Source organism: Psittacula echo (assembly GCF_963264785.1).
Source record: "Psittacula echo genome assembly, chromosome: 5".
In the NCBI taxonomy this organism is placed as follows: domain Eukaryota; kingdom Metazoa; phylum Chordata; class Aves; order Psittaciformes; family Psittacidae; genus Psittacula; species Psittacula echo.
The window spans coordinates 53,633,718-53,704,410 of NC_137739.1; the positions used below are offsets into that span (position 1 = coordinate 53,633,718).

General features: G+C 45.3%; 3 protein-coding genes across 11 annotated transcripts; 2 read left to right on the forward strand and 1 right to left on the reverse strand.

Moving 5' to 3' along the window:
* Positions 1 to 1,761: 1,761 nt before the first annotated feature.
* Positions 1,762 to 12,607, forward strand: VASH1 (vasohibin 1). Its single transcript, XM_080619722.1, has 7 exons — positions 1,762 to 2,395; positions 7,375 to 7,463; positions 8,515 to 8,571; positions 9,698 to 9,772; positions 10,826 to 11,207; positions 11,589 to 11,701; positions 12,300 to 12,607. Exons 1-7 carry the CDS (start codon positions 2,135 to 2,137, stop codon positions 12,370 to 12,372), a joined length of 1,050 nt encoding a protein of 349 aa, XP_080475848.1. The 5' UTR covers positions 1,762 to 2,134; the 3' UTR covers positions 12,373 to 12,607.
* A 6,490-nt stretch (positions 12,608 to 19,097) lies between these two features.
* ANGEL1 (angel homolog 1) lies at positions 19,098 to 33,242 on the reverse strand. Of its 9 annotated transcripts, none has more exons than XM_080619718.1 (13): positions 32,894 to 33,234; positions 32,262 to 32,427; positions 31,395 to 31,499; positions 30,209 to 30,808; positions 29,457 to 29,683; positions 28,772 to 28,841; positions 27,934 to 28,367; positions 27,302 to 27,428; positions 26,340 to 26,450; positions 25,656 to 25,725; positions 25,041 to 25,204; positions 24,043 to 24,207; positions 19,098 to 23,757 (listed from the first exon to the last, which is right to left on the reverse strand). In XM_080619718.1, exons 4-13 carry the CDS (start codon positions 30,573 to 30,575, stop codon positions 23,729 to 23,731), a joined length of 1,764 nt encoding a protein of 587 aa, XP_080475844.1. In that variant the 5' UTR covers positions 30,576 to 30,808; positions 31,395 to 31,499; positions 32,262 to 32,427; positions 32,894 to 33,234; the 3' UTR covers positions 19,098 to 23,728. The 9 variants fall into 9 exon arrangements, 8 of the variants coding, with proteins under 8 accessions (XP_080475844.1, XP_080475846.1, XP_080475847.1 ...); XM_080619720.1 differs by having other exon boundaries at positions 33,111 to 33,208; XM_080619721.1 differs by lacking the exon at positions 32,262 to 32,427 and having other exon boundaries at positions 33,111 to 33,164.
* An 871-nt stretch (positions 33,243 to 34,113) lies between these two features.
* Positions 34,114 to 59,386, forward strand: LRRC74A (leucine rich repeat containing 74A; the record flags this gene model as incomplete). The annotated part of the gene is made up of 15 exons (XM_080618215.1): positions 34,114 to 34,174; positions 36,563 to 36,643; positions 38,285 to 38,398; positions 39,632 to 39,807; positions 40,440 to 40,547; positions 41,273 to 41,369; positions 42,397 to 42,446; positions 43,214 to 43,295; positions 45,253 to 45,338; positions 45,682 to 45,876; positions 47,469 to 47,564; positions 51,090 to 51,233; positions 52,378 to 52,485; positions 53,090 to 53,175; positions 59,062 to 59,386. The coding sequence occupies 15 exons, from the start codon at positions 34,114 to 34,116 to the stop codon at positions 59,384 to 59,386; spliced, it is 1,809 nt and encodes a 602-aa protein (XP_080474341.1).
* Between the last annotated feature and the right edge of the window lie 11,307 nt (positions 59,387 to 70,693).

Sequence of the window (70,693 nt, forward strand, 5' to 3'; positions counted from 1 at the left end):
TATGCCTGTGCACTGCCAGTGCATGACTGGCACACCTCCAGTCCTGTTTCTCTAGAGGAACTGGGGACCACTGGGGAAGAAGGGATCAAGGACATGGGATGTTATGAACTATTCTTACAAAATGTGTCTACTCAGGGGCTGCAGAGTGATTCCTGACACAACCTTTGCTGCCTCTTTAGAGATAGAGTCAACTTCTAGCCATTTCCACTTGCTCACAGGTAAAGGCAAAGACAACCACAAAAGCACTAAAACCCATTACTGAAGTGATATATCAGCACTGGCCAAGGTCTCAATCCAAGAGAAAAAAACTTATTCAGTGAAGTATATGTTTAAGTATTACAAAACTCAGTGTTGGCTGCATGAAGTGACACCGGTGTTCTGTTCGGAAGGCAGAAGAAGGATACTAATTTAGCTTAATTTTCCTGAAATGAAATCAACTTTTCAGCAATTTGGGCAATGTTGAGTTCAACAGGAATGCTGTCTTCAACTATTTTGCCCTCAGAAACGACTTCATGTGAAAATCTGCCCACAGAGCATTACAGAAGAGACATATCTCTGTGAAATCTTCTGCCAGACTCTGTAAAGGTTATCCGCAGTTATCAGGATGCATCAAATCCCATGGCAACCAGACACAGGATGTATTTCCCTCATTCCCTACAGTGATACTGAACAACAGCCCTTTGGAGTGCTAAATGAAAGCATTTCGAGATGCTCTCCAGAAGGTTCCTCAACAGCTGACCTGTTACTGCTTTGTATGCATTACTTTTACTTGGTGCTTAAGTTATGGAACACTTTTATACCAGAACTTTCAAAATGGATTCTTATTACAAGGTGGTGAGAAAACACAGCCAGCAGACCTATCCACAGTAAGACATAGCCTGATTCTTACAGATGAGGACACAACTGCTGTGCCAGGAGTACAGTGAACAGGCTTCCACATCTCTTGCATTGTGCAGAGAACCTCCCATCACAGCTGCACACTTCACAGTGCCACAGGAGGGCTACAATAGACAAGCAGACCACAGTCCTTCACTTGTGGTGCACCTCCAGACTTGATATAAAGATGCATTTTGCTTCTTCCCAGGCAAAAGAGTCTTGCTGGGCCCTCTCATGACAGAAACACATCCCAAGATCAGCAATGTGGCTCCCGCCTAGGGAAAGACCATCCTTTGTGATTACCTTGTGGCACTTAGTAAGTAAAAACAGGAACATCCCAAACACCATCTCTGCCACTCACTGCTTTCTACTTGGCAACTTTATCGCAGTTCTTCTGCTCCTCAAAGACAGCTCTACACAGAAACCTGTCTCCGCTCCCAGCGGTGCTTTTACCTCCCGGGCCGCTCCAGCCCGGCCCTGCCCTCCCTCGTCCCTCACCCACCTAAAGCCGCAGCGCAGACCGCTGCCAGCAAACACCGCGACCGTACACGCACTAACGGCTCCACGTCCAGCCCCGCGCTGACCCTCACGTCGACCGTTAAACGGCTGCGCCGTGGCCCCACCCCCATGCTCCCCCCAACGGCTCGCTCCCGCCCTCCCGCCCCGCCCCCCCCCCCCCCCGTATCGCTCGCGGGCAGCAGCACCCCTACCCGCTCGCCCCGGCTCCCTGCCAGCAGCAAGCGGGATCTGGGCACCGCGGTGCGCGCTCCCCGCGACCCGGGGCCTGCGAAGACCCCACGTTGCCCGGCCCAGGGCGGAGCAGAGAGGAGGGGAGCGGTGCCTAGCCCGGCCCTGCCCAGTCCGGCCCATCGCGGCACCGCCCCGAGCGGGGGCTTTGTTACCCCGCATGCAGCATCCGCCGCGGCGGTTGCTGTCCCCGCCCGGCCCCCCGCCCCGCGGAGCGCTCGGGAGCCGGCGCGGTGGGGACACCCCGGCGGCAGGCCCGCCCCGCGCGGTGCCCGCCGTCACTGCCGCGGGCGGTTGGGCCGCCGGCGCCTCCCCCGCCGCGGCGGCCTGATGCGGCACCCAGCGCCGCCCCGCCTGGCTTGCGCTCCCCTTTTCCCCGAAAGCCCTCCGCCTTGATATCCCCGGGGGCGCGGCAGGGGCGGTGACGCCCCGTGCCCGGTTGCCGGTCATGCGGGGCGCGGCCCCCGGCTGCCCGGCAGCGGGCGGCGGGCGTTGAGACCGGGCGGCGGCGATGCCGGGGGGTGGCGGGGCCGCGGCCGCCGCTAGGCACCCCCAGTCCGGAGAGGCGGCGGCAGCGCCGCGGGACGAGGAGCAGCAGGAGGAGGAGGGCGAGGAGGATCTCCGCGACGGCGGCGTCCCCTTCTTCGTCAACCGCGGCGGGCTGCCCGTGGACGAGCCCACCTGGGAGCGGATGTGGCGGCATGTGGGCAGGATCCACCCCGAGGGGGAGCGAGTGGCGCAGAGGATCCGGGGTGCCGCCGACCTGCCCAAGGTGAGACACCCCATCCCCACGGGGCTACGGCGGCATCCAGCTGAGAGGAGCCGCTCGCCTCCCTCTCTCTGAGGCCAGGTCCCCGAGCTCGGGAGTGATCCCTCGGGAAAAGGGCCCCGGGGTGTGCTTGCTGGAAGCAAAGCCTCGCTGTAACTGGGAGTGCTGGAGGGTGCTGCGGCGCTCTGCCCTTCCGTGGCGGCCAGCAGCACCCTCTTCTAAGGCCTCGCTGGAAAACAGATTTCGGGTGGCTCATGTGTGAGCAGCCTGGGAGGGAGATGGATTGTGCTGAAGAGGAAGCCTGGATAAATGATGGAGGGATGAAGAGAGTTAAATTTAGAAAAGTCCGAATACTTGTGGTGGGAGGGTGAGGGAGACAAGCAGAGGTGAGTCTTTAAACATGAAGAAATTAGATTTGGGTACGGACTCCCACACTGAAAGCCATTCTTGCACAGAATGGTGTGTCAAAAAAGAGACTCTTGACGCCTGAGAGTTTAAAGGGGAGTTAGTGAATGCTTGCAGAGCTTGTTGCTGGTGTGTAGGGTCAGATGTGATTTTGAGTGTGTTATTGGCGTTGCAGGAGAACTCTACGAAAAGAGGAACTGGTGATCATTTCACTTAACCTACTGAAATATTAGCATGTGAATTCTTGTGATTGTTGCTATCTCTGTTGCACCTCAGCTGGAGAAAAATCTCCCCCTTTCATTGGCATCCTGTGAACAAAACACACTGCAAAAATCCGGTGTGTCACTCCAGTGGTGGCTTAGGAGAGTATTCCCATCACACGATCAGAGGAAACTCAGATACAAAACCATAATTTTTTTATGCTGAGACTGTTTTAGTAAGGACTTTACCTCCCTGGGAAGGTAACTGAAAGTATACAAGAACATGCTATTATATAGTGCACAGGCAGTCTGCACTGCTTTCCATCAGTAACTCTGGAGAAACATGTGATACAGCATCTTTTGTGCAGTGAAGAGTTATAAGCACCTGTGGCAGCAAGCAGAACAAATCTTGAGTCCTGATTACAGTCCCTATTCTAACCCTACTGGTCTTTTCCTTCCTTTTTAGATTTCCTTCCTCTCCTCTTGACTTTGTCCTGAGCCTGTGTGAAGGCTGAAAACATGTTTCAAATCAGTCAGAACGCACACTACTCAGAAATGGGCTGATTTGATGAGGAGAGGCAAAGGAAATGGAAGAAAAAGGATCACAAACAAAAGGCCAGTACATGAGGGGAGGGAAATACAGTGCTCAGTCTCTGGTTTTGGTCTTAATGTGAAGTTCTTCCACTGTTCTCACTTTATAGTCTTGATGCCAAAGGGTTACAGTCAAGGGACATAAGTGGTATAAGCTCTTGCAATAACAGGTAAAACTGGGCTATCCATTTATTTGGCATCTGCTAGCACCCTGGAAAACAGATATATAAACTACTCACTGCTCTGCAATTTGAGGTCCCATTCCCAAGCTTGTTGGGCATACAGCTGAGAGGATGCTGGGATGCAGGAAGCAGCAAGGATGGATGGGCTTTGTTTCCCTAGCTCCTTTTCCCCTCTAGGGATGTGTTTTTATCTTTGAGGACTGCTTATATCACCACCTGCCTCCATCAAGTTTCTTTGAATGGCTGATGCAACAGATGAGAATTAGGGCAATGGGTGTACTCTGCAGGATTAGCTCCGTTGAAAAGGGAGGTATTCTCTGTGTGCTGCAGGGCAAACAGGCCTTTTTAGGTGTTGGAAACTGGACAGGGGTTCACCACCTGTGATATTTTTGGCTTTGAACGGTAGCCAGCATTGGGTTTTGGGGGAAATAACTCTCAAAAAGAGTTGGCCATAAATAAATACCATAAAATGACAACTGCAGGAGGCTGTGATCAGACTTTAGATGTTCACAGAGCAGCTGCAGGGGCCATGTCTTTGACTGGGGGGTGAGAGCTCAGAGATCTCTTCCAGTCTCCGTTTCCTTCCAGTAGATTTGGGGTGAGTGGGCATCGAGTGAGCCATGCCACGGTGGCAGGACGTAGTTGATTGGCCATGCACACTGGGCTGAAGAGCCACCCTCCTGCAGGCTGTTTCTTTCCTAGCAACAGGATGGAGTATTGCTTTGCTTGGAGCTGCTGGGACCATCAAATGGGTCCACACTGAAAATACAAAGTGATGTGTGCTTGCCTCATTAAGAAATTATGGATTTTAAATGAGGTGGTTATGAGGACAAAGACAGGAAGAGTTGCATCTAATGGATTCATGCTTGAAGAGGTGAGTAAAATCCAGTTTTTTTAGTCAGGCTAACAACTGGGATTTGTATTGCTCTTATGTTGCTTGCAAAAGGATGATTAGAGAGGTGCTTGGATACATGTAAGCACCATAAACTGTTGCTACACTAGACTAGTCAAAAAAATCACCTTTGTCATACAGATAAGGGTGGAGCTTTTTCTGTGCCTTGCTCCCATCTGCCTTGCCACATATAGAGCATGGCCCATTTAGTATCTGAAAATCTCTGTTGTTCTCAGGATCCCCTTTCTTAAAACAGAGTCCCAATCCCACGCATATAGCCAGCCTCCTCGGGTGTGTAAATCCAGGAGCGGCATGATGCAAGCCCTCCATACAAGTGATGAGGGACCACAGGCATGTTCAGTCAGTCTGCTAAGTCTGGCAGAGGTATGTGCTCTGGGAAATCTGGGCTCTCTTCCTAGCTGTCCCTCCAGCTTCCTGAATAACTAAAAGGAAAGCAAAATAGATCTGATTTCTTATCTTTTCTTCTACAAATAAATTCCTCTCTGCTTTCTGGAGGATTGTGAAGACTGCCTAATATTTACAGCCCTTCTGAAATGTGGACACTGCATAAGGACAAAATGTTAGGATCTTCCATCCTGTCAGTGTGGGGATGGAGACCTTATTCCTCTCCTCCTGTTTCTATTGCCCCATTAAAATGCTATAGACCTGATGCAAAAGAAACTGTAGCCCAGTCTGGGCTGCAGGCCCAGATCCGAGAGAGAGAGAGCACACTGTACTTTCATCAATTTAATTACTTGAGGTGCAGGAGGCTCTTCCGCATTAACTAGTCCCCTGCTGAACTGATTGCCATTCCACTGTCCAGCATGGCACAGTCCTTTGAGGAAAAGGGGATCTGGGGGTCTTCACAACTAGTAAAGGGAGAAGTATCCATCCAGTCATTAATCTGTGCCATCAATGTGCACTTAATCTGTCAGTCTCCACTCAGAAAGCATGGAAGTGCCCATACTGAAGAAATGGAACAAAGTTAAATAGTGAGCCTGTCCTGCTTGTTACCTCTTTCATTGTTTCTGCCTGGAAATTATTTCCTGTGACTCTGTGTCAGCTCACACCATCCAAACTGACTCAGCTCGTGTGGTTCCAGAGTTGCCTCCATCCCTGATCTGCTCTCTGGAGCCTTCCCTGCTCCTGCTGTGGCTGAAGAAACCCAGTTTCACATCTGCTTCTGCCGTTCATGTGTTGTCTCCTGCAAGTGAGCCAGGCAGTGCCTCTGCTTGCTCCAAGCAGGGTATATCAATGAGGCATTGGAGATGGTAACTGGCACACCTCCAAGAGGTACTATGACAATGGGTACCAGTGGCCAAATGGTGCTACTTAGTTTTTTAAAAATAAAAAAAAAGAGAGATTGATGAAAAAACATGGAGAGAAAATGGGTAGAGATTGAGTTTAGCTCAGTGTTTTACTTGCTGATGGTGTTTGGAGCTAGGCTTAAAAACACTTACAGATCATGGTTTTCAGAGGCAGCGACAGCCCATCTCTCAAGGTCAAGAAGTCTCTGGCCCCTGTACCGTGCAGGCAAAAGCAGAGTGCAACCATGTGGCAAACCAGGACAGGGAACTGATCTGACTGAAAACTACCCATGCTTGCTGGCTCAGCTTTCAGCTGATTGAGGTCTGGACCTGGTTCACCAATCACTTATGCCAACCCAGGGCAGAAGGAGGTATGGAAATGAGTGGCCACAGAAATACAGGTGGAGAGTGAGAAGTGGCTACAAAGCCATGGCCAGCAGAGGCAGTTACACACAGCGAAGCAGAAAGCCCAAGGGAAGATCTGGTTCTGACTAGCTCTTTCTTAGCTGGGGATAGCCCATCTTTAGGGGGAAGTCTGAAGAGGAACTGAAATGCTGAAAACCAAACTGCTGTGAAAAGCTGCAGTCTGGTATCAGAGAGGTGTGTGGAAGGCATAAGCTGTCCTTCAGAGAGAAAATACTAGGCTGTTTCTCCAAGTCTGTCAATCAACACCAAATCTGCGTCTTCTCCACTGTATTTGTCCTGTGGACACGACACTTCTCTTCCCTTAGACACATTTTCTCAGCTGCTGACAAGGCTGCAGTTATCCCCTGCAGAACAAATGGTAAGGAAAATCTGACTGGACCCATAAGGCTGAGGCCTCAGAATGGCACAGCAGTCCAAATGGTGAGCTTTCAGAAGTCATTCTGTAACCACGTAATTCAAAACAACAGACACTGCAGGGGGGAATCATGATGCTGTCAATCCTGTGTCCTAGTCAGTGCCAACTCACTGGCAGTGAGGGACCTTTATATCCTTGCTTACAAGACTGCTCTATGATCCAGTGGCTTTGAGAAAACTCATTCTCCATTTTCACCTCCCTCTCTCATTTTTGTTTTGTGCCTTCCAGTTTGCATATTTGAATGAGGTCAAGCTCCTTCGGTGATAACTTTCCTGTCTCACGTCTTGCCTTGTCAGTTAATTTTATCTCATTCTTCCAATGTAATGTTGCCTAAATGCAGGACTCTTTCACACAGTTTCTCTTGCAGCTCTGTGGTGGTGCTTCATTCTGAATCCCTTTCCAGTTGTCAGTGTGGAAACAGTGGAATGTTCTGGTGTGATCACTTCAGACAGCAAAAAGGGGCTGGTTTCAGAGAACACACTCCCTGTAGTTATCTGCCACCGAGTTCAGCAAGAAGCTGGAGAGGTTTGGAAGCAGTGATTTACATTCTGCTCCCCATTTCAGATTCCCATACCAAGTGTGCCTACGTTCCAGCCGTCCACCCCCATCCCTGAGCGCCTGGAAGCTGTACAGCGCTACATCAGGGAGCTTCAGTATCCTTTACTGTTATGTTAGTCACTGGTGTGATAACCCAGAAAGAGGGAGCAGAAGAGCTTGTTCTGATGTAGTTGGAGGAGAACTGAAACTTGCTCCCTAAAAAGAGGAAGCTGGACTTGGGATGATGGTTTGTTTAACTGCTTTGTGTCTGCCCAAGTTACTTTCTGATCCTGTTCACTCCATGTAACAAACAGGCACGTTGGTCAAGGGCCTTTTCCCACTACCCACGCTTCTAGGTCAGTGGCCATTTTGTTAAAAACACTCACATCTGCAACCCTGACAGCCAAGTCTGAGCTAGACTACAAACTGTGTCACCTCACTGGTAAGGTATGGGTGAGCTGTGGTGTTAAGAATAACTGCTTCTCAGGTCATCCCACTTGAACACTCTTCTCTGTAGCTGTCTAAAAGTTAGACAGCTGTCTAAAAGTTAGACAGCTGCCCTGCTTTTGTGCATCTGTGGTATTCTGCCCTTTTATATGCAAAGCTGCCAGTGTCAGTGTGTCCTGGGAATGAGATTTCTCCATCCCAGTTGTGCTGGACAGCAGATATGTGTGATGCATGCACAGTCTAATCTAACTGATGAGATACAGAGCTAGCTCTGGCTTCAGCCCTGAAAAAAAAAGTAAGGAGGCAGACCTTTTGACACCTCTCACCCATCTAAGGTTGTTGTACTCTGGATTGGGTCCTAGTCAGTCTTAGAATAAGGTAGACCAGAGCAGGCAGAGATCTATCTAACTATGTTCTGTCTGGCAACTGGAAGGCTGAGCACAGCATTTGCTGTCAGCACTGACCTTTGGGAAATGGAGTGGAAATGTGTGTGTGGGGAGGAGAAAGAGAAGAATTTACAAGAAGGAAATACAGTGGAAGTTAGGAGGGACAATAAATGGGAGAAATGCATGAGGGAGATGGGGTCTTTCTTGTGTTGCTCTTATATTTGTGGGATCATGACTTTGCTGTGAGAATAGTAAGTAACATGAAAGTTCTTCAGACAGGTTTTCTTCAAACTCTGTTTTCCAAGCTGTCAAGCCTTTAACTTCTTGCCTCCAGGTACAATCACACTGGGACACAATTCTTTGAGATTAAGAAGAGCAGACCTCTGACTGGGTAAGTGCTGGCTGTCCCTACAGCATTTAATCCTTGCTTTACAATATTGGGGCCTACTGCTTTTCCTTCCGTTCCCTGACCAAGGTCAGGGTGGCACTTAGGGCTTTCAGTACTGCAGCTCCACCCTGCTTTAGGTGACTGTATTGTCTGTTGCCTGGGGCATGGCTGGGCAGAGCTGTGTCTGGCCTTTCTCAAGGACAAGAGTAGATTTTATTGTTGTGAGTCAGTAAATCAGTAGTAAAAGTCAGTAAAAAGTAGTAAAGTCAGTAAAAAAAAAAAAATGTAAATGTATTTCCAGGTGTGCAGATTCTGCTTCCTTCTAACTATATGAACTATATATAGAACATATAACTATATAAACGTCTGATGGATTCTGAAATTAGGTCCTGCCCTAAACAAGCTTCATAAAAGCCAAGTATCTTTACAGGTCTAACTTCATACCTCCTGTGAGTGCCTTTGCAGAATCTACTCTTACTAAGCTTTGATGTCTCATATTTTGAAGGAGAAGGGGGATTCTCCTGACTGCAAATTTTGGGAAGAGCTGTGCTCTGTAAGTTAAGGAGATAAGCACCTGATGTTAATTGACTCTCCTGGCCAGCATACTGAAAGCCTCCCAAGACTGGCTTCTTACCATTGGTCTTATCCACAGACTTATATGACCCTAGATGTCCTGTGTTTTAACCAGTGCAATGGCTCCTCCACAGTATTTGTTGAATGGAGAGTAGAGTTGATGCCAGAGAATAGGGCTTTACTGTCCTTGAACCTTGTGAGGCAAACACTGCTGGCCTTCGGTCCTTTGAGGCTTCTGCTTGTGGCCACACGGGTGTCCATCCAGAACTCACTGAGCCAAGTGCTGTGGTCTCACTAAAACAGAGGTTGGCCAAGTAGGCAGCTTTGCTGTAACTCACTGAAGTTCCTCGTAAGCAGCAACAGCATGTGGTAGAGACCTGGTTTGGATTTAGTATCTTCTTAAAGAAGATACTTTCTTCTGTTCCCTGTCGTCAGTGGGCCACCTTCTCTGCTGGAAACCTACTTCACATATATTGTGCAAAAGGCCTAAACTAGCCACATTTGCATAGCACAAGCCCTCTAACTGTCCTCATCTTTCCCCTGTCCTACTCTGCAGGCTGATGGACCTGGCCAAAGAAATGACCAAAGAGGCCCTGCCAATAAAATGCCTGGAAGCTGTGATCCTGGGAATGTATCCTTTCCTCATGGAATTGTGCATGTCTGTCCATCTTTGTGTTTTCTCCTCTGTTCCGTTATGATGCTTTCAGGCTGCTGACAATATTGCTGCCAAGCCGCACATCCCTGTTTTCCCTACCCAGTTCTCCCAGAAAACCACCAAAAAAATCCAAATCCAAGCAATTCTCTGAAATATCAGAACTAGTTCTTTGAAGTTGCTCCTCCTTCACCAAGAAGGCTGATGCTGCTCTGGACAACTCTGTATGTGAGAAAAAGATAAAAGAAGAATCTAAGGAACATCTAAAGAGGGGCAAAAATACTAGCTAGAGTTAGGTCAGGAAGTCCTTTGTGGACTAACATTGTTCCCTTACTGCAATGTTGCCTGCATGTGTTCTACATTTAAAAAGTTAGGGATCCTCCACAACTTCTAATTATGATGTATGTCACTTTACTATTGTGTCGAACACTGCCTGCCAGCTTAGGCAATACCTTTATTAATTCTAGACATGTGTCATCTCTAAGTACACATCTTTCCTCGCTATCTTCCAGGCTTAGTCTATGTCACTGAGGCTGTAAGTTCTCGATGCACATTGACAAAGCCACCTGGAAAGGCACAGATGGCAAGCAAATGGTTCAGAAGGGTAGTCTGATGAGTATTTTGTCCCTAAGGTCCTTGGTTTGTGTGTGAAATAGTAGCTAGTAAAACAGATTAAAACAGAGGAATAATGCTACAGTATTATTATTACAGCATTATTATTACAGTTTGGGAGGTATTGAATACATACACTTGAGGTGTTAACACTTCTGCTTCACAAAAGTGCCTTGAAATTAACTTCCCTTTGTTGAAGGTTTTGTTGAGGAGGCCAAGTCTGGTTTCCCCGTGACCCAGATGAAAGTAGGGCAGCTTGCAATAGGTTGGACCTTTGACCTGGAGAACAAATCCTGCCTATCTGATGCCTGAATCAGTGGCAAGTCTGCTGAGCAGGCTGGGAGGATCTGGAGGAGGAAGGAAGTATCTTGTCAAGAAAATGGTATCACTAGTTGTTTCCTCAATAGTGGCTGCTGTCAGTTACCTCACCAACAACATGACCACGCTGGACCGTTTCCCCATTAGCTTCAAAACCCACTTCTCAGGGAACTACTTCCGACACATTGTGCTGGGGGTGAACTTCGGAGGCCGCTATGGGGCACTGGGCATCAGCCGACGTGAGGAGCTCATGTACAAAGCACCTGTCTTCCGCACACTAAGTGAACTCATCTTTGACTTTGAGGAGGCATATCGCCGCTGCTGGCACACTCTCAAAAAGGTGAAACTGGGCCACTGTGTGTCCCATGACCCACACAGCGTGGAGCAGATTGAGTGGAAGCATTCCATCTTGGATCTAGACAAGCTAACACGGGAAGACTTCCGCAAAGAGCTTGAGAGACATGCCCGTGATATGAGGCTGAAGGTAAGCAGCAAGGGTGGAGAAGCAGTTTGCTGCTGCATCTGCTGTCTTGCCTAGCTGATGGTGTACTGGGGTAATGAAGTAGTAACCATGACACTCTCCTAGATGGTGCTACAGTAGAGGGTGAATTGGAGGCTGAGGATACAGGCTGGTTCCCTAATGGATGCTCATGCAGTACTGTAGTTGTAATTAGCTTGGACTGTATACAGTACTTGAAGACATAGCTGTCACTATTACTATTTTCTGGCTTTTGTATTTTTTTTATGTGGTTGTCTTGTCTTTTTATCTTTAATTCCCATATAATTAATCACTGCTTTGTGTTTTCTGGTTACTCCTCATATTGGTTGTCTGCTCATGTTGCTCTTACTTTAATTTTTCTGGCAGATTGGGAAAGGAACTGGGCCACCATCTCCCACCAAGGACAGAAAGAAAGATGTCTCCTCCCCACAAAGAGGTCAGGCTAGCCCCCATAGGCGCAACAGCCGTGGGGACCGTCGGTGAGTGCAGCTGCTGGGCAGGAAACCCATACAGAGCATCTCCATTTTAGTCACAGACTACACATTGCTGTCAGGTTTTGCATCCTTCTAATGTCTTACTGGGGTTCTTCATAACAGGGGCTACTTATCTGACCTGCAATATCATACTTCCCTAGTCTGTGCCTTTATGAGTTTATCATTGCTTGGGGAGTGGGGAAACAGCTGGGGTTTTTTTGTTTGTTTTGGCAGGGAGGAGGAAGGCAGCTGAAATAGACAGTGATCTTGATAGCAGTTATTTAACCTTATGCAGGGGTCTGAGCTCTGGCATTTCATAGACCTGTGCCCCAAAGAGATTCCAATAATTACACTGCTGTCAGTGAGACTGCTTTCCTGAAACTGGTATGGGGCACCAGACTGGGCTTCCTACTCTTCCTAACCTGAATTCTCTTCTGTGAAGATCACTGGGAGAGTTACTGGAGGTTGTAGAATAATCCTGCCCTCAGTAGTGTAGGATAAGTCTGAAGCTTTCCTGTTCCTTTTCATGTGCTGCCATCTCTATGTGCAGCACCTCCTGAATGAAAAAAAGTTTCAGAATAGTACTTACCCTCTTTGCTTACAGGCCATCTGGTGAGAAGAAGCCTGCTGATTCCAAAGCCATGCCAGACCTCAATGGGTACCAGATCCGGGTGTGAAAAGAGCTGTGCCTAGCTCCAGAGATTTCTTGCTGGCCACAACTGGGACCTGGATACACCTGCAGTGATTCTGAGGAAGGAGACAGGGGAGTGGGAGCAGAACAGAGTGCTGATCTTCCCACGTACTTCCTAGCGGGCCAGTCCCAGAGCTGGATCCCATGGGTCCCAGAGGATTCACCTGCCTGTTTCTGGGAGAGGTGTCCATCTTAATTCACTGAAACAAGTATTTTTACAAAAAAAGGGGGGGGGGGGAAGATGTGAATGTTGGTGGGAGTTTGCTGCAGGAAGAATATGAAGTGAGTGGGGTCAGCAGACTCGCTATCAATTTATTTGTGTTGACAGCAAGTAAATGAAGCATCTTGTTGACAGCACTTCTTCCCTGTCTGCACAGAAGCCTTCAACCCATGCAAGACCTGCACGGCTGAGGCTGGATGTGATGCTGGAATGGGATGGCCCCCATCACGTTTTGCATCTTGTGCAGAAACTCCCAGTTTTGCCATTATGAACACTTTGTTTAACATTGCTCTTGTAAGAGAGGGCTGAATTTGCTCAGTCTGATTTATTGATCATACAAAGACCTTTCATCTGCAGAAACCACATCTTGTGTGTTTAGTCCTGCCTATTTCAAAGCATTTCATTGTCTCTGAGGGAGTAAACAGTGGGATGATGGTTTTCTTTACCCACTGTGATGCCGGTGAACTGTTGCTCTAAGTCCTTTTGTTGTTGAGTGGGTCATCAGCAATGATGATATGACTATGCCATTGCCATATGAAAACAGGCATAGAGACCTCATTTGACCAGGCAGGGGCTAGTGGGAAGCCTGAACTTTGAGCCCACCCTTCATGAGCCTTCTCTCTCTAGTGACTGCTACCGTGAAAGCTTGCAGAAGGCACTTCAGTCACTGAGGTACAAGTTTTAAGAATAAATAGTTAAAGAAGGGTTTAATGATGTGAACAGGTTTTACACGTATTTTTCCTTTCCACAAGATCCTTGCTCCTTCCTCACTGTAGTGTTAGTGCTAGAGTTACAGGCACATGCTTGCTGATGGGAAGCCCTGCTAGAGGAGATTGCAGCAGCTCAGCCCAGAGCCTCCTGAAAGTAGTTCCCCACCCTATGCCCAGAGCTTTGCTTGTGTTCTGGTTCTTTGGATAGCTGCAGTATTTAACAGCACCACCTAGGCTAGCCTTCCCCAGAGGGCTTGGGCCTTTCTGCCTGCTTTCAGCTTTGACTTGTCCTACGCTTCTTTCCAGTGGAGTGTTGTAGTACTGATTAAGCAGTGTATTGCTTGTCAGAAATCTGGAGTGTTGTCAGAGGTCGCTTTGAGGCTGAGGGCCTGGAAATAGTGGAGTTGCCACAAGTCAGAACAGCATGGCCTTGAAGTGATCTGGATGTGTGGATCTAGGGGATGTAAAAACTGAGCTTGGAAGTGCGAGTATCCTCGAGAGAAACTGAGTTTTGTTTTACCACAGCACTGACAAGGAGATAAACTTTCAGAAATACTACATGTTTAATTTTGTTAGAACTGGGTTTATTCTTTCATGTGAACTTGTTAGAAACATGATGGAGCTTAGCTCTACCAGGTTTTTTTTCTGCAGTATTGCTGTGCTACACACTCGTATAAGCAGTGCTATTTTGGTGGCAGAGAATGGGTTCTTATCCCCAAACGAATCAGCTCTTCTGTCACATTAAAGCAGTGTTAATCCCTGAAGCACCACCCACAAGCGATTTAACTCAGGCCTCACAAGTTCCTAATTGTACATCCTTAACTGTGACATAATGTGCAAGGTGCTATATCCATACCAGGGCAGTCTGTCCTTCCAAGCTCTCTCTGTCGCCTGTACTATTCTGCTATGCTGTACAACCAGGAGGACTATCCACAGGGAGGTAGCAGAACTTGCTGATGACCCAAGACAAGATTAGTCCAGAAGCAGATGCCAGTTTCCACAGTGCAGTGCAACACCTGTCCTCTCCCTTGCACTCCAGCTACATGCAACAATCTGAAATTACACACAGCAGTAGCAAGCCAAGCACCCATCTGAACGTGTCCTCTGGTCAATTTTGTATGGCTGTAGATTAACATATTTAGTGTCTGGATGCTAATGATGATGTTAGCTGTAAAGGTACCACTGTTACCTGTAAAAAATATACGTTACTTGAAAGCCACAAACTGCCTTTGCATAGTTTGCTATGCAGTGGACTGAAAGTTCAGGTGCCACTGTAAATCATATGATAAATACTTGCAGCAGTCATCAAGGGAGACTGACTGTCAGGTTTTATTAAAGTGGATTAAATCCAAGAAAAAAACATTATAAACACTGTTTAGATAAAACTAGGATGCATCCTCACCATGATTTTGGTTGATTGGTTAGTTAATTCAGGGTAACTGTGAGCTCTTGAAAGTAATCAGTGGCTTCATACAGAGCACATTCAATAGCTGGACAGACTGGAGCCTTTTTAGATGGAAAGGAGGGGAAATGTGTTGGGGGGAGGAAGACCTCAGAATAGATAGGGCAAGTGAGAGGTCAGCTGCAAGCTAATGATGCTTTCTCGAGAGCAGGGCAAAAGGGATGCTCAGCAGTGTTATATCACCAGGACAGAATGGCTTAAAACAAAATGCTTTGTTTGACCTGGTAATTAAGTGCTTTCCTGCAGGATGTAACTGAGGCCAGTAGCTTAGAAAACCAAAGGAAGTGGATGTTTAAGGAATGAATGACAGGTGGAGTTCAAGGTCTCCTAATCCTCAGCTGTAGCCAGAGGAGAGTATACTCTTTCAAGATTTAGTTGCACAATTATGTACGTTAGGAGGTATTTAATTCTTCATTTGTAGCTAATGTTGATGACTTCTCAAGATGGATGCCGGAGCAGACATACACCCTCTACTAGGATTGTTATTTCAAGCCTTCTACTATGTTTCTCTGTGTGGTAGAATTCCTGCCCCTTACTGTTTCTGTGTCTCCAGCTTAGCAGATGATGCTTAAAAAAGTGGAAAATGACCAAACCATTCTCCCTTTCTTGCTCTTGCTACCCCCATCTTTGTAACAAGATGCATCACTTCAATACAAAGCTTAGCTTCCTTGCTAACAACACGAGAGCATCTCCCTGTGACAGAAAGGATTAGTGCAATACAGTTTTATGCAGTAAGAAACCTAAGGGTATAATGAAAAATGAACTTCTGCACTTCCACTTTTTTCCTCCCTTATCCACCTGCTCTGGCTTCTGGTCTGTCTGCCTTTAACCATAAGGAAAAAGAGGCTGGAGATGAGTCTTTTTCACTTTTGCAGTCTTTAGAGCTACAGAGAAGGAATGAAAATAAGGAATGAGACTGTAATTCAGGGCCTGCAGAACAAAAAAAGGATCTTGAGGAGTTCTACTATTTAATGTTAAATATTAGTATCGCACGTGTAGCTCTGGGGTGTAGATTTCACTGAGCAGTAGGTAGGTCTCATTTGATGTCTGTTCTGCAGTACAGGTCCTTCTGAACTCTCTGGAAAGCAACTGCGTCCATAACACTAGGAATGGATGGACACTGCCTATGTCATATGCCAAGTCGGGCTGAGCTTTGACAGACTTGGAACAAATGCTGACCTACTACTAGCAAAACTATTTTTAATATAATGCAAACCTTGAAATAAGAGTTTTTCTTTGTACTTTTATGTAGACAAGTCCCTTGACTCTTGTCCTTGTTGGTCCCTTGACTCTTGACCAAGTTGGTCCTTGGCCAACTGCAGTTTTTTTAATGGACGAATGGGTTAGTGAGCAAAACTTTCTGCTACAGTGTCACTCTGATATAAACTTCATATACTAAAGAGTAGGGTTGAGTGTCCATCAGATTGTGACACTAGCCTTTTTTGTTTTTAACTGTGATACGATAAACTAAATGAGTCTTTAGGAACTTAAGGTATGTTAGCAATTGTTTAGTGGAAGTGGAGTGCTTTTTTTTCCAGGTGACTATTTTGTATGGCACTGTATAGGTCAGTATAGTATGCTTGGGTCTACCAGAATAAATGACTCCAAAACTGTGGTTGAAACATAGTTTCTATTCATGCAGTAGCTGTACCACTGTTACCAGATCTGTTTAACATGAAGAATTTTTGTTTTAGTATTTCAGGTGAAAGCCTTAATCAGATGCCTGCCCTTTAAGGTAGGCTCACATGTGGTGTTGTATAGATTGAAACATGACTGTCCTTAAAATTGCGGAGTTTAAGAAACCACAATGAACAGAAGAATGCTCCTATTGCCAAAAGGTAAAAGTCTGGATTAGATGGGCTTGACCTTGCACCAGAGGCTTGGGTGGTTGCTTTAGCCACTTCTTCTAAGTTCTTGACGTGGTCCTGACGATCAGGCACTAGATAGAAGCAGAAGGTGCCCTGTGTCCTATGTGTACTGTGTGTGCAAGTCTAGCTGAAATAACTCAATATATTCCGGTGGTCTTGCACTGTCATCATGTCAACATTAAGACCCGCATTATGTATTTATAACTTAAATGTATCACAGCCGCTCTCCTTCAGTGGTGCCCTGGCCCTATCTGCTCAGGAGCAACTCAACTTTGGCCCAGAAGGCTTTGAATCCCCAATAATCTCTGCCAAGCAGAGTTTCCCTCCAGGTCAGGGTTGAGATGGTGCTAGTGGGACCAGAGTGGTCCACTTCCATGCACATCAGTATTCTACTCTAGCACTGATAGGGTGCTCCAAAAACATTTACATTTGTATCACTGGTACAGCTCAGAACTAAGAAATGGCAGGTTTCTTTCTTTAAGAACAATATCCTGTGTGTCTTTTTGTAATTAATCAGTGAGGTTCTGTGTTCTTATGTAGCCAACACAGAACTTGTATTTAGATTTAGTTCTTACTGCACTTCCCATAGCCCTCATGTTGATACTTCTTCCTGCTTCCTTTGACACTTAGAAAATAAAATTCCCTCTGTACTGCTCTCAGCTTGTGCAGGGAAAACAATATGTCTGTACTGTCTTTATTTCCAATTTAAACTTTTCTGATGTAAGTCAGCTGAGAAGTCAAAGGCACAGCCTTGAGTGATGGTATCAGACAGATTATGTATAGATGCCCTGTACTTGCAACACTATGGACATGGAAGAACCCTCATTCTCCTTCTGTCATTTGAACAGGTGCATATGTCTGTACACACAGAGGCAGCTGCCAGAGTGTAAGAAGTGTGTATGTGGCTGTGTACCAAAGGCTAAAACTCATCTTTTCCTCTTCAACTACCATCAGTCAGGTTGGACAGAAAATAAAAGTCAGTGGATGCAGCAACAGAACTTCAGTGTTGAAATAATGCTGTAAGGGTTAACACAAGCCTCTGCTTGCACTGCTCTACTCTTCAATATATGATTAGTCTCCCTCCCTGGCCTGAAAAGCAATTCTGCTTCAGGTCTCTAGTTTAGTGACCTTCCAGACTAGTGACCTCACCAGGACTTCTCAAGACAAATGCTGCGTTAATAAAGGACAGTCAGCTGCAAGATTCAGTGCATTCCCGGCAAGGGGGATCCAACTTTATTCAGGCTATCATCTTTCAGGCATAACACAGCCCTTCTCCCCAGGGAAATGAGTAACAGCTGGGACCAGGGCCAGGATGTAGGCAAGGAATGTATAGAGGAAATGGAATGTAGAGGAAAGGAATAAACATCCCCTGATCTGTTACTCCAAAAATAATGGCACATGCAACAGTCCCTCTTAGCGAAGTTAATTATATGAACAAATTCTGCCTTGAGGGGAATTAATTGCACAGCACCTCTTGGGTGGTGTGAAGACACAAAAGAAGAGAGGTGCCCTTTCATAAGCCCGATGGCCTGTGCTCAAACCCAGGAGTTGACAACAGACTTCAGCAGCACTCAAAGACTTCTTGCTTCCCTATTAAATACTTAATAGTATTAGCAAAAATTGACTTCTGTAAACCTCTACTTCGGATGCTTGCTTGAAAATACCCTCTACCCCATGTCTTACAGATTTTGCTAAAAATCAGATAACTCCTAAATCCCCTCTAGATGTACACATCACAGTGATTGCTAGACCGTGGCATGAGAACAGCAAAACAATGACTTGGCCACAGCTCAGATTAAAAATAACACTTTCTGCTCCCTCTTAGATCAGGCTTTTCCCCTGCTACTGAGAGCCTGCAGTTCTAGGTTTTTAAGTCAGTCAGATTGCGCTACGTGGACCTTAGTGAGAAACTTTTATTGTGGAAAGGATACACAACTCAGTGAAGCAGTAAGAAAACAACTCAGCCAGCTACTACACTGAGAAGCCCACAACTGCAAAACTTCAGTCTCTCACATGCCTAGAAGCATATAAAAATCGATGTATAAGAAAGCGAGACTGAGCCTTAAGAGCAGCATTCATGCAGAGACTGCAGGACTACAGAAGGCAAAGGCATATGATGTGCTGTGAAATGCAGGCCATTACAGAATTCAGTTAATTCAGTTGAGCTGGCTTTCCTGGATTACATTGTATCCTGGGCTGCATCAAGAGGAGCATGACCAGCAGGTCGATGAAGATGATCCTGCCCCTCTACTCTGCTCTCGTGAGACCTCACTTGGAGTATTGTGTGCAGTTCTGGTGTCCTCAACATAAAAAGGACATGGAACTGTTGGAACAAGTCCAGAGGAGGGCCACGAGGATGATCAGGGGACTGGAGCACCTCCCCTATGAAGATAGGCTGAGAAAGTTGGGGCTGTTCAGCCTGGAGAAGAGAAGGCTGCGTGGAGACCTCATAGCAGCCTTCCAGTATCTGAAGGGGGCCTACAAGGATGCTGGGGAGGGACTCTTCATCAGGGACTGTAGTGACAGGACAAGGGGTAACGGGTTCAAACTTAAACAGGGGAAATTTAGATTGGATCTAAGGAAGAAGTTCTTTACTGTGAGGGTGGTGAGGCACTGGAATGGGTTGCCCAGGGAGGTTGTGAGTGCTCCATCCTTGGCGGTGTTCAAGGCTAGGTTGGATGAGGCCTTGGGTGGCATGGTTTAGTGTGAGGTGTCCCTGCCCATGGCAGGGGGGTTGGAACTAGATGATCTTGAGGTCCTTTCTAACCCTAACTATCCTATGATTCTATTATGGCAAAGAGTGACTGCCATCCTATCTCCAACCTCACTCTGTGGGAGGGAGGGGAAGGATAGCTTTAGAATAACTACTGTACCCATCTACCTCCAGTTCAGGAGCACTCCTGAAAGTGGCCAATAACTGAATAAACTTAAGACTGCTATAGAAAGCTTTCCATCCATCCTGAAAAGACTAACAAACTAAATAACATTGCTAAAGCTTGAAGCCTTTTTTTGTATACAGAAGGAAAGACTGGATGGAATAAATACATATTTTGTTGTAGCACATACCAGCGTCTAGTCCTTCTCCCATTTGCCACCTCAGCACCTTGAAAGCTGCTGTTTGTCTAACCAAAGTTAGGAAAAAATTTCCAGCTCTACTATACAGCATTCCTATCCCCTTAAGAGCACAAGAATGTGCAGTCTGGATCTCAAATAAATAAAAGGAAAAAGAGCTTCAAGACTAGAATGATATTTTCAGTGGAAGTTGGAGGAAGTTTAGCCTTGACAGAAGCTAAAGTTGTACAGCTGACGAAAGGAAGGAGCTTGAGGCATGCCAAATGTTAAATCAGACATCCTGATTATCATTATAGCAGGTGAGTTCTTTACAGAAACTCAGATTTTTAAATACTTCATACTTTGAAACACAGTGCAGTATATTCAGTTGCAGTGACACGCAGTTTGTGCACTTCAGTGTGATGGTGCTATGGAAAGCACTACAGGCTGGGCAGCTACAGTCTGGTAAGGCCCAGGTCTTAGCCAGCAATTCGATTAACTTGCACAACAGGAAGCCTACTTGTAAGGCAATGGTATCCCACTAAGGCTTGCACTCTCTTCTTTCAGGTAAGCCACAAAAGGCTTCATCTACATTTGGATGAACTATGGCTACGCCTGCACATCCCCAACAGTACTTTCAATAAATGTTCATTAGTGAGTTGGCAATAGGAGGAGAAATTGCACTGCAGCAACAGCCTGCTTTGCAGACTGTTTGCCAACACCACTTAAATATTATTAGGAGCAGGACACGTGCTTTGATCTGCTCTTAAAAGAGATTCTTTCTGAGATGCTGAACTGTTCTTAGAGCCGCCAGGAGACTTCTCAGTGAAAAGGAACTAAGGTCAAGTATATTTCAGAGTTCTGTGCTTCACAAAGCAGGTGGTATACATGGCACTAACAAAACTGAAACTTTTTTTCATGTAACAAGTTATTCTCATAGTTAAGTGTTGGTTCAGAGCTCCCACCCCTCCCACTTAACACTTCAGGGGTGAGGGAAACCACTATCTTATGGTTTAACAGTGTTTAAATGTTAAATTTATAATAAGACTGATCTGTAAATAATCCCACTCATAGCTTTTAATTGAAGAAATATGGCTGCAGAAAAAAATAAACATCAGTAACTCAGCAAGATAACGGGGTACCACAGTCGTGGGAGAACAGCTGCTGGAGAGATACCTCATAAGGAAAAGGATGGATAAGGAAGACTTCGAGGAGCAGCCAAGTTTAATTTAAGAAAAGGGCAGAAACTAGAGCAATTATATTGTTTACCACTCCTCCCACTCCATGCAATTGGGAAAACTGATTATAAAGTGTAACATCCTGAAGTGATGAACTTAAAACTCTGAGAAAATGAAGGAAGTCCAACTTCCATCTAAGTAGCATAACTAAATACAGCCTAGCAGTGTGGTGCAACCTAAGCTAATGTCTAGCAAAGATACTTTGTCAAATACGTGTTTGCCTCTACAGCTGCATGCTCCTGCAGCTTAGGAAACTGGTAACAGGGCATGTATACACACTGCTAGTGGTCTCTGCCATCCCTTCCCCTAAGTGCCAGTCTCCCCAAGCTCTACATCACTACTACCTCTATGATACTTTCTGAGTATAGCAGGTATTCCTATCACAATTCCTATCATTTACAGATCCCTCTGTAATTCATCAGAAAGCTGTGCTAATGCCAACTAGTCACATATTTAAGTCAGGAAACAGTATTAAGAGCTACATCTGGAATCTTAGTTATGTGTCCCACCACAAGTTTCTCATTACCACAGCCTCTTATTGTATCAGTGTGTGCTATTCTTAAAGCATCACAGAACAGTTTTTTCCTCTACAACTATATACTAGTTGCTATTTTAGGGGTAGCGATCTTGCCACCCACCCCACCTCCAAACTTCTCCTATAGCTCCCCCACAGCTGGAGGCATTCACAGGTCTCCAGATCCATTTGATGTTAACTCCAGATTGCTCTAGAATACATTTTTCTTTCCTTTCCTGAAACAGGCCAACCCTGCAGGGATCCATACCAGAGCTTCACAGACTGTGGTCAAAACCACCACAGTGATAAACTCTTGTGTGTCTGTATGCAGACACTAGCAATGGTCCTGAATTTCTGCAATAGTTACACCTATGAATGCTCAAGGAAGCATTTGGGAGCTGCAGGGCTCTCCAGGAGCTTTCTAACCTTCAGAAACAAGAATCAGAGGACGTGCAGGCATTGTCCTGGGGTTTCTCAGCACATGACTCCATATCCAGTGTTCAGCAACTTAACCATTTCAAGCTGAGATTATACTATTTCATGTATCAAAAGCAAAAGCATTAGCTTGACCTGTGGAACATTAGATTTTCCAACAAAATACAGCTGGAACCTTAAAACCTCCCTGAGAGATGCCTTCATGCAAGTTACCAAAACAAAAGTCAAGTCTTTGGTTTAAATAAAATGGAAGAAGCACTTGTGATGTTGAAGCACAGCTGCTATCACATCCAGTTACATCACAGAACTGGCAGGGTGCTTTGGCCAGTGCAGTGGCAACCAATTCATCTGACGGTGTACTCCTTTATGGGTCTCAACAGGTGGAAGGCAGGAGGGCTGCTTTCCAAAACCCTTAATCAATTCACTGTCAGACCTAGCCAGCAATTACAGCTGAAGCAGAGAGCCGAAGCTGTAAGTGCCAATACTATGTGTCACAGTGGGTTTTGGTTTACTTTTGGTTGGTTGGTTTTAAACCTTTAGTGTCTTCCAAGTTTCCTATTACAATGCTAACAGCTGGTGGGAGTTATCTGCAATCAGGTTGCTTTCTGGCAACCTCTTTTCAAGCCTGGCAGAAAATTAAGATCTCAGTTCACTGATTTCCCTTTCCTCCCCTCCCTTTACAAATGCAATCAATTACAAATCAGAATAAGAGTACTTGCAGAAATTAGTGCAGCTGTCAGATAAGCAGAGCCATAGAAATACACAGCTCTGCATACCTCCCCATGTACAAAACACCAGTGCCACACCAGAAGCTTTACCTGTGAAATTAAGGGCAAACAAATCTTATTCACCCCGAGATTGTTGTTCATTAATACAGACTATGGGCTGGCAAAAGCCATTCACAAATCACCAGGCAAATCACCAACATCTGTCAGGAGCAAGAAGTGAATATGCAGTCCTCACACAGTCATATATGGGCACAGAACACGATCCCACACATACACACCTTGTTTCTGTACAGTTTGCACAAGTGAGCTGTAAAAGGTGGGCAGTACTTGCTTTCTTTGGGAGGAGGGGAAGGGTTGCTGAGTGCAAACTATTTTGCAAGACAAGCCTGATGCCAAATAATCCAACTCTGGGGTTTGGGAATGTGCTGGGAGACAACAGTTAGGCCCACTTCTCTCTCTTCAACCTTCATTACTACTGTCTTGTGCAGCTAATCTGTTCTCCTTCCCATCACAGCCAGCAAAGCCTAGTTAAGCAAGTCCTCAGAAGGTTCAGCTACCACAAACACAAAGTGCTGCAGTTAGTTCACAGTTTTTTCTTAATTAGAAAAAATTTATTTTTCAATAAAGAAAGTGACATTTAAAATATAACCCAAACAAAGCCCAGGAAGAGAGAACAATATTTCAAGTCTCCTCGTACCTTCCCACAAAAACCTGAAGTGGGATCAGATTTCCCTGCCTCATTTGAACAACTGATAATGGTTTTGCCAATATTGCTCTCATATCTTACGGAAGAACTCAGCAGAAAATGTCAGGCTGATCTAGGGAATCTGCTCTAGGAACAGGTAAAGTTCTATTAGGTTTGTATTTGCCAAGCCACTACCACCAAAAGCACACTGGAATCCAAGTGACTGACAATCTGGCTCCAAGTTACACAGCCTTTCCCTTCATACTTCATAAGCTATCACTGAGAAATTAACCATTGTTTTGGTGTGATAGAATATTGGTGTATACATCCCCAGATCCTTGGTACCAATTAACTAATCAGATGTAGGCAGCGTTGTCCCTCTTGTTCCCAGCTCCTTGAAGATCTCACATGGGGTCAAATAAACATGGGAGTTACGGTGGTTCCAGCAGCACTAAGACATCTGCTAAACAAAGCAGCGTAACAGTGTAACCCTTTAAGAGGTGGCAGTGCCTGAATACAACTGGAAGCCCACTGGGAACACAGCTCAAGTTTGAAGAGACACACAAAATACCAATGCAAAAAGCACTCAAACTCTCCCATTCCTGCTTTTTCTGAGGGAGTAAGGGGAGAAAGGGACTTTTAGGGCATGAGGAACATAGTTTTCTTGCAAGCAGGTTGTGCAATCCAGAGCCTCAATTGCTATATTCAAAATAGCTTCTCTTTAGGGAAGGGAATCAACACTAACCCTCTCTGAGGCTGGCGATCTCCAAGCCAAAGCTAGCCAGCAGGCAGAGATGATCAGATGAACAAAAAGGATTTGGTAAGCCATTCGCCATCAGCAGGACATCTTCAGAGAGAAGGGAGAGGCGGCCGAGCAGCTTCAGGGCTCCATCCTGGTACAGCCTGCGACCTGACAGAGAAAACAGAAAGAAATACCAGCCAGAGACTGATGCTGTAGATTAACTCTACACACTCACAGAGGGACATCTGTAAATGCTTTCCTATTCTTTCCCTAATGAACAAAGACAGCCTGCACAAACACTCCACGCACCTTTGTGCCTAGATATGAAAGCAGTGAGCATCCTATACTGCTGTTGTTCAATGTTTCATGTACTTGTAGGCACAGGAATCGATCAAACTCAATTCACCAGGCTGCTGCTTACATGAAAAGTTCCTTTCATGGTACTAAGTCATAGCAATAGGTTCATATTCTCCCCTAAGGACAAATTAATCTCTCCATTCCTAACCTCTTCCCCAAAGTTCCTTTTGACATGATTCAAACTAGCTCAGACAGTTCCTGGATGCACTTACACGCAGTCTTTCATCACCATATCTCCTGTTTCAGGTTGCAGAGAGGTGATGCCATTGTAAGGTATCCAGTCACCAACTTCTAAGGCTAGTATTTGGTCTCAGACAAGTCCAAGCCTTGAACTTAGGACCTAGCACTGGAACACAAGTAAAATGCTTATACAAAAGAACAGAATCCATTCTGTTCTAGCTTCCTCAAAAGCCTACATGAACATAAGCTAAGCAGCTTCAGTTTTTCCACAGCAAAGATAAACAGTGTCTTCTTATGATACCTGAGCAAATGCTTCCACTTTGTGCATCACTTCAGTCAAAGTCACACCCTGTAGATCCACCCCAGCTTAGCAAAATGCACTGCCAAACACTGAGCTGCATTCTGGTATGTCTTGCAGCCCTCTCCCAACATTACAGTGATAAGCCCTGCACTGCCACACTCACCCCCCCTGTTCCTATTCTCCACAGGCTCTGCTGAATAGAAAATATAATCAACAGTGGTTCCAAGTCCCATGGGCATCGTTGTGACCTCCGGGCGTCCCCTCTGTGGCAGGAAGTGGCTGTAGACAGAGGTCAGGTTCAGGCCATGCTGGATAATACCTGAAGACCTGCACATGAAAAGCCACCATTTACCAAGGACAGAAAGAGAATGCTATAGTGTTCAGTACTGCAGTCACAGCTGAGATTGGATGTTCCCTTGCTGATGCAACTGTCCAAACTATTTCTACGTTGTGAATGCATAAAAGACAGTCTTTCCGAATTCACTCCACTTCCGGAATATTCCCTCCACTTACACCAAAGACAAAGCTGACTATGAACTTCCTTTGTCTCCAATATCCAGTCCTGTCTATGCCCCTCATTCTCGACCTCACCAACTCGGTGACAGAACAGCACCCAGCTGCTGGGACAACCGTGGGTGGATCTGGCTCTTCCAGACAGCCCTCCTTACTCTCTTCCACCCCCACATTTATTTCAGTCTTTACTTCAGCCAGACTTTCAGCTCTCAGGAAAACGAGACCGGGCTTGAAGAGTGAGGCCATTGAAGATGCACTAAATTACCTTGGGACGAATGGCTGAGGATCAGGGTCTTTCACCATGGCAGCAGGCTTGGGCCAGTGTGGAGGGCGGTCTGCAAAGGAGCAAAGAGAGTCCAGCCAGACCTACACAGATCTTGGAACATGCTGCTCATCCCAAGTCTGAGAAGCTTCCCCTGACATCAAATGAATCTTTTTGCCCAAGAAGAGCAGATAGCTTCCAGCCACAGGCACCTTGAAGGAAACCCCAGCTCTAAGACTAACAGGAACATCCTAGAGCAGATCAGTACAAACCACAGGAAGTCATACTCTGTCCTGCTAAGAATATGTTCTTGAAGCATTTATTATTGAAGCTTAGGGTACCTCAGCCTTTGCTCTCTAGGAAAGTTCATCTGCCTTAGCCTACAGCTTACTCAAAGGGCCTTTAGAATGGCAGAACAGAAATGGAGACAACAGAACTAGATCTCACTTTGTAACAAACAGCCTCTAAAAGAGGCTGAATCTTAATGCATCTCAAGGAATATAGTCAGTGTGTATGAGAGTGGTAAGACTGTACTCCTCTGAACTCTCATAGAATCCATTACTAATCACACAGCCACAGAAGGCATCCTTCTGCTTTCCTCTGTTCTCACCAGGCATCACCTCCACCCCATGTTTTTATCAAAATTGAGCTAGGAGAGACACAAGCTGGAAAGTCTCCCATTAGTACCTGGTTTAGCATCTGTCACACCTTCCAAAAGGACCAGATGTGCTGGTCGTTCACAGGCAAGATCGCAATAATGAAACTGGAGCAGGAAGTCCCGGCTGTACTTACGTCTGCCTGCAGAGAAAAATATAATTTAAAGAAGAAAATTACTGCAGCAAAGTCACATCTACAGGAGACACCTCCACACTCTTTATACCTCTTAAGCCTCTTTAGTTTGAGAGAGGTTTTTGTGCCCAAGCACTCTTGATACCATGAGAATCACTTAACAACCTAAATGTAGAACAGAACAGATGCATAAACGTAGAACAGAATATAGTCATTGCTATCCCTTTAGCTAATGCAAGAGTCCTAGTCAGCACCTTGGTGAAACAAATTAAAATGCCCCCTCTGAGATACCACAAGTTCAAGGGACTTTCAAGCAGATGAGTTACTGTACAACTCAAGGAAATGTCTGCCGAAAATGAAAAAAAAACAATTCCAGAGCTCAGGCTCAATACAAGTTCTACATTCAAGATTTCAATAAAAGCTATTCAGTGTGGGCTCCTTTTTTTTTTTTAATCATAAGGATAGTAGAGAAGAGCCATGATTGTAAATGGGCCCTTTGGAATGATTTCCTAATAGTGGTGTGCAAATACTGCCCAGAACCACTCCCACAAACACCTGCAGCTGAACGTGGTTTGCAACTGCACAAGTGTAAGGCTGGGAATATGAAAGACATACACAGAGCAACAGTTACTGGTAGAAGAACATTCAGCTCTCAACTAGAAAAAGAAAATGGCAGAAATGGGGCTACAGCAACAGACCCCAGAAAAATTAAATTTAACTCATATACCAAGGAAATTGACAGAAGAAGAGAATCTTTGCTGAGTGCCTCATGCAACATATGCCTATGCTACTAAGACAGCAAGGCCCACGAACTGTCCATCCTCAGCAAACTTATGTACTCAGTGCACACTGGAGCTCACCTTGTTTCATTGGCTGGCACAAGGTGACATACTGGCAGTTGTCTGTTACACCCAAGGAGCTTGGCCACAGTGGGGCCAGCATTTTCCGTGAATACAACTGTTGGGAAAAGTCTTCCTGACCAGACACCTGCATGGAGGCCAGAAACAGTCAGCAACACAGAGCAGAACTTTTGCGTGCTATAGACAACGTAAGTATACACACCTGCCAAGAGCAACAGGAGAATGCCTCATAGAAAGGCATGAACTAAGCTGTTCACAATATGGTGCAGATATAATAAACCCTGCAGAAAGTCTTGGTGGATTTGTACTCCCCTACACTTTCATGTACAGTCATGCAGGCACAAAAATCCCATACCAAGGGAGAACCAGGACCTGAAATGGTCTATTATCCCCAGTCTACCTCAAGAGAAGCCAAAAGAGCAGTGGTGGAAACAATACACACACATTTGTCCTCTTCTTTCCGCAGCAGTGCTGGAGGAATTGGAGAAGACTTCTGAATAACTGAATTCATGATTCAGTCTATTTCCTCATGAGAGGAAGAATGTAGCCATGCATTCTTTACATTTACATGCATTTTTCTACAGCAGCATGCAGTAACGAGCTACCCAACCCCAGTTCTGGCTGCCATCTACCTTCCAGGCTGGCATCCCATGGTAGGAAAGTTCCCCATTCCGGATGAACTTGTAAAGCGGAGAATCAGGTACAGAGTTCAGGTCTCCACACAAGATGACAGGATAGTGGCTTCCTTCAGTAGTTCTTGCAATCTTGTCAATCTCTGCTAGGAGCAAGGCCATTTGGGCCAGTTTGATATCTCCCCGCCGAGGATTGAACAACACATGAGTGTTAGCCACACACAAAGGACTGACTGCCTTCAGATCTAGGCCCTCCGGGAGCAGAGGCTGCAGCAGCAGCACCAAGCCCACATTATCCCGATTGAGGATGTCCAGGCCAGGCCGGAAGTATTCTATGGGGCTGAAGTTGATCAGCTGGAACCTGCTGTGCTTATAGCACACTGCACAGCCATCTGTCTTCTTCCCAGTTCTCCGCTTATAAAAGCATGTAAAGCCTGAAAAGAAACCATCACCTGTTAAAAAGTTTATCCAGTCACTTCCTCAGGCTCCCCCCATGAGCTAGGGAGTTCAGCAAGTCTGCGTAGCAGAAGAGGTTCCTACTACATTTGGGTTCAGCATTACACCCAATTCTGTTCCAGTAATCACAGTTTATCATTGAGGATATTGTCTCTTTCCTTGTCCTTCTACGAGTCTCTCAGCTTTGTTACTCTGTCAACTCTGAGAAAGACCAATTACAAAAGAAAGGGTAAAGATCTAGGCAGACAGCTCAGTAAAGCCAGAATACCCGACAAATAGAAAGAGCTCTCTCAAGACCAAGTGCTTTGAAGACATTAGGCAGGAAGCACTACTTGGCCAGTTGCATGAGCTGGAGGTACAGCCACACAAAAGCAGGACATACCCATCCCCTTGAATGTTGGTTCTAGCTGCTCCCAGTAATGGTTCTCTTGCACCTCCTGGAGACACAGAACCTAGAAGGAAGGCAGAGACCTCACTCACTCCACCAGTATTTGCTAGTTACCTTGTTCTGGGGAAGGAAGAAAGTGGAAAAGTGCACTCACATACCAACCCTACAACCAGAAAGGTGATCGCTGCAACTCTGTCCTGTACTTTCCAGATAGAGAGCAATAATTTTCTGGGTCACATTAGCTTATCAATCAGTTTTCCAGTGGTGAGGCAGAAGATCTTCATTACACAAAGAGGACTCAAGGAACAGAGAAAGACATGAAGTCCCTTCTATGCAGGCTTCCCCTCCTGTGCTGCCTTATAAACCTGGTCCTTTCCTCCCGCAACACACATTATCTCTTCCTCTACTTCTGCTTTTTAAAGAAGTTAAGCCCTGATATCGAAGTACAACTAGCTTCTACAGTAACACAATCAAAGCAGGATAAACACACAAAAAAAAATGGATGCACAAGACCTCTCAAAGACTCTCAGAGGAATGGAGGAATCAGTGTTCAGCTATCAAGCAGGCTGTATTTTCCAAGCACTTTCACCTCATTCTTTTCTTTTTTTAATACTGTTAGACCCCACAAGGAATTCAAATTCTGGTGACACTGATGTACAAAAGGCTCAGTCATACTCACATCAGGATCCCAGTGCTGGATTTCCTGCAAAAGGTTTGGAAGGCGGTAGCTCCAGTTCAGGATGTCTGGATTACAGTGTAGATAGAGATCAAGGCTCTGCTCCACCAGGTCCTGGGCAAGGATGTTGTAAGACATGACTCGAAATTCAAAGAGAGGAGTGTTTTTTGAGACCTGCTCTAGCTCACATGGCTTGACAGAAAGATCTTCCCAGTCTCTCCATAAAACCTCTGTATGCAAGAGACAAAAAGCCAAGTTAGAGCCATGCTGGGTGCTCTACTGATACCTCTGTTACCCTGGGACGCGGAAAATAGCCATTCTCTTCCTCTAAACTAGGGTCCTCCAGCCTCTGTGCAAACCCTCACCTGCTCTGTTTTTCAGGTGCTCTTTTAGGATGCCTTTGGATGACTGTCAACGGGGGTAGCATAACAGAAGACCAGAGTCAAGCATACTGAAGCACTCAACCAGGTTTTGGGTGCTTTTTATATTACAAAACCAGCATTTTGGAACAGTTCCTGGAAAATTAACATATATTGATGTTCAGACCAGATGGTCTTACAGCACTGAGACTACTAGCTGTGACCAGCCCTCCCTCAGCAAAAACTCACTTTGCAGCTTTCACTAGCAGATCCTGTCAATTCTGCATGGACAGATACAATCAATGTCTTACTGACAGCAAGCCCAGACACAATAACCTGACTGCATTCACTACAAACCTAAATCCCAACCCAAACATTAGATTAGATACTACTGACCATGGTAGGGTACCTCTGTCGGGAGAGAAGAAAATTGTACCATATCCTGAATGGGCCAGGTATGGGGCTCCGTTGGCACCATCTCTTCATCACACACTAAACTCCAAGCCAGCACAGCTGGGTCTTCATTCTGCAGTTCTACACTGACAGTGGCACAGCCAGCTGTCTGGTGATCCCTCTGTGGCACCACGGCTGCTGAAGGGGCACTGCCTGCTACAGCCACTGTTTCCTCTGTTGGTAATTCTGCCAGTTCAGTCACTGTGTGGTCTTGTGGTTCCGAAGAGGCCAAGGCATGTAGCGCTGTGAGCTGCTCACCAGCACACTGGGTGACTTCTGGAGCTGAATTCAGATCACTGAGGCTAGTCATCAATAGTTCTGAACCTTCTAACCAGTCACTAGTGAGCGTAACTGATACTTCTGCCACTGATGGAGCACTCTCACTGGCTGGCAAACTCCCTGCTCCTTCCTCCAGCCACTGCTGAAGAAGGGCTTCTTGTTCTTCTGGGACCGACCTTTCTCTGCTCGCAGTAAAGACGTCTTCTATCTGGGTGGACGTGCTCTTTGCCAGAAGCACATTCTTTCGACAGGTAAAGAAAGCATCTGCCATTTGAAAACAAACAAAACCATCGTAAGACAAATGGAAATCCTTTCTCACTCTTTTCTTTTTCCTATGTATTTGCAGTAACTCTGTACAATTCAGCCATTCAGTACAGCAACGCAAACAAATGACTTCTCCGAAGAAAAATGGTTACTGTGTGAATAACTTATGTCACCTCCTGAACCAGAATTGGACTGCATCTTGCTTGGCCACCAGTTATGTTAGTCAAAGTCTAGAAATTCTACAGGATGGCAAAGGCTTTACCAGCTCTAAGGAATTATTAGGGTTCTGGAGCATCTCTCTTATGACAGCGATTGCAGGAGCTGGACCTGTTCAGTCTAGAGAAGACTGAGAGGGGATCTCATAAATGCATATAAATATCTACAAGGCACGTGCCAGCAGGATGGTGCCAAACTCTTTTCAGTGGTGCCCAGCAACAGGATGAGGAGCAATGACTATAAACTAAGACATGTGAAGTTTCACCTCAACATGAACAACTTCTTTAGATTGAGGGTGCAGAGCACTGGAATAGGCTGCCCAGGAGGGCTGGTTGTGGAATCTGCCCTTCTGGAGACATTCAAAACCCACCTGGACACGTTCCTGTGTAACCTGCTCTAGGTGGCTCTGCCTTGGCAGGGGGGTTGAACTGGGCGATCTCCAGAGGTCCCTTCCAACCCTGGCGATTCTGGGATTCTGTGAATGCAGTTCTAACTTAGGCAGTGCCACAGCTAGTCAGCCAAGCTAAAAGGCCTTGTGGAAACACTACCAGCTCTCAGCAACACATGCAAAGCAGTCTGTAGAAGTTAGCTGATAGGGTGCACGGGCCAAGAAGCCAAGCTCTTGTAGATCATCACTTGGAGCAAGTTTCTTTTCACAGACTGAGTAACAAAATTGAGCTCAGCTAAGAACAAGCATATCACAAGAATGTGTTGTGGAAGAAAAACTGTAATAAAGAGATGAAAAATAAAGACACAGAGGACCCAACAAGTGTGGTTAAAAGACTTATTAGAAAGAATATATGCACAGAAGTAGCCCTGGTAAGAATCACCTGATGACTGACATCTGTGGTAAAAATTTAAAATAACCCCTGTTGTTAATGTAACATTTGAATGTACTAATATTGTGGGATCAAGTAGAACACAACAGGGACTCTCTTCTCTTGCATCTATACAACAGATGACGGCATTAATGTTTTGCTACAAATTCTACACAGACACTACTTCCAATTTGCAGTCTCTCTTGTCTACAAATTACTTTTTCTCTACTGTAACCCTGTGACAAGTCAGTGAGCCAGAGCAGTGACAAGCAGGTGTCAGCAACATCCATGTATGCTTTTATTGTCTCTTTTGTATCAAAGCTTTCAGCGTCAGAAATGGAGCTTTAAAAACCAAACTCCTCCTAGTTTTGTAATTAAGTTCATGAACGTTCAAGCACCAAGGCAGTATTTTCACACACCATTAGCCAGGCACGGATGTTACAAACGCCTGTTGCTACAGAAGAGGAGCTGAATTTGAGAGACGTCAGCTGGCTGCTCACAATGATCAGAGTGTGCCACTGTCTGCTACAGGCCTGTGGACAGGTTCAAGCACAGTCACCAGGGCCTGGAAAGTACCAGCAGGACCTAGGAAGCCAAGTGGAATACTGATGCACACAACGCAAGAGTCCACGCATGAGTCAACAGCAGGTCCTTGGGGAGTCACAGACCACAGAGCAGCTAAGCTCCGAGGTTCTCCCCAGACCTGCAGCGCAGGTCCGGGTCAGGATGCCCAAGCCTTCCCGCAGATCGCAGTGTGCCACTGCAGCGCAACAGCTGGCTGATGCTCCCTCCAACACCCAGCCCACCGCGCTGCCCGAAGGTGAGCAGCCTCAGGCCCACACCTGCCCGCCCCTCCCGCTGCTTAGGGCGAGGGCCTCGGGGAGCTGCGGGGCAGCCGGGACTCCCCTGGCTTCCAGCCGCCGAGGCCCCTCCGGTCGCTCTGCCCTCAGGCCGGGTCTTGGTGAAACGAGGGGAGCCCGCACCCCGTCCCTCCGGGTCGCCGCCGCCGGCTCCCCTGGGCCCAACCGCCGCCCGCCCGGGGCCGGGTTACCTCGGAGGGCCCGGAGGAGCTGCGCCGCCGGCAGCAGCACATAGCAGAGAACAGTGCCGATCATACCCCCCGGCTCGGCACGGCACGGCACGGAACGGCAAGGCCTCCACCGCCCCCGGCACGGCCCCAGCGAGGCGACGCACGCACCGGCTCCGCCTCAGCAGCGACCTCACGGCGCGTTCGCGGCCTCAGCCTCGGCGCCGCGCAAGGCACTCACCGCGCCGTGCCGGCACCGCGCTGAGCTAGGCCGCCGCCGTACACCGCGCCGCAGAGGCTGCAGACCGACCCAGGCCTAGCTCACCCCCTACGCCGCACCGGGCTGCCCGCCCCAGGGAGGCCGCGGCCAGTGGGTGGGGCAGCCCCGGCCTGGGTGGGGCCGGGCAAGGCTCGCTCTGAGCCAGGGGAGCAGCTGAGGCCGGGCTCCGCAGTCGGCCAGTCCGTGCGGAGAACTCTGCAGCCCTCTGGAGACCAGGAGCCGTGACCCTGGGCAGGGTGACAGGGGCTTTCTGACCCTGCCACCCCGAAACTTGTGTTTTCAAACGAAAGTTTTCATGCCCAGATATCCAGAAATACAAACAGAAAGGAAAATTTCTGTTATGTTTGGGTTTGGGTTTGGGTTTGGGTTTGGGTTTTTTATCCCTGGAAAGACACCAAGCAAATAAAATCCCATTTGCTCCAGATGAGTTAATAATTACAGCGGCTTTGCAAACACTGTTGGTGATAGTCAATGGAGACAAACACCATTGGGGTGGGTGAAATGCAGGTGCAGGACTGTACTCTCTTTCCATAGGCTGCTCACAGGTCACCACAGCTCTGCAAAATTACTCCCTCTCAGCTGGCAGTGAGCACATCATGGCCTTTGCAAGTTGAGACCTGTCACATTTTGAAACCAGACAGTTTCATATGAAAAGAGAAGTCCCAGCTGAAGTCTGCATTCATGATGTGTACAACATCTAAAGGCAAACAGATAGCACTGAGCACTGCTATGGCTTTTTACACAAATACACGCTTTTAATGTGATCTCGGTAGCCTTCTTCCAAAGTCTTTTCAAGATGGGCACTTGCAATGAGGTCAAGATTCATGTCATCTCTGCCTTTCATTGATGAGTGCTGCCAAACTGCTCCCTTGATGGTGACCAGCTGGCGTCTCATGGATTATATTTAGATGAAACTGGTTCCAGACCTACTCAACTTGTTTATCAATGACTTGGATGAAGGGATATGAAGCTGGAAGGAGTGGCTGATATACCTGAAGGCTGTGCTGCCATTCAGCGGGACCTTGGTAGGCTGAAGAATTGGGCAGAGAGAATTTCATGAGGTTCAACATGGGCAAGTGTAGGGTATTGCACCTGGGGAGGAATAACTGGAGTATTGCATCCAGCTCTGCAGTCCTCGGAACAGGAAAGAGAAGGTCCAGAGCAGGACAGTAAAAATGACCAGAGGGATGTAACAACTCTCTGAAAGGCTGAGAGAGTTGGCATTCAGCATGGAGAAGAGTCCAGGGAGACCTTATTACAGCCTTCCAATACTTAAAAGGGGCTTCTAAGAAAGATGGGAATAGACTTTTAGCCAGGCCTATTGTGATAGGACAAGGGGTGATGATTTTAAACTAAAAGAGGGGGGATTCAGGCTGGATGTGAGGAAGAAACTCTTTACAATGAGTGTGGTAAAATACTGGAACAAGTTGCCCAGAGAAGTGGTAGATGCCCCATCCCTGGAGACATTCAAGGCCAAGCTGGATGTAGTTCTGGGCAACCTGATCCAGTTGAAGATGTCCTTGCTCACTGCAAGGAGGCTGAACTAGACAAGCTTTGATGGTCCTGTCCATCTCAAACTATTCTGTGATTCTGTGATAACCCCAAGTACCAGTACAGGTTGGGAGCAATGGCCATAAATTAAATCATGAGGAGTTTCATCTCAACATGAGGAAGAACTTCTTTAGATTGAGGGTGCAGAGCACTGGAATAGGCTGCCCAGGAGGGTCCTGGAGTCTCCCCCTCTGAACACATTCAAAACCTACCTGGACACGTTCCTGTGTAACCTGCTGTAGGGGGGCCTGTCTTGGCAGTGGGTTGGACTAGGTGATCTCCAGAGTTCCCTTCCAGCCCTGGTGATTCTGGGATTCCATGAAACACTTTTCAAGGGGCAACCTGCCTCTTACCCTGTTTGTGTCCACGGCTAGGATCTGAGCTGATGCTGCAAGTATACAAATAATCATCCCACCAGTCTCCTTTTCAAATCCCCAATTATAAAACACCATGGACCACAGGCATGGTGATTTGTTTTAAATACCACAGATGTCTCTGCCAAAGCACAGAATTGGACTATGGTTTCCCATCTCCTGCTGCTGTAAGCAAACTTCTGGAAACTATCAGTGGTTTCTAGTCAGAAAATGGAGGGTGTTCTCCAGAGGAAGGATCTGCAATATTAAAGGCTGATGACTGGGGCATTTAAAACAAGGCTGTTCTTTACAAGGAAAGCTCTAAGAAAGTATCTTCAGGCCCGACCCATATCAGCATAATCAGATTGAAATTGGAGAAGAATGTTAGCCACTGCCACAAACAAGTATCAGGACAGCCGCAGTTGTGTGGCCTGCACTAGGAAAAATATTTACAAACTTTGGCAATGAAATCAAAGCTGACAATGGTCATCTGCTTCAGGGTCAAACCTTTCACTGGCTTTTGTGGTATTTTTTTCTATATCCAAATATAACCCCACTGTGTCTCTAATGACTGAACTACTTGAGAGGTTTATGTAGAACCTAGCGGAATAAACCCCCTAAAAATACCCTATCCTTGGGGAAATGGACTTTTTCTTCCTCTCTGTATAGCCCATATTATACTGCGTAAGCTACACAAACTTCAAAATCTGTAAGAGAGATTATGTTCACTGAGCATTGCTCATAATGGGAAGATTTCTAAGTGTATGTTTTAGTTCTGTTCAACTTTTATCAGAAAGCCTCTTCTGTTATTGTTTTGGTTTTAGCCCCTTAGGTAAGGTCACAAAGTCCTCAGTATATATGATGTAAACTAATAACCACTGAACTGTTTTGTCACCACCCATAGTTGGTGGGATGAATGAGTACTTGATTCAAAGCCCCATTAAGTGCTGGCATGTTTACAACCCACACTTTATTACTGATCGTAACATGAATTTGGCAATAGGGAGGTCTGATCTGTTCAAGACAAATACACTCCTTCTATCCTCACCTCCTTTAAGACCATAACCGCTACAGTCTGGCTTTCTCATGAAATTGTACAAACTGTAATATGAACGCAAAGGAAAGGAGAATTACCAGCAGCCTGGTATGACTCTCTCATATGTCTTGGGGGGTTCAGAGCCAAAACCACAGCTGTTCTTGGTTATCAGAGCTGATGGTATCCCAGAGCAACGGGGTTTCCAGCACAGAATGTCACTTTGGAGTTGGAGGGCGCAGGTGAGGTCACAGAAGAGTAGTAGTGGCACAACAGGGCAGGGCAGTGTGACTGCAGGCTCAACAGGGCTTTCTAATGACACCTGGCAAGCAGGGAATGGGATTCTCCTGTTTGTAAGCACTATAAATCAAGAACACAGATCTTGTAAGTGGCACTGTTCCTCCTGGAGATGTTTTAATCATAGCCAAGTGGCTATGCTTTTGTGTAGGAGATGGCTGTGAACTCTTCATTTACAGGAGAGGAAAAGCAAATGGAAAAGCAAATGGACCTGCCGCTTACTGGTGCTGACATGGAAAATGAGCCTGAGAAGAATGAAGGTATGGTGTTTAGTTACTAGAAAACTCACTTGGGAAATAGAAATGGGCAAATTAAAATCACCAGCACCCACGAGGGGCTGCTGTTGCAGCAGGCTGATCGGCAGGTGGGAAGCTTTACCTTCCCCAGGCCAGGCAGCAATGAAGAGAAAGGTGGCAAACAGGGATCCAGGATGCCAGTGCCCAGAGATAGGAGCTGCCACCTGGGAGTAGCTTCTAGAAACCAAAATGCACCAGCTTAGGGCTTGCCAGCACCAGCTTTCAGGCAATAAAGGAGTTTCCAGACCCATCACTTTCCATTGCATTGGTTTTAATACCAGTAATTGCTTTTCAGATTTCTGCTTGAATGACAATATTATTATCTGTACCAGTGCCAATTTCTACAGCATCACAGGGATGCAGGGACCACTCCTGGATCTACCTCAGAAGGCTCAGTCCGGACACTGCAGGAGGACTGGCTGACGTACTGGACACAGGACAGCCATGTTATCAGGGGATGATACAGTCTGGATGGGTTTCGTTTAGTATAGACAGTCTGTTCCCCAGAACAGGAAGTTTAAGGACTCTGTTGCACTAAAGTAATGCAAATAAACCCATCCTTTGAACAAATAAAGTCTGGCAGAAGGAAAAGGTCTTAATGAAGGATCTGCAGCTGCATGGCTGTACGAAACAGAGTGATGTGGATGCCAGCTGACCAGCATTTTCCTCACATAAGTCTGAATGAACAGCCAAACTGCAAGCTCCATGTCACACATCAATGCTAAGTTACACTCAAGAAGAGTACAAAATTACAGGTCCATAGCCTGGAGCTCTAAAGGGAAATAAGGAGTAAGGGAAAACGGTAATAAAAGCAGCGATAGGGAATGAAATTAAGACTTAGAGTAGGGAAAAAATATGTATTGTGTTATTAGCCAGAAATTATTTTGGCAAAATTACTTTCTTTTTTTTTTTTACATGCATTTATTCCTCTTAAAAAGGAATTCTCCAAATTGTCCTTCTCTCTAGCTATAAAATAAATTATGATTTGTAGGCAAGAGAAGCTGTATCACTTCCAGTTGGTCTGGTTACACGCAGTCCCAATATACAATTAGCATTCAAATGCTTTCTCTTCTGCCATGCTTGAAGAGTGCTACAAAGCATTCCCAGTCTGATCACAAAGTCAGCCAGCAATGTCCTGCCCGTTCTTGGGGAAGTGTGAGTCAGTTCAGGGGAGCAAAGAGGAACTGGCAAGGTTTGGCTTGTAGGCTTATGAGGAAATGGGATAGAGAGTGGAAATTTGCTTTGCTGGAAGGCTCAGAAATTGAGAAAGGGGAGAAAGGCAGCTCGTGAGCGAAAGAAGACCTAATGTGAGAGAGCTGTGAGTCCCCCACACAGGGGCTGCAGAATCTGGGGAGGGCTCTGTCCAAAAGGTGCCAAATCATGGCCAGTCTGCAGATCTGCAGCCCCAGACTGAGCCCATCCCTACACTAGGGCCAGCACCACAGGCATACAATGCATAGGGAGCAGTGAGCACGAAGCAGAGCTGGGGAAGGAGTGAATCCGCAGTGTGTTGAAGAGGGGCACAGGCTTCAGTGAGAGCAGTGGGAGATCTATCACATTCAGAGAGTCACACCTCTGACAAAATGAATCTGTTTGGTTTCATAGCAGACCAGAATGAAGTGACATCTGAAATCAGTGAGTCTCCAGAATCTGTGTCCCTGGGTGATGCCTCAGCAGAGAAGGCCACAGAAGGCTCTGACACTGACCTAGAGGTTGAAGGTGAATGTTTTCTGGCCCTCTGCCCTTGCTAGCCTTTCTCTTTCCCTACAGTCAGAGCTGTACCTACCTACAGAACTGGTATGTATCTGAAATGGAGACCAAGGACACAACCCTGCCAGAGCCCTGAAAACCACATGTAATCGGGCAACTGATAAAGACCAAAGGGAATGAATTTCCCTCTAAGAGCTCTCCCTTTGCTGTCAAGCATCTTCCTTCAGTTGCTTTTTATACACCAGGGCTATTCCTTTGTTCCTTTTTCTCTCCTCTAGTCCTTAACCAACATGACCAGCCTAGCCCACAGCCTGGGCAGCAGGAGCAGCTAACTGAAACTAGGGATGGGACTGAAGCTCTGTGTGCTCCTGATGGAACACTGCATAGCAATTGTGGTCTGTGTACCATAGGTTTGCCACAACCGGCCCAGACTTTCCCAGTGACTCTCCTTTTATCTTCTGCTTCATGAAGTCACCCATTTGGTTAAACAAGTCTTGCACTCCTTTTTGCAACAGTAAGATTTGCCCTTAATTTAGAATGAGAACTTCTTAACTTGTTATAATTGGAAGGAAAATCAAAACCTGTAAGAATGCAAGAACAAGACTGTTTTGTTAGAGGCCTCAGACTGAACTGGAAAATGATGAGAGGGGAATTTGTCTTGAGGTCAGACCACTGAATGCACATAACAACATGGAGAAATATGAGCTCTAAGTATGGGGGTTGATGAAGAAATTCCAAATGACAGGTTTTTGTGGAAATACAGCTGCCAGCTGGACTGATATGTCTCACTGCAGCTGTGTCAACAACACCCAATGGCCAAGATGCGAATGCTAGAATTCTTTCTGCTGGTTGTAAGCCAAAATGTTCTGAGCTGCCCTGGCTCTGATGGCAACATCAGCTGCGTGCTTCAGTTAAGATTAGGGAAAAAAAAAGATAAAAATGTTTTTGCCTGATGTCAAGGATTCTCAATTACACCAAGAAAGGTTTAGTCACATTGCAGACTGGTGAGAAGCTGCAGCAAGTCGCTGGATGCCAAGTGAAGAAGCAAGTAGGATACATTAACTCTTGGAGGTCTGGGATAAAGGGATTGGGAGAACCAGGGGAAAATGAACCTTTAAGAGTAAAACCCTACTGTTGTTGCATAGTGTTACTTAATTCTGTTAAGTACTTAATTACTTAATAAGTAATTTACTTAATTTCTTTAAAAGAATGCACCACTCATCAAATACTTTTTCTCCATAGATCCTCAGAAAGCCTTTGTGGGCACTACAGGCACACGGCTGTACTTGGAAGCATGCAAGCTGATGGAGGTGGTGCCTGTCTCGTACTTTATTCAGAACATGGCCAAGTCTTACATAGACCTGAACCACTATGGTCTAGGACCGAAAGGTGTCAAAGCCATTGCCATCACTCTCATGGTGAGTAGTCAGCAAGAGTGAGCCCACTGTTCTCAAGAACAATAGGCATTTTAGGCCTCTCTCAGGCCTGGAAGCCATCACTGAGTACACACTGTGGGAGAAAAAGTCACATATCTTCCCCACAGGAGCTCTGAGCATCCCTAATATTTCTAATCCCCTGCACAGGAAAGTCTTGTGTGGCAACTGCTGGCCTTTGCTGGAGTTAGTTACTCCCAAAAGCAAACTGCTGCTTTTCTGTGGGACACAAGTCCCCAGTGCTCCTAACCCCTACAGGGCCAGAGGTAGGGCTGTAGGCACTGGTATCCCCCACTATGGGTTCTGCTACACTCACTAATGGACAAGCCCAAGATGCCTGAATTGGAGCTTGGATCTGAACCTGGGTCTTCAGGCTGGCAAAAAGCAATGGAAAGTCCTACCCACTCAAAACCTCTCCAGGAAAGCATCTTTTTTGTATGCCAATTTCTACTGCCATGTCTCTGTCACATCCCCTCATCACTGTCCTGCTCAGGGCCTGCAATGCTGTCTGAGGTTTGGAGGAAATGTCCAGTGCCTGTTGAACTAAGGAAACTATCCCCTTCCTTAACTTTTCAGCAATTTTTTGTGTGGTTTTGTTTACCTTTGTGTTTTCCCAGTCCAATGAAACTGTCACTCATCTAGAGTTGGAAGACAACTGCATGCTGGCAGAAGGAGCCATATGCATAGCAGAGATGCTACAAGAGAATTGCACTCTTCAAGAACTGGTACCCAATCTGACATAGTTTGAGGCCAAAATTATTGCTCACCAAGTTCAATCATCTGAAAGAAAACCGATTAATTCCTTTACAATTTTAACCAAATCACCTTTGTTCTCATGCAAAAACATTCACATTCTGAATGTTATGATATTTTATGCTGCTCTACTTTTAAAAAGTACAAGCTTCTGAAAAGCAGAAGTATGCATGTGACAACAGCCTGGTGAGTCTGAACTGTTCTCTTCTTTAGCAGATGTGACAATAATTACCATAACTAAGTCTTTCTAGTTCATGCTTAGCCAACAGAAAAAATGTTTTGGTCGGGAACTTTCATTCTCCAATATGACATGGGAAACTTTTCTAAATAGATTAAGGGAATAATGCAAAACTTTCAGATATGAACTGGTAGGAATGTTCCTTCGATCTGAAACAGGGGTATACAAAATGTATTTTGCTAGGCCATGGAATATGTGTTACACTGGAAGAAAAATTATTGGCCACATGCCTCTTGGTTCACTGAAGACAAAGATGCATGTGTAAACTGATGGCTCTAGGGCTTTATTCCTGTTAGGAAGGATACAGGATTAAACACACCTATAACACACATGTTAATTACTGGCTGGCTGGCATTTCCCATATGCTTGTCTTCTTCACTTGGTATCTTGAGCAATAAGACAATAAAGATCACTCATTCTTTGGACTCATCCTTCTTATCTTCCCTTCTTCCCTTCCAGAACATCTCAAATAACCACCTAGACACAGCAGGAGCTAAAGCCATCGCCAATTTGCTTTTGGACAATGCGTCCTTCCTCCACACTATTCTGCTCTCAGGTAGGCTATATGTACCCAAAAAGTGATGGCAGGGGAAGTGAAACAACGTCTTTTAATTGCAGTCTCTCATCTTGCAAATATCAGTCAGACTATGGGCAAAATCAGTATCTCAGCTATTACTCTGATGGAAACACAAAGTAATAATGGAAGTTTAGATTTATAGTTATGTGAATAAATGTTTGGCCTGCTCAACCTCCAGCACCTCTGAAAACTAGTCTCTTACAAGAAACTTAGAAAATTGCTGGAGTGTCTCCCCCAACTTCGGATAATTCTACTCTATGTAATGAAGTGGAATAATGACAGATTTCTGTATTGGGTCTGGATGCAATGGAGTTAATTTTTCCCATAGCAGCCCTCATAGTGCTGTGCTTTGTACTGGTAGCTAGAAGGGTGTTGGTAACACACCAGTGTTTTGGCTACTGCTGAGCAGTGCTTGCACAGCATCAAGGCTCTCTCCAGCATTCCACCCATCCCACTCTGTGGGCTGGGGGTGGGCAGATGTTGGGAGGGGACACATCCAGGACATCTGACCCAAGCTGACCAAAGTTATATTCCATACAATATGACATCTGCTCAGCGATAAAAGCTAAGAGAATGGAGGAGGAAGGGGGGCATTTGTTATTATGATGTTTGTTTCTGGAACAACCACTACATGTACTGAAACCCTGCTTCCTGGGAAGTAGCTGGACATCACCTGCTAAATAGGAAGTAGAGAATAAATCTTTTTTTTTTCCTTTGCTTCCACACATGGCCTTTGCTTTTGCTTTATAAACTGCCTTTATGTTGACCTATGGTTTCTTTTCCATTTCACTTTCTCCCCCTTCCTCCCAATCCTGCAGAAGAGGGGAGTGATAGAGGGACTTAGTGGGCACCTGGCTTCAGCCAAGGTCAACCCATTACAACTCCTTATAGCCAGACATGGGCTACGATTAACTGGAGAGTCCACCTAAAAGAACAGTTTCGTCCAGACCCTGGCACAGCACCAAGGGATAGATCAGCACAATGCTAACATACTTTTCTTCCCCAGGAAACAACTTTGGAGAGGAGAGTGCGCTGTACTTTTCTGAGGCATTAATGGTGAGTTACCTGAAATCCAAGGTCATTTGCAGCTTTGGCTGTGTAACAGATTCTCCTCATCTTGGAGCTGCTACTTACCTGGCATGATTTCACTTGGCAGTGCCCACATGATTTCTGGGCATAATTCCACTAAGTGCCTCATGCTTACTTCAGAAATGAGAGAAGCTGAGAGGACACAGAGCAGGATAAACTATGTTAACATTTTCTCAGGAGAGCTGTGTGAGTCCGGCTCAGAAACAAACCCTCAGGACTCTGTAACACAAGAACAAAACAACACTTGGGTGGCAAAAATGATTCAAGAAGCATAAGAAACACAACTTCATCTCATTTTGCAATTCTCCAGTAGAAATAAGATGCTTGATTAGGTCCTGTCTGAAAGCCTCTGCTTGATTTGACACCACCATAAGTTGCCCTGAAGCAAAGCCTTGACCATCAGAAAGTACTCTTGGTCAGGATCCAATGGTGCAAGTGAAAACGGGCAGAACAGAATTGCAGGGTGTGTTGCAGGCCAGACACGAGCTGTGTGAAGAAAGTTTGCACAACACAAAGTCCCATTGCTTTTGCTGCTTTGGGAAGAGAATCACTGTGATGTTATATGCCTGACAAAGGTTTGATTTGGGACACAGTACCATGCTGATAATCTCCCACGCACTGAAGATTTCAGTGTGTCTGGTATCCCTCTGTTTCATCCTTATGAGTCTTGGAGTGGCATCTGTTTGCAGCTGGCTGGAAGATCTCACTGTTTCTGCACATTTGTCTCTCTGCAGAAAAATTTCCAAGTGAAGGAGCTGGACCTCAGCCACAATGAGTTCTCTGAGAAGGGAGGACATCTCCTGGGAGAGATGCTCGGTAATTTATTACTCCTGGAGTACAGGCACTGGGGCACTTGCTGGTGTCAGCACAGAGAACATGTATTTCTTTCTCCAGAAAACATGCCCCATAACATGTGGGAAGTACAAAAGGCAGGGTGCCTAGATTTAGGGCTTCCTGCCTGCTCCAGAGTCTCACCCTCATCACCACAGGTGACTCGAGCAACTAGAACAAATATATCAGAACACAAATGCAGGATGCAGAAATACTAACAGAAGAGTCTGCGTCTGGGAGAAGGGAGCTGAAAGAGAAGCCCCTCAGGGAGTACAAAGCAGAAAACTGCATTTTACTAAAATCAAATAGGATCAGAATTGTTGTTTTAACCTTTTGATTACAAAGTTTAAGAGTTATTTCCATTTTTCTTAAATAGCCCAAACCCTAATGGTCTGAGCCATTGCACAGCAAGCAGTAAGAGAAACAGATTAGTAAGAAATAAAATTAAGCTGCCTAATTCATCTGTTCAGGCAAAGTGAGATACAGAGTGTGCTAGTAGCCCTGGAAAGGGAAAGCGAACAAAACAGTTACAGTCTTTCAGTAATCTCAGGTGATATTAGTGCACTGGGAAAGATTTGCATGAACATCTGACACTCTTCTTCCCTCAGTATGGCCAACACACCTGCCACCATAACGGCCACGAGAGTATGCTATGACCATCCATCTCATTCCTTGAGCATCTGGGTACAGAAAACCTTCAGTTTAATTAACGATTTCCTTCTCCTGGTTCAGTGTTTCCCGTGATATGTACTTCTTTCTAATTACAGTCCATGTCTTTAAAAGATGGATCAATTAAAACTGCAGTGAGGACAAGGCACTCTGTCCCCTGCCTTGGACAAGCCTGCAGGCAACGCAGAGATCAGTACTAAAACTTGTGACTGTCCTAACCCAGAAAAAAGCCACTCCAAAATTAAAGGTGTTAAAGCTCTTCTCTCCTTCCAGCTCACTTGAGGCAGGAACAGCAGAGATTACTGCAGAATCTGCTACTTTTCTGTTTTGTTTCTCAAAAGAGTATTTTTAAGTCAGCTAAACTCACCATCTGCCTTCATCCAACCTCCCATCCATGGAAAATCTGGATGAGAAATTCTCTTTGAGAAGAAAAAGCAAGTGTTGGCGGCAAGTCCTACCCTTCCCAGTGTCACAGTAGACACAAATGAATTCACACGTACCCTGCTCTAAGTAGAACTTACATTGTGAGGTGTGCTATGCATGTGAATTTGCACTGGCACATACACAGCTGAGCACAGCTATCATATGAAGCTGAAGTCCTCTCTTCTGCTAATCAAACATATGCAGACTGAGCCTTGATATTTTAGCTGTGGCAAGGAGAATCCAGAATTTTTCTTCAGTAGGAAAAACAGATAGTGTCTATTAATATAAGAAATCCTCCCTCTCTCTATCTTCCTCCTTCACAACTTATTCTTCAATTAAGCCAGAAAAAAACCTGTGTTCCCTTTCTGCTGCTGCTAACAGCCCATTCTCTGTTCTTTGGGTGCTGTGGACAGCAAAGACTCTGTAGGTCAATGAAGGTGTGGTTTAAACCCAGACGGTAACTCAGCACCACACAGCTGCTCACTCACACCCCTTCCTCCCCCACAGCATGGGATATGGAGGAGAATCGAAAGAATGTAAACCCCATGGGTTGAGATAAGAACAGTACAGTAACTGAAGTACAATATAAAACTCATACTACTACTACTACTAATAATAATGATAATGGAAATAGCAAGGGGAGAGTACAAAAACCAAAAGGGGAAAGGGAAAAGGCAAACAATAAACAACAGTGATGCACTATACAGAAAATTAACTCTATCCCAGACAAAACCAGGACAGAAAGCTGTTGCTGAGCCCCCAGTAAACTTTCTCTTAATCCCCAAGTGATTCAGCAGCTGTGTCCAGATCACTCTTCACAAGCTAACATCTCAGTTTCTCTCTCTTCTAGGCAGCAACTCAAAACTAGAGATTCTGGACCTCAGCTGGAATTACCTGAGAAGGAAGGGGGCAGTAGCACTGGGAAAAGGTCTCAGGGTAGGAATGCCCCTGTTTTGTGAAACCCGTCACAGTGATTATTACCAGGAACTGGTTGAAACACTGATTGGGCACTTACATCTGAGCAGGATTCAGTAGCTCTACCAAGGCCCATCCTACTGACCACGGCAGTCAGCTCTACGAGTAAGACTAAGTCAGTCAGTAGGGCTGGTGACTTACCTACTGGATGGAGACACCCTGGTGACATTGCAGAAATGCTGGATCCACTGGGAGCTGTCTGGGTGTGACTTGAGGGGTGCTCATGTCTCAGCCAAGCAAGAAATGGTAGAGTGGTACAGAAGATGGGCATGCAGTACCTAAGATCCCTCTTCTCTCCTTGGAGGGCAATAGTGCACTGAAAATACTCAACCTCTCTTGGAATGGCATTGGCAACGAGGGAGCAAATGCCCTAGCAGATGTTCTCAAAGTCAATGACGTGCTGGTTCACCTGGACATCAGCAACAACCAGATCGACAATGAGGGAGCCAAGAAGCTCTGCAGGGGCCTTGAAGCCAATGAAAAACTCAGAATCCTGAAGGTAAAATAAAGCTCAGGCAGAGCTCAAGGAATAAGCAGAGGAAGTAGAAAGATCTGAGACAGGAGGGACAGAAGACAGAGGTGACTGAGCTAGAACTGGAGGAAATGAGTATTGCTCTGCGTTGAATGTGAATGTTAAATCTCATTAATTTTTTCTCAGGCAACTAAGCTGCACTGTTTCCTCAAAAAATCCCCCATAACCCCACACCTGTTATCACCCCTAAGTGTTTGACATGTCTAGTCTCAGTCAAGTGAGAACCTAGGCATTCAACATGTCTAGCAGAAAACCTGATCTGCATTTAGATCATGCATATATACATTAAATGTAGTTGTGAAAGTACATATGTACATGTAACATGAATTTCAACCTAAGGCAAAGGTTCACACTGAAGTTTGTAGGTGGGCAAGAGTGTACCTTTCTCAGTGTGTTCTTTGCTAAAAATTTATTCAGACACAGGATAAACTGTCATTGCTATGTCAGAGCAATGCCACAGCACTACCTAAAGGAGAGGAGTACTATAAAGTCCTGGAAAAAGAAAGCCCAAAACTGCCTTCTAGTAAGCTGTGGATCAATAATCATCAAAAGGCAAAACTGAATGACCACCCATGATGGCTTCAGAGATTAAGGTTGAGAGCTAACATGTCTTCTCAATCTAAGATAATTCTCCAGAAATCCAGTTTAGAAAAGTCAGCTTGCTTATGATTCTCAGCTAGATTTAACTCCACCATCTTGAGAGCATGCAAATGGCAGTATGCATGTTTAAAGCTGTAGGCCTCTCTTTGGACACCCCTGTCCTTGTAAATCACTGCAACCACACCAGTCTTTGGGACTGCTGGTTTAGATTATGTAAATAAATTTGTCTGTCTGCTTTGCTCTTAACCTGGCTTGAGGCAGGGTCACTAGCTCACACCAAGGCATTACTCTCTCTATGTAGCTGCACAGATTGTCTTAGGAGCTAATAACACAAAGGACTTAAAGGAGGACGTCTTCTGCTAGCCAGTGTTACTCAAGAAGGTTTTCTTTCAAATAGCGGGAGTGGGGACTGCACATGAAGTCCAAGGCAGGTGAGGGGTGATGTTCACACACCAAGAGACGCACATGGCAATGCGAACCCCATAACACCAGATAGCTAGACTTTATAGGCCAGACGCAGCTGATCAGCTTGGGTTTTGATCTGCTGTGCGGCCAAGAGGAGCCAAGGTATGGGAATGTCCTGAGGTGCATGCCCTCATCCAGAGGGACCCTACTAGAAAGCACATATTCAAATGCAGCCCACTGCCTCAGCCTCTCCCCCATATGACTGAACATCACATACCCCTGTGTGACAGAAGTAAGAGACCTGGTATGTGGAATTTTGCACAAGGAGACAGAAGCTGAGAAGGCAACTCCACTGGGAAGTTGCACTGCAAAGCTTTGTAGGAGAGACATGAGTTGGTGAGATAACAGACAAACCCATAGAAGGGGACCACAGTTACGCTACAGCCCTGATGAAGAATAGGAAAAAGGAGTCATCCTCGAGGTTGCAGCATGCCTTCTGCCAGGCAGAAGCCTTCATTAGTAATATGTCTGGATCTCTGTCCCTTCTTCCACAGATGGCTGGTAATACCCTGACCACAGAAGGTGCTACTGCGCTAGTCTTATCTATCAGAAAGAACTCCAAATCCATGATGGAGGAGATCAACATTTCGGTAAGAGCTTATGTGCTGGAAAGCCTCCAAGACTATACATTCTTAGGGACTGGGTGGATCACAGAGCTGCCCCCTTCCAAAACTGTTTGGAGACTTGCTGTTTGTTTCATTTAGACACAGCTATTAAAAAAAAAGGGGCTAATATTTGACAGCCCTTCTAGGGAGCCATGTGGAAATTAAAGGGCTTTGGTACAGCTCTGGAAAGATGTGCTTATAGTATCACCACATTTCACTCCCTTCTGTTTTGCAATAGCAGAACAAGAACAAGGAGTGAATTCCCACTGGAGGATGAATTCTCTTCATCCCCTGAGCTCTTTCTCCCCCAGGGTAGCCTAACATGCTAGATACTGTGAAGTGCTTTGATACCCTGTCAGTATGTATGAGGAATAGAAGAAAATGGATGCTTCAAGGCATTGAAAGCAAAGCAATTTTATTAAAAGAAATAAAGCAAACACCAAAAAACACCCCAAACTGAAACAAAACAAAAAAAAACCCCAAATACATTAAAAGGCTGGTGTGAAAGAAAAATAAGTCAAAAAATCAAAGAGGCCAAATCTTAATATACTATTCCATAGCAAGTCAGGGACATGCCATGTACTGTTGTAACCTCAAGTGCTGCTTCTAAAATGGGATACCCAGAAATGCTTCTGAGCTCGTAAGTGAGAATGAGAGTTGCACTGCAGACCAACACTGGGGAGAGACCTGGGCACACATAAGGCTGCTCCTTGCCCTCCCATCCGTTCATTGGTGCCTCATGGGAGCAGTTACAGAAGGTACTGGGGGCTTCAGGACCCTCCATCCACCTTTGGGAACACCGTGACTAAAGGAAAGAGCATTTGCACAAAGATTGGGTTTAGGACTTGCAACATAAATAATACATTAACACTTGAAACAAGCTAAAAAAAACCAAGTTCATAGGCAGTTTTGAAGACTCACATAATGGGTTGTTTCTTTGTCCTGTGGTAACTGTATTAAAGAAAGAAACCAAAGCAGAATCCATAATATTCATCTGTGATCCTTCCTGAGAGTATTGAGAGCCTTCAACAGAGATCATCTGAAGAACAGGCATCCCTCTAGGGCAGACAATATTTCCGCATAAATTAAGATCAAAGGGAATTACCTGCCAAGTCTGCAAGGAGGCAGGCCTCATTCTGCAAGAGAAAAATAAAACGGGCTGTGTGGGGGTATAGGACTTCATTGCAGTATACATGGTTGTGCTAGTTTTACTACTGATAACATCCACGATTCATGAAGAGTAACAGATTTTAGCTAAATTCTGAGAAATTAATTACTGAAATGCATTTATTTAAAAGGAGGCAAATTTGAGAAAATTTGAGGCAAGGAGTTAATTAACATTAAGAATCTTCAATCCAAACTAAATCTTACTACGAATTTCTGCTTTTTAGAGTTAACAGATGCTCTCTTCACCATACCCTTCAAAAAGTCTAAATTACCTGGCATTTGACAAGATAAATGGTCAATGGCATAAATTTGCAATGACATTTCAGTATCTCAATCAAATGCTTCTAAGCAAATGCCTAATCTGTTTGACAGACTTCATTTCACCTCTAACGTAGGCAGTCTTGCATTTCAATTCAGAGTATTTGCAAATATACAGCTCCAAAGATCTTACGCTATCTTAAACCTTTAAGAAATTAGTAAAGGTTTTAATATTTTACCGGAAACTTAAGTGAAGACAAACAAAAGCTTCTTCTGCTCCTTTCCCAGTGCTAAATGCTTATTTTGACTTTTAAAGAATGAATAATTCTGTATTATTACAGTGTGTCTGTAAGAGGAATTTGAAACAAGGATCATATCTAGAAAACCTTGCATGGGTTTGACAGCACTAGCAAAGGCAACACAATAGAAAGCCACATTTTTAACAGCAGTTTATTGCTTCTAACAACATTTCTAAGCATGACTGTCCCCCATATAACCTAATCTCTATAGGTTTCAACTTGCAGATGCTATCAAACATTTTATAGAAGTCAGAACAGCCAGCACATGCCCATCTTCACCATCACAGTACAAAAGAGAAAATTGTCTCTTTTCAGCTGTCCATAGGCTGTTTTTCTGGCCTGTGGCCTGGCTGTGTCAAACATGCTGGAATGCACAAGCTGGCTCCCCCCTGGTGCCACCCAACTCCAGCACGGGTTGTTAGGCCACAGTGCTTTGGCTGTGCTGCTCCTGAGGCTGCACTGGCAGTCCACTGGCTTTCTCACGGGGTCAAGCCCAGGCTGGCAAGCCTTGGGGAGAGCTGGCAGCTAGCAGGGCCAGCTTGGACTCTCTTACGCTGTGTTCCCAGGACTAGGATACTCTGCTAGTGCACACAGTGCAAGGATGTCTGAATGGCTCCTTCAGAGTCACTGCATAAAGTCGTTGGTGCTGAATGAAAGCTAGTAAAGCCAGCCAGACCCAGATTCATTCAAGACTGTCTTTGAGTAGTAACAGTCAAGAGCTCACTGCACAGTAGAGCATAAGCTTGTAGGTAGATCTTAAGAATCGTGGATCTTTTGCTCCTAAAAAGAAGCTGTAAGAATGCATTGGGAGACTTTGTAAATAAACTTTGGGAAAAAATAACAGTGCTTGATGCCTTGGGAACCTGTGCAATGACAGAAAACAGAAGCTTTCATGAATTTCCTGAGCTTGAAATTTCCAACAATTAAGTATATAACTAATACAATACAGGAACAATTCCTCTGTCATAATGGGTATGAACTGATCATAATCATGTTTTTAAAAGATAAGGCAAAGGCAAATTTATGAGAACTGAAATTTAGAAGAATAAATTACACTGACATCAATAATATTTGCATTGATAGCTTATTTTCTAATATCCCATAACCCTAAATCAGGACACTGTGCTGCTGCCCATTCTGTAAGTGCTAAACCAGAAAACTCACAGTGGAAGCTCTGAAATGCTGAGCTCTCACTACCCTGCTTGAAATTCTTTGGGAAAAAACAAACTTCAGGTCTTGTACTGCTGATGGGAGCTCCCTATTAGGGTTACACAATGAAACAGAGCTTTATCAAAAGTTCTTTTTATCTGGAGACACTCAGACCCTTCCCAGATAGGTGCACCTTTCTTCTCTGGGCTATAAAGCTACATTGCTGGAGGTACTAATCCTTCTAAGCGTTGGACGGTTGGGATCATCTTAACCAAATGGAGAGGAGATCTATCTAGAACTGTCTCAGAGATGAACATGAATCACGTGAATCACCTAACAGAAGAGGTCTTTAGTGTAGACATTTACCTGATGAACATCTACCTAACATTAAGCTAATTTCTACATAAATCGATAGACCCTTTTCTGTCTCAGACATGGGAAAAGAGAAAGAAGAACTCTAATTTAGGGCCAGGCCTTCATGGGAGTCCTGCAAGTGAAGAGTAGAAATAGGATAAGGCATCACCCTTAGGAGAGAATGATTAATGTTGAGATTAGATGGATTTTGTGAATGCGAACAAGTCTTTGTTGTTCTTTGGGTGTCCACACTGACTGCACTTTCCTTCCTCCTATGTACCAGAATGTGTTGGTGAACAAAACTTTCATCAAATTGCTGGATTTGATGTATCAAATACGTCCTGAACTAAATGTCATCTATGGAGAGGTCGAAGGCTATATCATTGCGAAGCCCGAGCAGCATCCAAATCCCATGAAAATTATTCAGGTGAGCTACTGAATGTGGGTCCATAGCTCCTCTGTTCAGCACTTGGAGGGATGGAGGTTGGAAGGGGTAAGCTTTCTTCCAAGCAGGAAATTCAGCCAAGTTCACTCAAAAAAGTATGTTCACAAAGACTGCCACAGTATCCACATATCTCAGTCCACACAAACCTACTAAGCAAACCCTTTGATTTTCAGGAAAAGCTAATGCCTTGGGACCTGATACCAGTGGGGAAAAAAAAGAATCTGAATAGATGTTTGCTTGCTCTGTAAAAAAACCTGATTGATCCAAATCTGATCTAAATGAATGCCTACCCTCATCACAAGCTCACCACAATAGCTGACTTTCCTAGAACTCTTCACTGACAGTTGTGCTTTAGCATCAAAATTAATGTGCTTCGTATAAGTAGGAAATGGCATTACAAGCAAATAGCGTCCTAAACAGAAATTATTTAAGCTTTTCAAAGTCTGTAATTTCTATGGATAGCAGCAGATGGTGCTGTCCTCCCTGATGGAAGGCAACACAAGCACTTGAGCACTGCTGAGTCGAATGACACTTTTGCACTACCAGCTTCACTGTATTTCTTAGCAGCTGTGCAGATTTTCAGCTAATTGAATGAGACTTTGCTATAGATATGGATTTGAACGAGCTTAAGTAAAATCTTGGGCTGCTGGCTCACATCAGACAGTACTGCTGTGCTTCACAGCTAGTGATGCTCACCCTAGCATGCTTTGCAGTTTTTAACAGCCATTATGGCTGTGTCCTCATTCAAACAGACAGGAATTCAGAGAAGAGCAACTAAAGTGATCATAGATCTGGACGAGAGGGCTGGCTCTTCATTAGACAGCTGGCACAAGCAGTGGCTGCTGGAATGAGGACCTAATAACCATATGCATTTATCAGAAGACACAGGTTTACTACTGAGTCTATAGGTATAACTGAGAGGTATAACTCAGAAGAATGGGATTAACCTGAACAAAAGTATTTTGTTCTGACAAAAGAGTGGCTGCACAAGGAGTGAAGGACTCATATATCTCAGTGGCAGGATGAGTAAAGGCAAGGTGACAGATGGAAGAATAAGGGGAGAGTGGAAGCAGGTATTGGCAGCTGTTTCATGGTTATGCCCATGTTTTATCCTTGCTTCTCTTAGAACTACTTGAAAGAACACAACCTACAACTTTGGGACTTTTTTAGGAAGATTGACGAGGAAGGAAACATGAAGATCCCTGTGGCTGCCTTCCGGAGGGCTATGATGCAAGTATGCCTCTGAAAGCACTGCCAGAATGCTCTTCTGGCACAGCACGACTCTAGGGACACCTCTCTGCTGCAGCCTTGCTGCTGACATTGTTCAGGCTAAAAGGCTAAATTCAACCACCGTAAAAGTAGAGTCCTGAATGAGACCAACAGAAATGCTGTGACACCAAATAAATACTGCAGATGGCATCAGTGATAATGGATCAACTTTAGAATATCACAGAGGTCCACTGTTTTTATAAGACATACAGGATCTTGATACTTAGTCTTACTGCTTTGGGAAAATGAAAAAGAGGCACCTAAACCCTTGACTCTATGCACTGAGGAGATAGTTCTCTTTCTATTAAAACTACCAATGTGCTTGGGGTCAGTAGCAATAGTCAGCCAGCGATGATGCTCTTTTACAAGAAATGGAGAACAAAAAAAAAATCCAATTTTAATCCTAAAAAGAGTGAAACTGCCTCACCACCAGCACTCTGGAATTTTTCCATTCCTTCCTCCATGCACCAAGCCATCTGATCACTATTAAAAGATGGCCAGGCCCCATCCTGATATGGAGGATTTTTCTTCTTAGAAATACCCAGGTTTGCTAACATTTCTCCTCTTAGCATCCAAGCATCCCAATGGATCGCATCCAAATTGGGGAACTAGTGCACAAGCTAGACCGGAATCGGACAGGGGTTGTGGACTACAGGTGAGTGAGTGACTCCACTTACTGTCCTACTTGTCTTTCTTCTTTTAATTTGGTTTAGCACCAAATAAACACAACCTTATTCACATTAGGAGGTGAAGGGATATATGTTTTGGGCCAGTAGATGGTAGATGAAAAAATACCTTGTGAGCTTAGAATCTCTGTTGAGCCAAACTAGAAGTCAGTCTTATTCTGTTTGATAAACTTGCTGTGAGAGTGCAGAGATCTCAAAGCTGAATGGCGTTTTCATTCATTCTCGTAACCCTTTGAGGGAAGCATCAGCTCAACACTGTCCTCCCCGGAAGCCAGGGTTAAGATTTGCAAAGACAGCACATATGCCTTCAGACATTTTCCTCCATCCTCAGGGACTTCTGGGTTTTTTCCTTCTCTCTGATCCTTCTTCTTAGGAGACTTAGTTTTCCCTGGAAACCCACCTTCAAACTACAGAACTTTTCATTCTCTTGAAAGTGCCTCTTCTTTAGTGCCTGTAGCAATCATGTCCAAGTTCTGAGAGCCTGAGCAGTCAGCAGCAAGCTCCTCGGAGGCTGTCAGTTGCTGCAGGCTAAATTGCTTGTCATTGGACCAAAATTCCCCCTGGATTTTCAGTCAGTTCTGACATGTGACTCATCAGCTGAAAATCCTATTCATCATGCCCAAATATTCCTATCCCTCAGCACATACTGATGGGTTTAAATATATGCTGTAGTCTAGTTTTAACACTAGAAGCAATAGGTCAGTTTTGTAAATCTCTTCCCCTCTTAGCCTCCTACTGTTTTCAAAAAGAAGCAAGTTACTTTGTTAGGTCCAATCTTTATTACTTCACATATACTGGTGCCATACTAAAAGCATCCATGCTCAAATGCTAGATGGGCCTTAGCCTGGTTAATCTTGAATCAGAAGTTACATGGAGTTCCCAAGTACTTTAGGCACAAATTACAGAACTATGGTTAAGTAGTAAGCAGATTATGAACTGTTGAAACTAAATGGCCAGCAAAGACTTCGTTTGGTGCCATTAATGTGCTGAGTTGATATCTGAGGAAAAAAATAGAGGTATATACTCCATATCTAGCTTCATAATGCATTTGAGGACTGTAACATGTTTGGTAGTGGTAATACCTTGTAGACAAAAATCAAAAGAGTTGTGACCTTTGCTGTCCTTACTGTTCCCACTCAGGCTGTTCCCTCAAGGGCCCCTCAGCAACTTAAGATACCTGACAGGGAAGGTTAACTTTACTAGACTAACACTTGTCCACCTCCTTTTCATCAGTCACTTCAAAGAGCAGAAGCCTGTGGAAGTGGAATAGAAGAAAGAGCTGTAAAAGTGAAGCCACGAGGCAGGTCAGGCAATGAAATATTCTATGAGAAACACTGGTAGAAAGCTCAGAGTCACCCTGTGCTTGGGGATGCCTAACACTGGGGAATTCTGATAGTCCAAGTTATTGCATGTGGAAATAAAGTTGATGTTCTAATACACAGCAAGTGCCTATTCAGTCTGGTCCTTTTGGTTAAGATTAGTCCTTTGGACCTGGTTACCAAATATGTCTCGCTCTGTATGCTGACAATGCTGAATCTGTTGGCAAAGATGGAAACAAAAGTGGGAATTGGGAAACTAAGACACTCATGTATTGTCGTTATCCCCTTTTGGGGGAGAGCATATGGATAAAGACTGAAGCAAGTGCCCTGTGGACACCCCCTACCAGACTCAGCAGTTCTGATACAGGGACCTTTGCAAGAGGAGAAAAAAATAATTAATAGGATGTTGCTTAAAAAGTTATGGGTAAGAGGGATTTTATTTAATATCTCCATTGGAAAAAATATGCTAGAAGGATGGAAGCCATAAAAGATTTTAAATAGCTTATATACTGAACTGCTTTTCTAAAAATAACATTAAAAATAAAGATTTCTATTTCAACAACTCTTAAGAAGGAATGAAAGCTTTGCATAAATTCATAGTTATAAATAAACAGAATTTAGAAAATGCAAATATGGACAAGCAGAGGTAGTACATTTTGCCCTGTGAACAACTGACAACATAGACTACATACCAAGAACCTTTGAGAACTCAAAAATGCTGGCCACTTTGGGAAGACCAGCCGTCTGTGGAAAGGAAAAGAAGAAGGTAGTTGCCATTTGATAAGTCTGCCTTTCCCAGCAGAATTCCCACACGGAAAAAAAAGAAACCTTTGAATTAGAGTTCAGGTGACTCCAGTGACTGATCAGAAGTCAACATGGCTGTTGACATGATGGCATTGGTATGACTGCTCAGTAGTCATGTTAGTAGGCTTCAACTCATTAAGCCAGCAGGTCTACATCCTCCAATGCTTGTGCCTCTTCCAGACTTTACTTGTGACTGTGGTCAGTGCCCCTTCACCCATGGAATATGTGGGGTTTGAGATGGAGAATCAGAGCAGCAGAGATCATTTGAGCTGTTGGGTACTTTGCAAAGGCAGGGGTATTTTGCTGTGGGGTTTTCTGTTCCTTTCTTAATCCTTACATGTAATTTTAGGAATTTTAGCGTTTCTTGACTGTTCCTAAGGTATGCTTTCATAGAAGCGCATACCAAACCTGCAAGACCTTTCTGCTGAACACCAAGGCTCCATGCTCATCACCTTGCAATTCGAGCTCGCTTAGTCCCAGGAGAGCCATACTCCGGCGCTCCTCCGGCCACCGTGCGGTGCCATGGCCGGCCGCTAGGTGTCAGGCCAGCACCGGTAGTGGCGGGATAGCGCGCCGGCCTGGCCCCGCCCCGCCCCTGAGGGGTCCGACCCTCTGTTGACCAAGTGGTCTCCATGCACCGGCAATGTCTCCCTCTCCCCATCAGCCCAAATAAATCCCGTTTTACATCTTCTTTCTCATCTTAACAGGCATACAATGGAAATACCAACATGTGCAGGCTGGGAATTGAGGCCGGGGAGATGGGAATAACGAATTATTTTGTATTTACACCAAAAAGAAAAAATAGAGGCTTTTGGAGTTTGGTTTTTTCTTTGCTTGACTGGCAACTAGTGTTACCTGACAGAGTGAGATTTACAGCATCGCATATTCTCCTCAAAAATGAGACTCTTGTCTTAGCAGCAGGCAGATGCTCTATGGTCAGTTAACCTGGATCAGAGATGAGAAGTTTCTCACTTGTTTCCAGACTGGAAAACATGGAAGGGAGAACAACGGGACCCCTGGGTACCTGATGGCAGCGTGCGAAGGTCGTGCTTTGCTGTCATAGCAGTGCTGTGTGTGTTCTGCAGGCAAGGATGCACTTTTGAAGTGGAGAAGTAGCTCTGTTAAACATCTTTGTCATGTCTTCCCACAGTGCGTTGGGTTTATGTTGCATACCTTACACATGCATCTTTATCTCATGCAGAGTGCTGTTGTGTATTAGTCATGCATTACTATTCCACTTAGGTTTGCACAGAATCAGCTGCCCAACTAAACTGATTTATCCAATTTTTGCCCTTAAAATTCTAGATTAGCTACAGCCATCAAAAATCTTCTGAGAGAAAACAACATAATCAAATAGAGACGGGTACCAGCCTGTGGCAGGTGGGGGGTTTATTTATTTGAGTGTCCACTGAAACCCCAGACTCACCAATGACATGGCAGCCAGATTGTACCTGCACACCAGGAAAAAACCTACAGGGAGATCGGATGGTTTCTTCCAGCTGAAGAGTTTGAGCCCAAATTACCACTCCAGAAGGGCTTGATGAATAAAAATTATCTACTTTGCCAAACACGAAATGAAGAGACTGCATCTCTGGGAGGGAACCAGATGCAGCCTTCTGTCCTACTGTGGAGCCTGGTGCAGCTAAAACACTACCAAAAAGCTGGGAGTGTTAGTGAAAATTTGAGTACTCCAAATTCACATGCAAGCAGCGTGGTGGAGGGGTGTAGCTGCAGTTTGTATTGTTGCAGAGTTTCTCTGAGCACCACTCTCAGATCAATAAAGCTTTTTTAAGCTTGGTGGCAGCATTTGTCCCCTCGCTGGGAATTCGGGGATGAACTGTGGTAGACACTGAGCAGGGGCAGTCGGGGAGTGGATCATGAATTGCTCTGCTGATCCTGCACCTGTGAAATGGTGCAGAAGGAAACAGTTTGGCCAGCATAAATTAAGGCAGCTCTGAGACTCATCTAACATACCTCAGGAATCCAGCCTGCCAGCACCAAATTAGTGCAGAAAGCTGGCTAAACGTAATCTCTATCTTCCACGGCTTGTGAGAGTGACACAGCCAAGTGACATTGTCAGATCTCCTCAATATTACAAACAAATAACACTGTTAAGTAATGCTTTGCAAGCTCAGCATGCACACCAGAGTATTTAATGTGTTAGCTAGTTCAGACGAACCTTTGGATCTCTTACAGAAGAAATCATCTTTCTGTTGTGGATCTCATCCAGCAGAATGAGACCCAATTCAGACTGCTTTCCTAGGCACCACTGCAACACTTAGCACAACACGCCATTACATTAAAAAGACATCATTAGTCAGAATCTCTGGAAATCTCAGAGTAAGTATAAAGACCAACATTATATGCCAAACCATCTCTGCTTGTTCATGTTGAAGATCTTTGATCTGTCTAGCTGAACTGGCCTAAAGGTTTTTTGGCTTTACTTTCAAAGGAGAAATCTCATGGACTGCCGAAGTGGGTACACTGATACTAATCTTCATCTTTCAAACTTACATCAATAGTTCTTTGTTCCAGTGGCCTCCCATCCATATATAATGAGTATATCAAAGGTGTTCAGTGTATATCAGTGGACATACACCTTATGCAAAGGGACACCCACCCTGCAGCTATGCATGAAACCCAGCATCATGGGGCTGGGAGCATGCCAAGCACAATGTACTGGTCAGTGCAACTGAGATGCTTAAGTCCTCTGTCCATTTTCACTGAGTAAAACCTCACCTGGATCTGTCACAGCAATGTTACAAAATCTATAGAGATGACTGAGTGAAAGTTTGCAAGGACAAAATTTAACTTTTTTAGCATGAGGCAGCAGATTTTGGTCAATTGACTGATGCTGATGGCTTTAACAAGACACTGAAAAGATCAAGATCATAATGGACATCTTTGTTCTTGAACATGTATGTTACAGTTGTTTTCGTCTTATGTGGGTGACTCCTTATCTATCTACAATACTGAAGCTATTTCATAGTTTCTTAATCCAGACAGCTCAGCCAAAGGATTGCATTCTGAATTTGGCGAGAAGAATACAATCAACACAGAGTTCATTCCTTGCCATCCTGTTTCTTGCAGGCTGCTAAGATGGCAGCCAGACACACACCACAGGCTGGACAGATTGCTTGGGTACCCTTCTCTGTTCCAGACACTTCATGAGGACCTTGGTTCCTCTACTGACATACTATTAGCTGTGCATCTCTCAAGGCTAGCTTTCACAGGCTTATGGGAAGGGGGTATCTGATCATTTCACAGGAAGACCAAGAAATAATGTCCAGCCATATAACTTTATTCACAGGATCCTCCTTCCAGGAAACTGAGTATGTGCATTCCCTGATGGTCTATGTTTGCATTTGGGGTCATAGGATAAAGCAGTCATATGATGGAGCAGGTGTCTAGGATATGGTCCTCCGCAACGAACTGAGACCAGATCCAGTCATGATCTTCCAAGCCATTTTGTAAGTCCTCTTTGCCAGTAGTTTCTCCCTAAGTCTTTGGGGAGCTGATACAGGAGCTAGTTACAGTGGGTACATGTGCTGAGGAGCTCAAGCAGGGCAGTCAGAATCAGCTGCTCAGCAGCCTTACCGCTGTTGTGCAACTCACAGCGTGGCTACCAGCCTCCCCTCGAGTCACCGCTCACTGTCTTACCTCAGCGTGCAAGTGTCTAAGGAGGACCTACGCCTTAGCAGCAGCTGCAAGAAACTTGCTTCTCCGCCCTAGAGCTGCACCTTCGCTTGCTCTTCCTCCCTTCCCACCGAGCAGAGGGCGCTCCGCTCTCACAAGTGGCTCCTTCCCCACGTTCCCGGGATGGAGCTTCGCCAGTGGAAGGAAAAACTGCGCACACACAGACACACACACACCCCGGGAGACAAAAAACCCCGAGCACAAAACTAAGAAGGGTCTGCGCGCTGGGAAGAGGCTGGTGGAGACCCCGGAGGGCCCAGCCCGGCCCCGCACGGCCGCGGAGGGCACCGGCTTACCCCGGGCCCAGCGCCACGATATCGTGCGGCGCAGTGGAAAAGCCACAATGAGAGCTGCTCTCTAGGGGGGGTGGAGACAGACACAGGCGGAGCCAGGGCTCGAATTCTTGAACCTTTCACATCCTTTCTGTAATTTGAAACATACTTGTTCCCATTCCACAACCCGTGTTTTTTGTTTTTTGGTTTTTGTTGTTTTTTTTTTTTTCTTAATTCCTTCCTTGAGGCAGTGGAAATCCGTTCAGAAGAAAGGAAGAAAAAAAAAAAAAAAAACACGAGAAAGAAAGAGAAGAAGGAAAAAGCGAGCCCACTACTTATCAGAGGCTCCAAAACAAAACAGAGAAACGTGAGAGCGCAGCCCTCCCCAGCACAACTGCTTGCGGGCTCAGATTTCCCTTCAGAGGGGTCATGGCTGCTGCAGTCACGGGTTTGGAACGCAGCTGGTCCTGCCTGCAACAAGACAAAAAAATCCTCCTCTTCTCCAAATGGCATTTACCTCCTTTCGCTTCCCAAGCTCTTGGTGTTCAGTGCAGAGGAAGCCATTTGCAGAAAGCTCGGGGTGCTGGTTTGTGCCGTTACAGACCCTGGGCAGAGGGCAATTCCCACTCCCCACTCCCAGCCCCTTCCAGCCACCCTTCCAGCTGACCTGGAGGGGAACAGATGCCTCTCCTGTGCACTTGAAGTCCCACACCTACAAGCACTCCCAATTTACCTCCTTCCCCAAGGCTGTCAGGTAGACAGTTCCCATGATTACTGTGGGATGCACTCACGTGGGAGAGGAAAACTGGCTAATGTGCACTCTGACAGGTTCTGAACGTCCCTGACCACCCGAAAAAGCAGGCAGCAGCATGGATCCTGCTTGCATCAGCCAGACCATCACTGACCACTCCTTTCCCCCTGGGTAAACCACAGCAGGTGACTGTGCTGGTGCAGGAGGAATTTTTGTTTGCTGTGTGTAAGGAAGTAACAATTACCAGCGACACTCAATGCCACTGCAGGTCAGGAGTGACATGAAGCTCTTGGGTTGCATACAAGCAGTTGCAGTGCAGCTGCCTTGCCACTGTTGGAGCAGGACTGCTAAGTTGTCAGGAGCAGCACCGATCCCTCTCCCATGCACTCAGGGACTCACACCCGGCTCTTTCAAACCAGAAAAACAAGGATGAGGAGAGAAGCTTCCATATTTCATCGCCATTTTCATAGGTCTCAACTGTGTTAATGTGGTATCATGCTGTTTACATCTGTATGTATATGGATGGGTGTGAGCAACCCTTAATGAAGGCGTGTGGTTTTCCAGGAGAGAGTCAAGTGGGCACATGTATATCACCTGATGCAGTTGGATGACAGCCCCATCAGAGTCACCTCTGTGCATGGGGGAGAAGTCATCTAGAGTGAAGGGCAGTCCATCAGCACAGGGTATATCCCTTACATGCTATACTCCTCCCGTCACAGCCATTGCTCTGCACAGCTGGGTCAAGCTGGGGAGCTTGCAGAGATCTGTTTGCTCGGGTGTATAGCTAGAGGAGGAGAAGGACTCTCGGGAAGACAGAGATGGAGCGGATACACTTGAAGAGTCAGTGTGACATTTCGGGTTTCCCCATAGCAAGTCATGTGGCTCAGCCTTGTGCCCTGTGCAGGCCAGCAGCTAGCTTAAGCCCACCAGGGAACTCCTCTCCTTAACGCAGCTCCTGGCACTACAAGTCACCATGCTGATACTTTTCAGATTGGCAGGAAACACCAGAAAGCCCATGTGTGCTTAAATATTTCATATCACACAGCACATGCTATCCTGGCTGCCTGCAACACTGCAGCATTTGGGCTCCCTCCCTCCAAGAAGATAAAGCATCCCGATAGCTTAGCTGTGCTTAGCCAGACACCCTCAAGACTGTCTCTCAAGCTGGACATTTGGAGCTTACAGCATCTTCTGAATGTTACCCTCAGGTGGGAGCCATCCTGCTCAGGGTAACCCCAGCATCTCTCTGTGTCCATCCTTTGCCCTCAGCCTGAATTCATGCTTTTCAGCCAATACAACTGTAGCATGGTGTCTTGTTTATCACATTTCTACTACTTTCTGCAAATAAGCCTTAGCTACAAAAAACAAATAATGCTCTGCTGATTTTTTCTTAGGCAACTTAGATCCTAAAGGGTTATTAGCGCTCTATTCAGGCCCATATTGGCATTCCTCACCCTTCTGTAGATTGTCATGCAAGCCTGGTTGGAGTTGCTATTAAATATGAGACAAGACCTCAGTTAAACATGTATTAAGTTAGTGACTTCTGGGGTGTTACCAACTTTCTAGAGATACTACATGTGACTCACTGAACTAGATGACAGACTGAGTAATAAGTTATTTCACCTGGTCCTATTTATCACAGCAGGTTTATCCTGCCCTTTTTACAGGGATCCCTGTCTCACAGGTACTGAGCAGGCCAAATGAAATCTATTTCTACATGCATTGCTCTCTACACTTTTGTTTTTACTCTACTCCAGTTCCACATACTTAATTCATGCTCTAGTTAGCTGAAACAAAACAGTGTGGAGCCCTCTGATTCAAAGATTTTTGGAGAAAGACACCTAGACTTCTTGGGGTCATTGTTCAATGGATAAACTCTGCAGATGGGACTCCCATCAGAATCCAAATGGTGTGTTAAAAAGTGATGGAGAAAAATCAGCACTTGCCAGTTTTCTAGAAAACAAGATGCCCTGGAGTATGTTCTTCCTCCCTGGCTCCTTCCCTGTACCCATCACAGCTTCTAGGCACCATCTGTGGACTTCTACAGAGCTCATGATCTAAAGCAAGCAGCATGCCAAAGGTAAGTGGGCCAGAGCTTTAGCCTGCAGCTTGTCACTGTTGTAATGTTGGGCACCTCTAAAGGGATATTAAGTCCTTCAAAGGCAGCTGAAAATTCTCCTTGCAGAGGGAAATCTCTGAGATACTAGTCAAGAGAGGCATCCTACTCATCTGGCCATACTGCAGAGACAGGTGGCATTTGGGCCACAAGCCAAGAGGTCCTTAGCTGTTCAAACTGCAGACCTTCCTATCTTCAAGACTGAAGGAAAGTAAGAGAAGCTGTTACCTGTCTTTGCCCCTGTATCAGATTCTAGTCTTAGGGGATGTGGTTGGGGTAGATATGCCAACAGCTGCAGGCAGATAGAAACCTGTTTTATAAATTCCAGCTTGTAACCCATTGCTCTTTACATACTAGGCTGGTTATTCATTGCTGAAGTGAGTCTGAGGAAGGGAATAGGACAGCAAGAGGAAACTGCTCCCGGAGAGAGGCAGCAAAGAGGAAAAGACTAACACAAATGGCAAAAGAGCTGAGGCTGTCCCTGCTGACAGAACTTTGCAGGGGCTGAGAGGAGACACATTGTAACAGGCTGGCTGGAGTCACGGTGGTGCTGGGAGATGGAGGGGTGCAAACATGCTCTCCAATGACTTCCCTCTCTGCAAAGCAGTATGTTCTGCTTCACAAGGGGTGAGTGCATGGGACTGCTTTAGGAGACTCATCGTCTCTGCTAACCTCTAGAAATGAGTTCCTTTTGAAGAGATAAGAGCATATAGGCAGACTTGAAATGAGGAGAAGAATCCTGAACACAGCATGATTTCTAACCACTTGTCCCATACACAAGCTGGGACTGCTCTAGGCTCTGGGACGACCAAAGGAAGGTTTAGCTACACAGGAGGGATCCTCCCGCATCTCTGCACAGAACAGAAGGAAGGTAGTCTCTAGGTGACAGCAGGATGCAGGGAGGAAGGGATTCCTGAACATCAGTCTCCCCTTTGACACTGATTCCCAATGAAGCATTTTGTTTCGTTAAGTCTGTTTCTCTCTCTGATTTTGTCTTCCCGTTTAGAAAATGGTGCAAATAAAGCTGAGCTGCCTCATGGCTGGTGGATGTCTGTACTACGCTAAACAGCTCTCCAAGGAGAGGAGTAAAAAAGAGTAAAGAACTAATGAGTCTCTGCAAGGAGCTGTTTCGGTGCCAGGAAAGAGTGTGATGCAGAGCCCTGCTCCAGTTACATTCCCCAGCCTGTTCCAGTCGGCTGTGACTTTTCTTAATCCCTATCCTGGGGCAAAAAGAAAGCAAGACCAACAGTTCAGTTTGCTCTGACAGGACCGAGCCCTGCTTCAAAATACTAGGAAACCTCCTGAGTCAGCAGCTCACTTGCTCCTACTCCTGGAATAGCTGAGATTCCCGGACACAGTAACTTGACTCTGCTCCTGGCTCAGAGCAGCCACTAGCTGAAAGGCAAAATAAAATCCCCTCCTGGCCCATTAGCGAGGCCTGCTCTGGGTTCAGGAGAAACCAGTCTGACTGATGAACTCCCCTGGCTCAGGGGCTCTGGCTGGGGCTGAGTTATTCTTTCCTTATTCAGCAGACAGGAGGATGTTAATGGAGAGCATATGGGAGGGGAGGGAGTACTGTGGATATTGCTGGAGAACAGCCAGATTGAATCAAAGCCCCAGGAAGCCTATTCTCCATCCGGGTAATGCTAAAACAGGCCGTGGAGAGACGAGAAGTCCAGCTGTGATATGGGGGAGTTGGGAAAAAAGCCCTCTGCCTTCTCCAGCATTTTTACTCCCACTCCAGATGGGACAATGGGGCAGCATTGTCACATAGTCCTGTAGGCATGGTATTCATAGTGGAAGCCTTTCTGGGGAAGAGCGTGTCTCAGCCAGGCACCCCACCCTGAGAGTCCTTCTATAGACTTCAGGGAAGCAAGAACTGCCTCTGTGCCTGTGAAGTGCCATCTAATTTATGGTGCTATAGAAATGATGAATTACAACAGTCCTACAGTCTAGAGATGGAAAAGCCCTGTTAAGTCCTCCAGCCCATCTCCCAGGGCTGATGCAGGACTGCTGCTTCTCACACGTTTCCTGTTTCTGTCTGAACATGTTTTGAACAAGCAAGCAGCTGAGGTTCATGTATTTTTCACTTCTTAATTCTACTTTAAAAACAAATCCTGATGTGATTAGTGTAGTATGGATTACCCAGCCACTTGGATAGGTTAAGCAGGATGGAATAGGTGCATCAAAGACAGCCCACTTCTGCCTTACCTTAAAGATAAAATGGAGGACTGGCTAGTAAAGACACGATCAGAGCTTGAACTAAGAAGCTTCCAATTAAGTAGCAGAGCAGTCAGAATGAGCTCCGGTAAAAATTAGGTGTGTCCTTTCTGGCTCCTGATGATCTGTTAATGTAGACCTGACTGAGGCAGATTTTGGGCATCCACGATGCTTGGCCTTGCATCATTCACCAAAGCTTAATTACCTAAGGAGCCTGGCTTGTTTAGCCTAGCAAAGGGGGATATAATTGCAGTCTATAAATAAATACTTCAGGGGGTGAACACATGGGGAGGAGGAAAGAGCTATTTAAAGATAAAGGACAATACTGGCACTAGAACAAATGGGTATAAACTAGCCATGCATACATTTAGGTCAGGGATTGTCAGGTTTCTAATGTTGAGAGCTTTGACTCTCTGTGAAGGCCTACCAATGGGTTTCGTAAGGGCAGGAAGCAAGCTGGTTTCAGGAGGCAGTTAGATACATTTAGTCAACTGATTGTATGAAATGGCTGGCTGTGCAAGCAAGGAGCTGGACCTGAGAAGCCCAGAAGGAATGTCCTGAGGTTCTCTTTGCTGCAGTAAAAAATACAAGATGAATTTTGGCTAAGGAGCTGCAGGGCCCTGTAAGAACAACGTGGGGGAAAACTGGAAGATGAATAAAACCTGAAAAATTTAAACTGCACCTTCACTGTACAGCAGGCAGATTATCAGTCCAGGTAAAACTGGAACCTGAAACTGACTGCTCCCCAGTTACAAGGCTGGCTGGCTTGGTTTAGAGAGGTTTGTGGGGGCAGGAGGAGATTACCAACAACAGTCAGTAAGAAGTGTCTGTGATTAGTTTGTGTGAAAGCATAGGCAAGAGAAAAGAAGAAAAGAAATAAAGATCAGTTTTCCTATGAGCAGGTTAAATTGGGAAGCCCAATGTTCTGTTTTGCCATCCTCAGAGGCAGAAAGATCTCATGAACCAGAAAACCTTCAGCTACAGGAACATCTTGTTGTATTCTCCAGTGGGGTAACAGCTCAGCCTGACCTCAGGCTGAGACCAATACGTCGTGCCCCTGCATGCAGTAATCATTCTTTATGAAGTCATATGCCAAATAGACAGTGGGTGTCTTTCCCTGTGGCAATCCTGCAAAACAGGAGACCGTGACCCTTGACTAAGGCATGCTGGAGAGGCAGATGTCCAAATCTTAGCTGCCTTATCCAACTGGAAGCTGTAACAATAAATCACATACTCCAGTTTACACCACCAGCACAAACAAGATAATGGCCCTTATACCAGAGGAAGATCTGTTATAATATAGCACTTTGTTTCATCCTGTTCCTGCTGAGAGGAGAGGGACAGCCAGCAGAGAAGAGACTGCTCTACAACTGGCACAGACCTCACTTGCATTCAGGGAATTTTCCTGTGGGAATCTCCTGCCTGTTTGAGTTCTCTCTATGCTCCATAACCAGTGTAAAGCAAATACAGCAGAGACCAGAGAATCCATCTTAAAATGCCTTAGGGGGATAGAGAATATGGTATAAATGGAACCGCAGCAATGTCTCTTCTAATTCTTGTAATCTGTCACGTAGCTGCGATGGTGATAGGTGCTTTAGAAATCCACAAACAGACTAAGTATGATTTGATCACATTAATGGTGGCCCCATGCATCAAAAGATTCAGAGGTTTTATTCAGAAAGGCATTGAAATACAGATGGTTGTGCTTCCAGATCTCTCTTGTCTGGGAAGAGGGTATCTCCTAAAGCTGGCTTTACTCCTGACATTTCTTATTCTTTGCTTTTCCTTACAGATTAGAAATGTAACACGAAATGCCTTGTCTTGCTATTTTCATCATTCTGCAATCAGTCTCAGTGGGAATCTGAGGCAATGAAGGTGGGAGGTGATGAGCTGAATCAAGTCTGAAATATGGTTCCTTGCACTAGAAGGATATAGATGTGGCTTCTGTTTAAATCACCAGTTCAGGTCTTGATGCTGAAAGGTGATGGCTCTTACACGCATTCTTGAAATGAGGTACAGGATTTCCATCCAATTACTAGCTAACTTTACTCAGTAGTCTAGGAAGCTGAGAACTGCATGAATGAAAGCACCAACACGTTGGCTAGGGAACAGCACACAGGGGAAGCTTGTCCTGTCACTACTTGTATTTTCCTTGCTGTGTGAAGCTTAAACATTTTTCATCCTCCAGGTCTAAAGTTCTTGGCCTGGTAACCTTCATCTAGTTGAATAGACTTTAAAAACAGGAGACAAGATCAGAGGAAAAACTGATTTTCCTTTGAGGGGGGCTTTTATTTGAGATGCAACCCAACAGATTTTTTCCTTCAACCTCACAAAACCAAAGAGAATTTATTGGTCGTTTTCACATTTTTAGCTGACATTCTAATTTTCTTCACAAAAACACTTCAAACATCGAGAACCTCAATAAATCTCTAAAGCACACAGTTAAAAGTGTTCACACAGGCTGTAAAGTTGTAACTCTGGATTTGTACAATTCATGCTTATGGTCAGCCATGTCAGGCTTTAAAGAATCTACCACTCCAGCCATCTTGAAACAGCAGTAAATCTAGATTATGCATTGAAAGTGCTTAGGGAGTCTGGGTATTTATACCAATGAAATGCCAAAATATTTTACTGACATGCTCCATTTTTTACATTCTTTTACTACCAGTTAATTTTTTTTATGTGTAGATATATATTTTAAAGCTGACAGTTACATTTTGGTTATTCTTAGTTTGCAACTGGCTAGGCATCCTCCAGTCAAAACAGGAGTCTGAACAGTTTCACACACATGGCACCCTGGGCAGGAGACAGTGGAAACCTCACAGATACGCGCACCGCCTGGGCTGAATATAGAGCTACATCTCTGGGAGCTCTGCAAATGTCACATGCAGAATTTCTGGCTGGTTTTGTAGGAGTGATTCATTGGGGTGCTGCTGCTCAAGAGTCTGTGTCAATGTGTGTGTGTATGTCCCCATAGGCATGGAACTGTGGCACCGTAGAAGTGAAATGGGTGACTCAGTAGGAAATATTTCTTCTGCATCAGAAGCATTTAAAGTACCTTAGGGATGTACACAGCCAAAAGTGTAGAATGAAGCCTCTAAGAGGTGTCCACCACAGAGTGCTGTTACAAGATGTCCAAGTCAACTCTAGTACCCAAAGCAATGGAGTCGTCACATTAACGTAGCTCTCTCACTGGGCTCCTGACCCTCTCTTTTAAATGTATGCACCTAAGATGGCTAAATTTCTTTCCTAACCCAAATTAGCTCTCCTATCTAATTCTGAGCACTTCTGTGTGATACTGCTTGGTACTACACGGACACTCTTTACCAGAAGGGTCCAGGGAGCACATTTTATTTGCAGATGGAAATCACTTGTAAGCAGTCAAATTCCTTCTGGACTGACAATGAAGTCACACAAAACTGGTGCATAAAAGATGTAAACGTAGTTCCCCCACCCTGCCCATGGCCCAGGACCCCATTTCAGTCTCCCAGGGCTGTCAGTCCCTGCATCAACGACACTACAGGATGCTTGCCTCCAACTCCGTGTGGGGGAGCTGACATTGCAGCCCAGCTTTGGCTTGTCTGTATTCCCAGGGAAGTGCTCAATGCCCAGGGCTGGGGCTGCCCCAGTGCCCCTGGCTGGGGTGGTGGGATAAGCCTGGGCTGGCAGGTCCTGCCCTGCTGCCTCACAGCGTTTCCTGCAGCTCCCTGCACCCCATCTGCAGGGAGCGACCATCCCTTGCTGTCCCTTGGTGCCAATTCCTCTACACTCAGTAGCTGCTGCCTGGCTCTTTCCTACAGGTCAGGATGTTAAGAAGAAAGGACAAACTACAAATATGACCAGCTAATGCCACTCCTACTACACTGTGAAGCAAAACCAATCTAACAATGATAACCACGGTTTCCCTGCTCCTACCCAGAGTTCAGAGTATGTACTCAAAGCCATAACTGAATATAAGATATATACCTAATTCCTGGCAGAAACAGCTGGACTTGAAAGTCCACTTACCCTCTCACCCCATGAGAAAGGTTTGGGTTTATTGTACTGTCCATTCACTCCTCTGAACATCTTTCACTTCCTGCTTTGTGTCCTTCTAGCAAGTATCAATGTATTTCTTTCTTGCTATGATGAGAATACCATGAACCTGTTTTCCTTGAAACTGTTCTTCAGCTCACCTTTTCCTGTGGTGACCCCGTGAATTAGGTGCCAACTCTAATGATTTAAAGATAGTGAACCCAGTATGTGTGGTTTTCCTTCCTATGTATTTACAAATACTTGGCACAGTGAGACAAACAAATGACATTCCTATATTTGTTTCTCTCCAAGTGTGATATGGTAGCTATAGATGACTTTATAGGTATCAGGCTTTGTTGGAAAACAAAGAAAAGGAAGAAAGGAAAGAAAGGAAAGAAAAGAAAGAAAGGGAAGAAAGGAAAGAAAGGGAAGAAAGGAAGAAAGGAAGAAAGAAAGGAAGAAAGGAAGAAAGGAAAGAAAGGAAAGAAAGGAAAGAAGCAAAAGTTCAGAGGTTAGAAACCATTAGAAAAGGCCACTTCTGCCAGGTTATCACACTAGAGATTATCATGCAGTCAACCATTCCTTGCTCTTCCTGCTTACCTGCTCACTTAAATCCAAGAAGCTGAAATGAATCAGCAGACAAAATGACAGATCATGACTGAGGTGCTTTCTCCAGGCAAAGGAGACTCAGGTCAAGCCGGAAGCTGTACCAGTAAGGTTTAAGGGGAGGCTTCACATTTGCCCTGAAGGTCTTTCCATGCTGGGCTGTAAAAGATTATTTTCTCTTTGCCAGTCAAAAGCTAGAGGGACATTATGCTCACCTAATGTTACATATCAAAACAGTGACACAGATGAGAGACAACCCACCTACAGTATTACAGAACTACACAGAAATGTCTGATTAATGGAATCATGCGATACTGACCATAAGAAGAAGAAGGCTATTCTGGCAGCACAAGAGCTACCAGCTCTCGGATGCTGCAGTAACATCAACAGCAGCAGACTCACCCCTTACAGAGGCAGCCTTGTGTGCTTTCTTGTGGCACTGCTGGGTGCCATTAAAAATAAATCCATATTGTAGCAATGGTATGGAATACAAAGGTGCTTGTAAGGGATCTGGCTTTATTTTTGGGCAATAGCCATACAATCTGGGTGAATATGGATAGCACATATAGCCATGTGGAAGATTTCATTCTTTCCAGCTGCTCCTCATTACCATTTGCTTTCAGTAATTTCAAGGAATACTCTAGCTGCCTTTTCCGAGTCTCTGCCAGACTTTCTTCCAGACAGAGGGATTCAGGTGGCTTTAGTTGTTCCATTTTTTTCTCAGAGAAATCTGACTTCTTCTAATACAGTGTAATAAGGGCACTGTGTCCTCAGGAGGGACTAATTGTCATTTCCTGGCCCAAAGCTGGAGATAGGTAAGTTACAAAAATACTTCTGCAATCTGTGGCTACTGTTGCGCACTGGAGCTGGCACACTTACGAGAAGGTTTAGAAATGAATTGCCTATTTACAAAGGAAACCCAGTGCAGTCAGGGCTGGCTCGTTCCATAAGGAGTACAGCGGGACTCCCACAGCAGTACTAAAATAACAGGAAGAGTAACAGGGGCTGCTACAGGAATGAGTCGTAGGCATCCAGAAAACCCAAAGGAGGCACCAGTTCTGCCGGCTGCAGGAAGACAGCAGTCACCTCCTCCCGCCAGCCATTCGGGAGCGGGTGGCAGCGATGCATAGCCAGCCATCTTGCTTCCAGTCAGACACAAAACCCCATGTTTGCCAAGTAAGCAGGAACAAAAATGTGTTGAGCAAAAGATTTAATTTCCAGTGTCTACAGGGAAATCAACAGACAATGGGAAGCAACATAAAAAACATATACATGAAAGACTGTTATTTAAAACCAGTTGACATAGTCATTTTCAGTGGAATCTGGCTGGCTGTATCCAGTATTTAATTCAAAAATTCCTCAGGAATGAAGGTCTTTTGCAGGCCAGCTTTATTTGGCTGGGGTTGGGCTTTGCTTTTTCCCACATCCCGCCTGCTGAAGTTAGAGGTTGATGGCAGGGAGCCTGATTCCTCTGCTTCTTCCTGTGCCGGACACAGGCGGCCAGCATCACCTCTTTTTTAAATTGTCTGCTAAAACTGCTGCATGCAACAGAAGCTGAAGTGGGGCAGGGAAGGAACAGGATCATCTGCTCTCCCTTCTGAGAACAAAGTAAAAGATTACCTGAAGGATGATCCATAAGGAGTCAAAGAAGTCAAAGAAACTACCTACAGCCCAGAATGGGCCATGTAT

What these genes read in the sequence shown, in the direction of transcription:
- ANGEL1 (XM_080619714.1), bottom strand. Translation starts at nt 32,957, where the DNA reads ATGATCGGCACTGTTCTCTGCTATGTGCTGCTGCCGGCGGCGCAGCTC. An exon ending in ACCAACATTCAAGGGGATGG is followed by an intron (nt 28,368 to 28,771) that starts GTATGTCCTGCT and finishes GTTTCTTTTCAG; the next exon opens with GCTTTACATGCTTTTATAAG. An exon ending in GATCGCCAGCCTCAGAGAGG is followed by an intron (nt 23,758 to 24,042) that starts GTTAGTGTTGAT and finishes TTTGTTTAGCAG; the next exon opens with ATGTCTTAGTGCTGCTGGAA.
- VASH1 (XM_080619722.1), top strand. Translation starts at nt 2,135, where the DNA reads ATGCCGGGGGGTGGCGGGGCCGCGGCCGCCGCTAGGCACCCCCAGTCC. An exon ending in CGCTACATCAGGGAGCTTCA is followed by an intron (nt 7,464 to 8,514) that starts GTATCCTTTACT and finishes TCTTGCCTCCAG; the next exon opens with GTACAATCACACTGGGACAC. An exon ending in AAGAGCAGACCTCTGACTGG is followed by an intron (nt 8,572 to 9,697) that starts GTAAGTGCTGGC and finishes CCTACTCTGCAG; the next exon opens with GCTGATGGACCTGGCCAAAG.